Raw genomic sequence first — 72,089 nt, forward strand, 5'->3', positions numbered from 1 at the left:
TCTTGACAAGGTTTTTAATGAGGCAGTCCCCATCACAAAGGATATTGTACTCTTTTTCCTTCACTAAGGTTTTTCCCACAGGGTTTTCCTTTAGTAAGGTTTTAATGAGGCAATAATCCTAAATGGGCATCCAAGGGGGAGTGTTGTGATAAGAATGGGACGTGGATGCCCATTCCCATGCAGTACTCACATTCTCAAAGAAGGAATAATAATTAATGAATGTTGAAATTGATCCCCTTCATACATGTATAAATAGAGGCCTCTGCCTCCAAGAAAAGCAAGCAAGTAATAAATCACAAATCAATTCTCTCTCTTATTTTACTTAGCAATATTTCTCTTTCTCATTTCATATATATATATATATATATATATATATATATATCCCTCTCTTATTTTATATACATTATATCATATAATATTAAGTGAATAGATAAATTTCTTACATTATAGTAAGATACGAGCATATTTATATTTCTATATTTTATATTTATTTCTCTTCTTTATTTATTTATTTTACAACAATTTTATTGTTTTACGAACTTTTACATTAAAAGAGCTTGATTCATGAATTTGGAATACAACATAAATCTTTTGTTCTTTCAAACTCAATTATTAAGTGCTGCGGTTGCATTCTATTTTAGACGATATTTTTTAAATAAATAAAATAAATACTATATTTATATATCAAAATATTTAATAATAAAAAAATTAGCTAAAAATAGTTAAAATTTATTTTATTTAGTATTTATTAATTGTTGTATTTTTTATCTTTCAAACATTATTATCAGAAAATCAGTAATAGATTTTAATCGAAGGAGTAGAGATAAAGATGCTGAAAATATTTTTAGAAAAATTTGTTTCACTAATATTCTCTGTAATGCTATGACGGTGAAGGATGATATTGTTTCTAATGCTATGACGGTGGAGGGTGACAGTCTTCAAGTGGCACCCAAAAGGATATGAAACTGCTCTTGTAAAATTGTTGGAGTTTAAGGAGATCCCTAACAATCCACAATCTTAAAGGAATTTGTAAATCCTACTCCCCCAGCCCAAAGTTAGATTTATCTGTGAAACAAAAATCAATCTCGACAAGTTAAATGAAAACTAACATATTATGGTTTTAAGGAATGGTTTATTGTGGATCCGGATGGCTTATCTAAGGGTTTGGCAATGGCATAGAGAGATGGTTGCATTGTCTAGATTAGATTCTTCATTGCGGCTTCAGTTTTGACAGCCGGTTCTAACGATTCCTATGGTGTACTAGGTGTTTATCTCAGTTCAAATGAATAACATAGAATGACTCAGTTTGTTGAATTAACTTCATCACCCAACAGATCCACGGTAAGGTTGTGTTAATGGGTGATTTCAAATTTTCAATGTCATTTCTAATCAATTGGAGAAAGAAAGTGAGGGTGTAAAATCTTCCACTTCTATTTAGACTTCCAATAGTTTTATTAATGATAATTCTCTGATTGATATTGGTATGACCGGAAGACCATTTACTTGGTCGAATAGACAAAGTGGTGATGAGTTAACACATGAGAGACTAGATCGATTTCTGGTAGGAGTTGATTGGCAACAACTCTATCCCAATGCATCGATTTTTAGACCCTCAGAATCAGGGTTGGATCATTCTCTTCTTCTCTTAGACTTTAACCTGAGAACTGAGAGATCTAAACGACGATTCAAATTCTAAGAAAGATGGTGTTCCAATGATGAAATAAGACAGATTGGTAGAGAGGTTTGGCATGAACAGATTAATAGTTTAGCCATGTATATCCTATCTCAAAAAATAAAACATTATCGGCATAAGATTGTCATATGGCAGCAAGAAAACATATCTAATTCGAAGGTGGAGATTGATTCACTACAATCCGAATTAAAGGAACTCTGTTTAGCAGAAATTCATGGGGTGAAATCATTTCAGAACTAGAAGGCAAAGTTGAAAAAACATTGCAAAATGAGAAATCTTATTGGAAAGAGAAATCTAGAATCAAATGGCTCAAATCTGGTGATCAGAACACGACTTTCTTCCATCAGAAGTATAGAAATTGAATCCGAAGGAACAAAATTTGGCAACTAAATGCTAGTGATGATGACGTGGCTACTTCAAATGCTAGAATTGTTTCTGTAATTGAAGTATATTTCAAAGACATCTTTTTCTCCACTTGTCATGAGAATCCTGAACTTTTGTTTACCGACTTTGAACCTAAAGTTACAACTCACATGAGCCGTAGGCTTCAAAGACTAGTGACTATGGAGGAAGTGAAACATGCGACATTTAGTATTCATCCACAAAGTGCTCCAGGAGACGATGGCTTGATAGCAAAGTTTTTTCAAAGCTTCTAGAACATTTTTAGTGGTGATATGTTTCGAGAAGTTAAGAGCTTCTTTTCAGGGGGCAGAATTTTAAAGCGTTTTAACCACACTCAAATATGTCTTATTCTCAAGATTCCTGATACTAAAGATATGACTTAAGTAAGACCAATAAGCCTATCATCAGTCTTTTACAAGATTATCTCTAAAGTACTTGTGCATAGACTTCACGATATGATAAATAGACTAATTAGCCCTACACAGAGTGTTTTTATTAAAGGCAGATTAATTTTTTATAATATCCTAATTGCTCATGAGTGCATGCATTACTTGAAGAACAAAAAAAGAGGCCTCAAAAGTGAGGTGACGCTAAAATTAGATATGAGTAAGGCATATGATAGGGTGGAATGACACTTTTTTTTTTGTTTATATTAGAGAAGTTTGGTTTTGACTCTGGTGGATTATGTGGATTCGGAAATTAGTGACAACTGTTTCTGATACGTGTTTCAAATATTCGTGATATAAAGAAATCAAATATTATTTAAAAGTTGTTAGTTCATTTTGATGTATTTTGATTTTTTTTATTTAGTTATTAGATTGGGCTTTATGTTTGTGGGTTTTAGGGTTTTCTTTGTTTTAACCTAATAAGAGGTTATAAATACCGTCTTCGCTATTATAGTCGTAATATTCAATGATTAGATATTTGAAAACCCCCTTTTGGTTTTATGATGAAACCACCATGATGTGGACAAGTGAGGTTGAGTGAGTCCCTCTCTTGTTGCATCCGCGAATTGGATAGAAGGTTGAGGAGTCCATTCGATTTAATTTCTAAACTATGGCGTGGACAAGTTAGGTTGAGGACTCCCTTTCTTATTGCGTCAAGAAATTGGATAAAAAGTAGAGTGATTATCTTCCTATTCAATTTCAACCTATCTTTTTCATTTATATTTCAATTACAGTTTATCTTTTCTATTCAATTTCAATTCTTGTCTTATTTATCTTTTTTATTTATCATTTGGTATCAGATCTCAGATATTAGATTAATTTTTATTAATCTATGACTGTTCTTCTTGTATAAAAAAATAAAAAATAAAAGAAGAATTTAGTGTCTTTCACGTCCTTGTTTATGTTCTTGTCTTTCTTGTTTGTATTTTATTATTATCTTGTATACTATTTTTTCCAACTACAAGATTCGAGGACGAATCCTTTTTGAAGAGGAGGAGAATGATACATACTTCAAATGTTCGTGATATGAAAAGATCAAATATTATTTGAAAGTTATTAGTTTTATTTTGATGTATTTTTATTTTTGTTTATTTGGTTATTAAATTGGGGTTTATGTTTGTGGGTTTTAGAGTTTTCTTTATTTTAACATAATAAGAGGTTATAAATACCTCCTTAGTTATTGTAGTCATAATATTCAATGATTAGAGGTTTGAAAACTCCCCTTTTGATTTTGTAATGAAACCATGATGTAGACAAGTGAGGTTGAGTGAGTTCCTGCCTCTCTTGTTGTATCAAGGAATTTGATAGAAGGTTGAGAAATCTCTTCGATTTAATTCCCAAACTATTGAGTGGACAAGTTAGGTTGAGGAGTCTTTTTCTTGTTGCGTCAAAAAATTTGATAGAAAGTAGAGTGATTCTCTTTGTATTTAATTTTAACCTATATTTTTTATTTCTATTTCAATTACAATTTATCTTTTCTATTCAATTTCAATTCTTTCTTGTTTATTCTTCTTTTTTGTTATCAGATTCTTATTTTATCATTGTGGAAGGACAACTCTCTAGTTTCTTCAAGGCAAACAAAGATATCTGATAAAAAATCTCTATTTCACTACCTTTTTCTTTTCTATGCAGAATATCTCTCCTTCTTGCTACACAAAGCAGAATAAAATAGACTAATTCAAAGTATTCATGTACATAGACAATATCCCAAGGTCAACTACCTCCTATTTATTGATGATTCAATCTTTTTCTGTAAGGCTAATAATGAGACATGTTCAAACAATCTGAATTTGTTGAGTTCTTACGAAAGCATCAGTGGTTAGAGGGTGAATCCTAATAAGCCTGTTGTATTTTTTAGCCACAACACTCCCTCTACTACTCGTACACAACTTGCTAACTCTATGAATATTGATCACATTGGGTCCAGGACAGATATTTTGGTTTACCTTCTACAGTTTCTAGATCGAAAAAGGCTTCTTTTAGTTCGAGTAAAGAGAAGGTTCAGAAAAAAATCCAAATATGGAAGCGCGATCTTCTATCTTCGGGTGGTAGACAGGTATTGCTCAAGGCAGTGAAGCTATTCCTATTTATACTTTGTCTTGCTTTAAGTTATCTGATATAGTTTAATTTCGAAAATTCACTCCCTACTTTTTCAATTTTGGTAGAGGCAAAAAGATTCTGAAAGACGGATGACTTGGATCAATTGGGACACTATGACTTGTCCATAAAAAGAAGGAGACCTTAGATTTAAAGACCTTAGAATTTAGAATTTGACACTATTAGACAAACAGTTTTGGTGACTTGTAACACAACCTACTTTTCTATTATCCAAAATCCTAAAAAGTAAGTAATTTAGAAATGGTAATACTATAATTGCATGCAAAAACTGGAATCTTACATTCTTAGGGGCGGAAAAGCATACTGAAGAGCTGAAAAATTGTTAAAAAATGTCTTAACTAGACTCTGAGTACTGAAGAAAATATTCTACCCTTTAAGAATCTTTGGCTGCCTCCTCCATATCTTTTAATGATTTTTAAAATGTTAAATAGGCAAGCTATTTTCAATTTGGTTTCAAAAATTAAAGATTTAATAACTGAAAATAGGAATTGAAATTAGAATCTCATTTAGGAATTATTTCTCCAAGAAGTTGTAAATAGAATTTTGTCAGTTAAAATTCATCGGAGTTGGGATAAATTACAATGAGATTTAAACAACTCCAAATATTATAATACAATTTTAGTCTACAAAAATGGCTATTTATTTCACTATCTACCTCTTGAACTTTATCCTAATCATATGTAGCAGAAAATGCAGTGGATTGAATTATGGAAGTTGAACTTGCCGCACAAAATTAAGCTCTTTATTTGGAAAGCTCTTCGATCATGGTCGCCTTCCGGTGCTTGCTCAGATTTACCGCCACTTTCTATCCACATCGCCAATATGCGCTTACTATCATGAAATAACAGAAACAATCACTTATTGCTTGCTTCACTGCCCTGGAATTAAAGAAGTATGGTCTTAGAATTATCTTCGGGACTGCCTTTCCCTCAAAGTTCTCACAATTTTTTAACATGGTGGACTACAGCAACAGAAATACTTAACCCATTGAAAAATGTTGACCAAAATCTTCAATTGCTTGCTATCATTTGTTAGAACGGATAGAAAGCTCACAACCAATTAGTCTTTAAAAGTGTTAATTCAATATCGTCTGTCATTCTTGCTAGCTCTGTTAAGCTGCTCCATAAAATTCAAAGAACTTCCATTTTAAGTCGCCGTCTCCATGAGGCCAACTCTTAGTTTCATTTAACTCTTGGTTTTCCTTTAGTTTGGACTATTTTAATATAAAAGAATATTTATTTTTTGATTTGTTTAATAATAAATTTAAAAATAAATTTTTATAACAAGATTATGGTTATATAATATATTTAAATAGATTTTTATTTATAATTTTTTTCACTAATTTACCCTCAAAGTTAGCGTGAGATTATCCGACAATAATATTAATATAACTTGTCAAAATCGAAAATTGTATGCGTCGGAAAAATCTGACAATAAAATTTAAAATTTGTGTCAGATCCAAAAGTTCTAACAAAATATTTTTGTCGGAAGTTTTTTATTGATATAATTCGATAATAATTTCAACAATAATTAGAGTTTATCCAGAGCATAGTAAAAATACGAATAAAACACTTATCGAATACGTGAATATGAATTTTTATAATAATTTCTTTAGGGGGAGACTCACATAAAGTTGACAAAAACAACTTTTTTTAAAGTTGCTGACGTGTCACTTTATGATTGGTGTGTTATAAAACCGGTTAATAAAATTTATTTTTAAATCAGATACTTTAAATTCGGTTCGACCTAGCTGGTTTAAATAAACCGGTCCGAATCTTTTTCTTTTTTGCCCTTTTCTTCAGTCCACCAAACTATGTCGTTTCATAATCCCTTCTCCTCCCTCAACGTCACTTTTACAGAAGCCCTCTCATCTCTCATATCTCATTGACCCAATTTTTCTCCTTCTATCAGCATCATCCGACAAGCTCGTCGTCGGTCTCTCCCGGCTCCGATCTCGCGTGCCTTCCTTGCCGTCGTCGTCACTGGCGGCAGTAGCAGCAGCTCCCGGACCTGGACGTCGTCGCCGCTCCGTGTCTTGTCACTGCCTCGTAGTCAATCTCGCGCCGTCATTGCGCCCGTCGACGCCGAGACAGAAGCAGCAAGTCCCCGACTTCCTCCTCGCTTTCAGCAACTCCTCGGCCTCCTTCGCACAACCTGGTCCCAATCTGGTGAGTTTTCAACAAATTTTCCTCTTCGTCTGTTTTGTATTTGGTTGCTGTGTTTGATTTTTTTGTAAAAAATAATCACATTGAGTGAAGATCACCAATATGGGCACATTGGTATTCATAAAAAGATGAACTGTAAGAATGATTGAAGCCAAAATTGAGATTTTTTACTATTTTATTAATAATTGTATAATTGGGATCAAACGGAATTAAATGGGTTATGCAAAAAACTGGTAACTAAAATTGAAATTGATTTTGAAATAAGAAGTAGTGATGAAAGGGAAACAGTAATATAAAAAAATATAATTGCAGAGGTAAAATTGGAACGGAAAAGGAAATGAAGTAAAATTCAATTGAGAAAAGTAATACCAGAAAAACAATGTTACATAGCTAGAGTTCTTGTTCGAATTTAAAGTGCTAGAAAGATGCAACAAAAATTTAGGATTTTATATTTTTATAGACTACCTACTTAACGGGGTGATTTTGGGCAAATAAACAAGGGATGCATAGCATTTTTTCATAGCAGTATATGTGGCATTAGCATTAGTAAATTCAAGTTGATACATTAGCATTTAGCAAAGCAAATATTCTAAAGAAGGAATAGGTAGTCTAATGTTACAATTCCTTCAACTCAACCTACTGCAATTTTACTGGAAACTTACCTTTGCCATTCTTTTCTGTGTCTCTTCCCACACGGATTGAGCAACCACGGTTAGCGACTCCCTGCAAGTTCAATGCTATTAGGACGTTTCCATAGAAGATAAAATTCTTGCTTTATTACTGTCTTAAGCTTTAACAATAAAGTTCCAAGATCGATCCCTATTGCAGGACCCTTTTGTTTTTTTGCCATCCTTCAATTCTCTGTCAAAAGCAGTGTATAAATGAAGTATGAATATGAATAGCTTCTGAGCGTGTACATATGTACAGAGAAAAAGAAAGTTATACTAATAAAAGGGTTTATTTAGGTTCCTTGAAACCAAAAAATAAATTAATAATATCAAGGGTGAAGCTCAATTGCATTGTGTGCTAACAAAAATTATACGTTGATGGAAAAGTTTATTATCATTTAAAGCTTTACAATTACTCTTAAGATTATCCATTAACAATAACAATTAAGCATTGACCTGCGTGTCTGATCAGAAACTGAAAAAATAAGTATAGTGTATAACATTGTTGTGGACACAGTTACACATACCTTAGAACTCAAAAGGGTAGATAGATGAGTCAAGAAAGAAACCAACAAATATAAATAAAAACGAAGAAGATAATAAAAAAAATCTCATTTCCTTTTATATATATATAGCACAAATGATCATTTGTTCGGACGAAATAGATCAAGAATGTAGGAGTTCTGTTGAACTCTAAATTTTAAATTCGAATTTTAAGCAATAGGTAATTTCAAGCAATACCCAAGAGAACGTGTCTATGCTGGCTGTTTCATGCTTTCCTGTCAACCTTCTTTCATTTCCTTCTCCATTTCACATTTCACTTATGTTAAATTCATATTTGCATGTTTGGGTTAAGTGCTTGCCATGTTTGGTTGACCAATTTCATTTTTCTTAATTAAATGAAACTGTAAATGACATTGGACGTGTTAGTGTTTACTTTTGAAGAAATGATATTTCTGCAATTAAATTAGGGCCTAAACTTGACTTTTTTGTTAATTTAGTGTGCAACCATCTAATTTAGTGTTCATTTGTTTGGTTTGAGAAACCTTGGTAACTTGGTAAGGGTGTGCAAAACTTAGACGGAGTTGAAATTTAACCTAAATTTAAAGTATATTTTGTTGATTTAGACTTGTCATTTTTTTCGGTATTTATTTTGTATCTGAATTAGGATTATGCTCTAAATCTAATTATTTGAAATATATTGGATAAAATACTAGAGTTGAATTTGAATCTATTAAATATACTGAGGTCTGCAAAATACAATTCTAAGGTGTCTTGAAGAAGTAGAAAATTATATGTGTATCTCCTACTTCTACCTGTTCTTGTTTAGGGGGTAAAATTTTTACTTTTTTACATATATAGAATTAGAAAGAAAACGAGTCTGGGTGTAATGGATGTTGATTCAGAACCACTCAATTCAGAAGAGAACGTTGAAGATTGCTTGATGACCGGTGTGGAAGAGAATGTAAATTGCACTTGTGATTGCGGTGGCAGCAGTAGCAAGTGTGTTGTTGTGACGGCCGATGATATTATAAACCAGACATTTGAAACATCGGATGCAGCTTATCACTTGTATGTGCGTTATGCAAGGTGTGTCAGGTTCGGAGTTCACAAGGGTGATACAGCGCGTGGAAAAGATGGAACACAACGCAGAAGGTGATTTTTTTGCAACAAGGAAGGAAAGAGAGCCGATAAATACATCTCTAATTTGAACAGGAAGAGGGAGCATAAAGTGCTGACTTGTACGGGTTGTGAAGCCATGCTTGCGATGTACTTTGACACCAAAACTTCAGCTTGGAGAGTTAAAAAATTAGTTGAGAAGCACAACCACGATCTTGTCCCCCAATGCTTGGTACACCTAATTCCAAACCACCATGGGATGAATGAGGCTCAAAAAGCTCAGGCAAACACCATGCACGATAATGGTCTTCCAAGCGCTAAGATAATGGGACTAATGGTAGGCCAAGCCGGGGGTTATGCTAATGTCGGGTTCACAAAGAAGGATCTGGATAACCACATTGAAATAACTCGTCGTGCAAAGCTCATTGGTGGGGATTCTAATGCAACAATTAGCTATCTACTTGGAAAAGCCGATGTTGACCCCATGGCCATGGCAAGGTACAGTGCTACTGATGAAAGTAGGCTGGCGAATCTATTTTAGGCAAATGGCATTTGTAGGGCGGATTATCAGTGCATTGGAGATGTGCTTGCATTTGATACAACCTATCGGAAAAATAAGTACAGAAGACTGTTGGTTATCTTCTCGGGTTGTAACCATCACCGTCAAACATGCATATTTGACTTTGCCTTGATAGACAACGAACAAACGGAAACATATACGTGGTTGTTGCAAAACTTTCTAGATGTCATGCTGAACAAGTCTCCTAGTGTTGTGGTCACAGATGGTGATGAGGCAATGAAGGCAGCAATTCAAGAAATCTTCCCAAATGCAACTCACCGATTATGTGGTTGGCACATTCAGAAAAATGTAACGGCAAACATAAAAATCAAAGGTTTTTCCGACGACTTCAGAAGATGTTTGTATGCTCCATGGCATCCGAATGAATTTGAAGAATATTGGGAGAATATGATAAAAAAAAATATGGGTTGGAGGAAAATGAATGGGTACTAAATGAGTATCAAAAGAGGAAAAGCTGGGCAAGCACCTACTTGCGAGATAAATTCTGTGCTAGATTTAGAACAACATCAAGGTGTGAAGGGATAAACAACTTCATCAAGAGGTTTATTGGCATTTGTCAAAGTCTTTTAGAGCTAGTCCAGAATCTTGAACATGCTCTTAGGGATTATAGACACAACGAATTAGTTTCTCAATTTAAGACGGTGTACGGAGAGCCTGTGTTAACAACTCGCTTAGCTGCATTGGAGCTTTGTGCTGCAAATTTTTACAAACGGGAGATGTTTGGCAAAGTAAAAACAGAGATTGAAGGAGTGGTTGCATTAGATGTTATAAATGAGGAAAATATATCAACTACTGTTGTTTTAAAAGTTAAGGAGTATGACAGAAGGCAACATATATACACCGTACTTTATGAGCGCAACACCGAGAATATGGAGTGTGAATGTAGTAGGTGGAGTAGTGAAGGAATTTCTTGTAGCCACATGTTTTGTGCCATGAAAAGGGTAGGTTTACAGAAGTTGCCAGAAAGTCTTCTTTTGAGAAGATGGTCCAAGGATTCCAAAAAGTATCTGGACGAAAGTTCAGCTGGAAGCACTGTGCAAGATGGAGAAAGAGAATTTTTAATGCGCTATGGCGCATTGTCAGTGGCAGCTACGTGGATGGTATTCTTAGGAGCTTAAGATGGTTCTTCTTTCCATGATACTATGAATGAAGTCTCTCGTTTGACCAAAATACTAGAGCAAAAGTCGTGCTTGAAAAGAGGAAGAAGAGATTCTCCCATGCCAAACTTTGTTGGTGACCCTTCAGTTGTCAAGACAAAAGGTGCACCAAAGGGAAAAAAAGAGAGAGGAAAACGGAGGTGCACTAAATGCAACAATGCTGGTCATGTAAAGAAGAATTGTCCTGTGAAGAATGAGGGTGACAATTTGGGTGATAAGATTGGTGGTGGCACATAGGCTAGCTTTGGTGCAGAAGAGGTTAGTCAAATTCAAAATGGCATTATGCTTTACTTGAATTAAAATAACCTGTTAAATTCTATGTTGTAGTTATACTTGATAGCAAGTTTGAGTTTATGCCTTCTTTTGTCACAGGAGCTTCCCAAAGATCCTATGGTTTCTCAAGGGACGCAAGTTAGCTTCGGTACAGAAGAGGTTAGTAAGATACAATATTACAATAGTGGTTACACGAACTAAAATAAATTGGTAAATTCTATGCTGTAGTTATACTTGATAGAAATTTTGACTGCATGTATCATTTTTTCTTAGGAGCTTCTCAAGGACCCTATGACTTCTCAAGATACATCAGCAGTGCCAAATACAGAAGTAAATACATCTGTGCAGTTAAGGTTTGGGCTAGGTGACTCAGAATTGATTAATAGCCATGGGGCTCCCATCCCACGATATGGAAGTAATCAGTGGCTATTACAGGTATCAATAATAAGAGATGAATTATTGCATTGTTATAACTTAGTGATTAGTAAATTTTAAACTATTTGATATCCATTATGATTCGCTGAATTCCTTTCTTTTTCTCTCAAATTTGTTTGTGCTGTGGAGAACAGGTTGTACAACAAGGACAATATCCGAAGTTCAATGGGATGCAGTAGTGCATTGAGGTTGATATATGATGGAGACTGCTAGACTGTGTATCAAAGAAAAACCAGTAGTAATTTAATGTTTGGTTGTACTCCATGAGAACTTTTTATATCTTGAATCATTGTTTGAGCATTTTAGGCAATTTAATACCTTCTGAAATAGGTGCAGTAACAGATTGTTAAACTGATTTATTTTCTTTTTTACTTTTCAATTGTCATGACAGGTTTATTGTCTTAGTTGGCTATGAATTTTTCAATAACAGATTAAATATGCAAATATTTTCTTGTGTTTTACATCAAGCCTCATTAGTTTTGATAATAGAATTTGAATATCCTCAATCCAAATCCATCTAAAAAAGATTGATTTTTGTTCCTTATATTCTTCCTCCTTGCTATGGAATGAGAAAACTTGGACACTATCACAAGTGTGTTGCCTTGCTCTTTATTTTGATATTCTATTTTATGAAGATTTATGTTCTGTTCTGTGAAAGAAAATGCATAGAAATTTAGTTGTTAACACTTTTGAAAATTGAAGCCTCTTGTGTTCTCTGCTTTTTCTACTTAAGTTTAGTTTTCCAATGCATAGTTTATGGATTAAATTAATGTCAGGAGCCTCAGAGTTTGATGTTGTCAATGTGATTCTTGAGGAGGGACCAATCATCCTACATAGTTTTAGTATATTCTATCACTTAGTTTTGTCATCATTGTTCATCCTTTCTCAATTCAGTCTATGTTTTTGCTTTGAGATAGCTTATCTGAATTTTTACAGGAAAGCTGAAAGAATCAAAAGGTGCAAGGGCAAGGTATTTGCCTTGCAAGATGAACCAGAAGTTCCAAGGATGTGGTTACCTTTTGATGATGCACCTGGATTAGCAATGGCTAGAGCATTTGGCGATTTTTGTTTGAAGGATTACGGTGTCATTCTATACCAGAATTTTCTCATCGAATTTATTAAAATGTTATTAAAGTTTCAGTCTTCGTCCCACCAAATTTCAGTCTCCTGTCCCCACTTTTTGGAGGTACTTTTAAAATTTTGGGAACAGATACTAAAATTTTAGTACTAGTTTCTGAACTAACAAACATGATACTGAGTCTCAGTCTCCCAGTCTTCATCCTAGATATGAAATTTTTGTTTTCTCTTTTTCTTACTTTGGCTATCTTTTATGTCATAAAAAAAATCTTAATTTTCTTTCAATACCATATTAAATTCACATTAATATATAAGTTCAAATTAAAGTTTAAAATCTGCCATCAACATCATCACTTTAACTTATCAAACTGTTAACAAAGTAAGTTCGAGTTGGCTATCGTTCTTCCTTAACTCAGTTATAAATCTATAAACAAATCAAATTCAGGATGCCACTATATTAATACAACAATAGTTTATCATTATTTTATTTTAATACTTGATTAAATTCACATTAATTGCTATTATTTTATTTTAAACTTGATCCTGAATAAATTTATTTTCATTAGCTATTATTACAAAAATAATTCTAATGAATATACTCTAATTAAGTGAATTAAGTTATTAAACATAATTTTTAGATTGAATTTTGAGAATAGAATAATATTTTAAATTTTATTCATGCTTCAAAATCTCGTAATTAATGTAATTTACATAGTTATACCAATATTTTGTTTCCTAATGTATTAAATATTATATTATTTTATTCTTAGTTCTTCATTATTGCATTAATCAATAATTTTTTTTAATCTTAAAAAATTTTATACTTACATTAAAATAAAAATTTTCACTTGTAGTCGGATATTGGTCATTTTTATAAAGAAAAGTTATATATATTTTGCATTTCATATATAGTTAAAATTGATGATATCATTAAAAAAGGAAAGAAAAATTTGACATAAAAACTATGTGATTTCATTCTTAAAGATTGATCATCGTTCAAAGAAAAAAAAAAGTAATTAAGGATCTCAATTAAAATCCATGATTTAAGTAAAACAACACAAAATTGATATATACACTAGCAAAATCATTAGATAAAAAAAAGATTCTTATGTTAAAAATGACTAATTTTTTTGTTTAATGAAAAGGTTTGATTGGCTTAAATTATTAAACTAAAATATTTTTCGTATAAAATGTTAAATTTAAAGATGTTATAACTAGTCCAACTGATCCAATTGAATTTAACAAAGTCACGTGAAATCATCTCCTATGGATTCATAGAATTTAATTTATCTTATGTAATATTAAGTTGCTCTGAATATATACTAATCAATGCTATGTCTATAGCTTTCTTGTCTTTTCCATCAACCTCATGGATCCCATTTTTTGCTCTCCTCACTTGCATCCTCTCTTCAAGTTGCAATTGAATTTTGCTAGTTGTGCTAGGCACATAATTAAATTGAAACATAGTTATACAATATTTTGGACAATATATAATAAATGTATAGATTTAAATTATCTTAGAGGGTCAATAAGAAATATACTAAAGCTGTGTGTGGCCATTTCATTTATCGTGATGAAACGTTATAGTCATGCCATAAAAAATTCGGAGCCACTTAAAGTGGTTTTCATTCTAGCAGGAATAGAAGACAATTGTGATACAGTTGTACCGATATTTTGTTTCCTAATGTGTTAGATATGATATAATTTTATTTTTAATTCTTCATTATTGCATTAATCAATAATTTTTTTTTAATCTTAAAAAACTTTATACTTACATTAAAATAAAAATTTTCCTGTATAGTCGGATATTGGTCATTGTATCAATAAGTTTCCTTTAAAAATAAATGACTACTAGATTTTTGAATTGTTCGAGTGTACATCTAGTTAGGTAACAACAGAAATATTTAAAACTGATGCGATCGCTCTGTAATTTTCAGGTAATTTCCAGTTATTATGAGAACTAGTTGTATTTTAGTCTTGAGTTTTACACTTTTACTTTCGTATAAAATAAAGCAATCTTAGTCTTGAGTTTTACACTTTTACTTTCGTGTAAAATAAAGCGATCTCTAATTTTGTAAGCGCTCCTTTTTTTTCTAAACGCGATTCTTGAGAAAACGTCAATACACCGTACACCTTTTTGTTTAATCACACTTGAAATCTTATAACTGACTGAATTGAATTTCCTTTATATGATTTAACAAATTAAAAGATTCAAAGCTTTATATTAGAGCTTTAGACAAGAGGCTAACAACATTAACCACGAGATGTAACCAAAATAACTATACTCGGATTGAATGGAGGCACTTTCGCCATATTTCGTTAAATCCCCATATTTCGTTAATTGAGGCCAGTAAAATTTTTTATTATAGATAATTTTATACTCCATAAATACAACATATCATCAGCTGCGACCAAATTGTATCTCAGAAAAATGAGAATATACATTTTTGGGAGAAAAAATAGAACAAATTTACAACGATAATTCCTCCATATATGTTATGACAGTCATGTCAGCAGATGTAGACTGTTTTCTTAGATAGAAAAAGAGCGGCAAGGGTAGTTCAAGTTTTTCTAACTATATCATGCTAACATGCATCCACTATTTGCCACTCATGAAATGACATCCTTGTCCAGAGTCACTGTCAAAAGATTGAATTCACGTCCCAGAGATCAAGTTAGATCATTGTGGGCATCAAGACTTAAGTTGTATTCCTTGAACTGGCCGTTGTAAGTTATTACAGACATAATGGCCCTGGAAAATTGGAGATGTCGATAGTTCAACAAGCATATAGGTACCATAAATTAATTCAAACTTGGTAAAGGCAGAAATTGTTAACAATTGGATTCCACATTCAGTTCAATGAACAATTAGTTTGAAGTGACTATACTATATAGCTACTTAAATAGTTCTAAGTCTTGATTTTCATCTAACTGACCATAGTTTGTGTTATTATATATAAGGAATTTGATAAGAACTACCTACAGAACCTCAGACTATTATAGTATTAGTCCTACATGACCAAGAAAAGACTATTAAGTCCTACGAAAAGTTGTACAAAAAAAACTACAACAAACCTTGTGCAACAGAACAGCAGCTTATAGATTTGAGAGGTATATCATGCTAAGAATTATAAGCAATCAGGTTAAAAATTAATAGACATTTGCAGGATCTCTGTTTAAGATGAAGGTCAAAACTCAGTCTTAGAACACATGTCAAAAGCAAACAATAAATACGAGGGGAGACGGGCATCAATGGGATACAAATATAGACTAAAAAAGTGTAAACAATCGCCGTAAAGACTAGAGGAAGCTTAGAAAAAATAAGAAAATGTTTTAACCAATGAATCATATGTATTTAGCTCATGTTTGTAGCAACCAAAGACATGTAACAAATAGCAAATCATCGAAAAAAATGAACAACCATACAAATCTGTCCTGCTCTAAGCATGATATTACACAGTAAATCATCGAAAAAAGGAGAAATATTAATTTCTGGCAGCGATCTCCCTTTAACATTCATTTTCATGTACTAAGTGATTATTTAGCAAGACAACAACAAATTCAAGGTGCAATCACTAATATATTCAACTCACATTTCCAGCAATAAAAACATTTAGCTAAGTAATTATTTGAGCATGACAGCAACAAATTCAAGCTTCATTGATGATAATACAAAATTCATCTTAGTGATGATTTTAAGCAACAAAGAAACTAGCTCAACAAATTATTCAAGGTTCGGTGGTAATAAATACTAACAAATTCACGACAATGATGATTTTCAGCAAAAATAAAAACTAGTTCAGTTATATTTTCAGCAACAAATTCAAATCAAAGTGCAGTGATGAATTAGGGCAACAAAAATGAAAAAAAAAAGGACCAGAGGAATTTAGTGAAAATCACCAAATCGGGGACCAGCTTCTGGTTGGGCGAAGGAATCTGAGGGCGGAGAGGAAGCTGACGGCGAGATTCAAAGTATGAAGACGACAACGACTACCAACCTCGGGACCGGCTACTTTTGCCGCCGGAAACGACAAGCGCGAGAAGGCGCACGACTAAGTGCGAGACGGTGAGGAGCCATGGAGCGACGACGACGACGACCAGTCCGGGTCTGGGTGCTTCTGCCGCCGGCGACAACGAGCTCAGGGAAGGCGTGCGAGTGCGACTGAGTGCAAGATGGTGACGACTGGCGACACGGAGAGCGACGAAAACGTTGAGTGCGAGACCCGAGACGAGAGAGGGAGAAAGCTTGAGATCGCGATAGTGAGCAGAGAGATGAGACGAAGGAGACGAAGGAGATGCTGATTGCTGGGGCTAGGGCTTTTTTGGGGTTAGATTGAGAAATTGGTGAGCCATTGAGATTGGATTTGCCTTGGTTTGGGCTTGGGCTACCAAGAGTTTAGGGTTTTTTTTTAAGGACTTAATTGTATTGCCAAAAAAAAAGGACTTAATTGTAATTTTATATTTTTATAAATTTAAATGTTTGCAAAATAAAAATTAAGGATATATTTATCATTTTAATGAAAGATTTAAATATGATTTAGTTTAGATTATGTAAACCGATCGAATCAAATCGGATATGATAATTATAATAAACTAATTTTATTTTGGTTTATTTAAAATATTTTATTGACCAGTTTAATATTTCGTCCAATAGTAATGTGATACATATAACGTCTTTAAAAAAAGACGTTTTTGATAACTTTATCAGAGTGGCCGCCATTTCTTTAACAAAACATATCATAAACAAAATATCAAATTTTCATCTAACATCAGCCTCAGCCACTAATGGTATGAGGTGTGAACGCAATTGTCGTCGTCTTTTCTCTTGGCCTCACAAGTAGTTGATTCAATAATGCCCCGTAAAACATTCACACATAAATAAATAATTAAACACCAACAGTAGTGTAAAACACAACTGAAACCAGAAATAAAAGAAAGCAACGCGTGATCAGCATGCCACGTAGTAATCATAGGAGACTGGGAGTGGCCATGGATTTCTCGCCGTGCAGCGTCGCGGCGCTCAAATGGGCGGTGGAAAATTTTGCCAGAGAAGGAGACCATATCATCCTCCTCATCATTCGCCCAGACGTTAACTACGAGCATGGCGAGATGCAGCTCTGGGAACTCACCGGAGCTCGTAAGTTATTTATAGTTGACAATTACTTTGCTAAATATCAGAAACTTAGAGAATAAATTATTTTCTACCTTATTTTATTTGCATGATAATGCCCATTCATAAATGAATAAATAATCATTATCATATTAAGTATATGTTAGAATTAATCACCAATATCAGCCATTAATACATGAATATAATGATTAATTTTAATGTACAAATAATATTTTTGAATTTAAAGTATGAAGTATCCTATTTAAATTGCACTTGAAACAATTAATTATATATAGGCCAAAGGATTCATTCTTGAATCTTGATGGTATGCAGCTTACATACCCCTAAACGAGTTCACTGATGCTGAGGTCATGAAGAAATATGGACTGAAGCCCACTCCCGAAGCAATTGAAGTGTCCCAAAAAGCTGCAAAGGATAAAAAAGTATGATTTGAGTTCTTGATAACGAATATGTTAACAGACATTATGATGCATGATAATGTGCATTTTACTATAATAAGTTAATAACTTTGGTCCTTGGCAGGTAGAGGTACTCATGAAAATCTTTTGGGGTGACCCTCGTGAAAAGATTTGCCAAGCAGTCGATTCAATACCTTTAGAGGCTCTTTTCATGGGAAATAGAGGCCTTGGTCCCCTCCAAAGGTTACTAGCAAAGTAGCAAACGTTCTTTTAATAATCATGCTTTCTACTTAAAGCATAGGATTTGAGAAGCATGCATTGCATTTCGGTTATTCATGGTTTATTCGTTATGAAGAGTAGAATGAATCTCATTATGAATTTTCATCTTATGTTGTGTTTTGCAGGGCCTTTATGGGAAGTGTGAGTAATTATGTAGTGAATCATGCCACATGTCCAGTCACTGTGGTGAAGAGTGACAATCAAAATAAAAGTTAATTATTTTCCTAATTTGATATTAATTGTATAGGACAGAGAATAAATTTGTGCTACACAACCAAGTTTTGATGCCTTTGGGCCTTGGTGGATTGCATATGTATAGTTTTGCCTGTTTATGGAATAAAATTTAAATTAGTAAACGTACTTTACGTGCAATATAAGACAGAAATAGGTATATATAATATGTTATCATGTGTCTAAGTTGATACTCCTTAGGGCGTCCCTATTGAAAGTTAGTTGCTCAAAACTCAAAATGTTCTCAAACCGTGATGAGTAATAAAGGAAAAAGTGTCAAGAATGTTATTATTTTTTGAATTCTAATATTTCCTTCATACTTAAGTTTGTCTATATGGCATGTAATAAAAATTTTCTCCTAATTAAAATTTGTCTACAATGTATCAAATTTTGCCTAATTGTTCCTTATTAACTTGTTTTTAGTCATCTATAAGACATTAATTATGATACATAGTGTAAAGAATTTTATGTGCCCAACAATTGATAAGTTGTATCCCCATCATATAAAACGTTAGTCATTTATATATCCATTTAATAATATCATATATTATCATATACTTTTTCTATTTGAAAATATTTAATAATAAAAAATAACTAAAAACAACTAAAATTTACTTTATTTAACATACATTCATTAATTTTCTATTTTTTCTTGTGTTTCTCTAATATTATCATTTTCTACAACTCGTTAAGATAACATAATAGAAATTCTAAGCGATCAACGAATTTTCTTTAATTTTCTCTTACATTTGAATCAACATTAATTAACTTTTTATTTTTTACACTAAGAGTGTTAATTCTTAATATTACCGTAAAATAATATACAAATCAAGTAAATAAAAAATATATTCACAATAACAAAAATTTATAAGAGTTGATGAAATTATCTCTATTAATAATAGATACGATACTACCTAGTATTTTATTCAAACATAAAGTTCTTTGTATGAAATTGCTCATTCGTTTGAATTGGCTATTAAGAAAAAACAAAGGTTAAACAAAAAAAAAGGAAAAGAAAATACAATACAATACATATATTTCAATCAACTAAAGTAAAATTTTGTTTTGATACAAGAATCTACATGTCAAATGTTAATGCTTCCTGTACTAAAGAGAAATTTACTCTAGTTAATTAATATGCACATAAAAATGAAAAATATAAATAAAGCATAATAAATTAATAATATATACAGAAATGAAAGCTACTGATGGGGAACCATATGAGCAATGGCAAGACAATTGCTTGCCATAATTCCAACCGACCCGGAAACGAAGGTAGAGGACTCGAGATCCTGAAACCCGCTCTCACATGTTGCCACGTCAGCCATAACAGAACTAAGCATGATGGTAACCGTTCCAAGATCACGCCCCGCAGCAGCATCACTCGCTTTTTGGAGGTTCTCAAGCGCGTTGGTATACTGCACCCTACAGTCCACGTACATGACTGCACCTAAGTTCTCCGGCGACGAAGTGCTCGAGTGCCTCTTCGCCTTCTCTATGGTCAGCTTCAACTCGATCGAGCAGGCCGTTATGGAAGCTTGGAGGACGTGGGTGAGGTCGAAGTGCTCGCCGTGGAGATGCGGTGCGATGGTGGAGAAGCACACGTCAGGGTAATCGGTGTGGCCGCATATTTGTCTGAGTTCGTTGTGGTGTTTGGTTGACAAGTGTGTGATATCGTCGGGCATTGTTAACGTGTGGCCGCGTAAGGTTCCTTTAAGGAGATCCGAGAAAGAAGAGTAGAATGATGATGAGTCAAGGCCACCGCCGCCATGGCTCGACGGCGATTGTGCCGGAGCATCAACACCCTGGTAGTGGTGGGTTGCTTCAGCTCCAGGGGTGTCATCATGGAAAATGTGAGCGCCAAATGGGTGGTGTGGTTGCTGACTTGTCTCGGGCGCGTGAGCCTGGTGATGATAATAGCGAGGGAAGGTGGCGTTAGATTGACTTAATAGCGAAAAACATATGAGGATTATTAATGTGGAGAAATAGTGTTTCATTTTGATTACTTGAAAGGTTTTGCAACGAAGGAAAATAATCAGGGGAAATGCAATTGTTGGGGGGCACGGGAGAAGGGATTTATAACACAATATAATGGAATTTGGGTTTGGTGAATTAACCACGAATTTAGGATGTCATTCATGATTAGTGTTGTCTCACGGGGTTAAAGGAAAGTCAATAATTTACTAGAGGTTGAAACTAGCATCTATTTTTTGATCCCTCAAAATACTACTGTATTAGTAATGTCTATCTTCTCAAATGCCATCCATTGATAAATAGAATTAAATAATATATCCCTGAACACAAACCCAATGCCTTTGAACTTAAATCCTTAACGTACAAGGTTTGTTATGCATAATGTGTGAATGGCCTAATAATAGAGAAGGGAACTCTCGAATAGGGCTGCAATGACTAGGGTAGGGTAGGGTTTGGACTCTACCCTAATCCTACTCGCGGGTTGAAAATTTTATTAAAACTTTACTCTACTTTATCCGCGGGTTGAGAATCTCTCAACCCTAACCCTACCCGCATCCTAAAGTTCTAAACCCTACCCTACCTGTTCATACCCTGGCCCAACGATTAAGGCCCAGGATCCAAGTAAAAAGGCCCAACCCAAAGGGTTGACCTCACCTTTCACCAGATCAGCCACTACGAAGTCGGTACTCGTCACGACTTGCTCTAAAGAAGCCGGGAACGAGGGTCAGTTGGCAGATAATCACTCATTTGAATGAGTAACTGCCCCTAGAATCTCTCTAACCACTTCCACGAGCCATATCTTAACTTCCCTAAGATAAAGGGACGGTTAACACCCTAGAAAAGTGGCACTACTCCAACGGTGGTTATTGGTTCACCACTATAAAATACACTGACACCCCTCAGGTATCTCTAAGTCCCAATACTCTCTAGACCTGCTAACACTCTTGCTGACTTAGGCATTGGAGTGTCCTTGCAGGTACCACCCCCCATTCATTCATACTCACAAGTCGGACGGAGGCCCCCAAGGCGCAGACCCTCACAAAAGGCTTCCTCCCTCAGACGATTGGGCCAACCAACGCCATCCAGCCCATTAATCTCCGGTTACCTACCGTAACATTGGCGCCGTTGCTGGGGACCCGAGAGATCAACCAGTGATGGCGGACAGATCCCCTGAGGAGGGTCATGTGGAAACAGATTCTGAACAAGAAAATCTGGATACCGAAAATAATGACGCGGACCTAACCCTCCATCAGGAAACCAACGATCAACACAAAGAAGGAACCTCCGGAGTCAAAACCCCGAAGGTGAATTCCTCAGAAGGCCGTGAGTCAGAAAAGGACGGACAGTCCCACGCAACTGAGCTTATGGGATTAGTCCATGTCCACCAAAGTCGTTTGGAACAACTAGAACAGGAACGGGAGCGACAAAGGGAGATAGAAAAGCACCTAAGAGAGGAGATGGATCGACGAAAAGAATTAGAGGAAAAACTCTTAAAGTTAGAATCCTCCCTCAAAGGTCGGAACTTCCGTGACAGTAGAGAAGAGTCGCCCCTAGGGGGGAAGATCCTTTTAGCGAGGACATAATGAGGGCAAAAGTTTCAAGAAACTTTAGAAGCCCCGATATGGACCTCTACGACGGAACCACTGATCCAAAGCATCATTTGAGCAATTTTAAAAGTCGGATGTATCTGGTTGACGTTTCTGATGCTACGCGATGCAAAGCTTTTCCGACAACCATGTCGAAAGCGGCGATGAAGTGGTTCGACAGCCTCCCCCCGAGGTCGGTTACCAGTTTTGAAGACCTCTCAAGGAAGTTCTTGATGAGGTTCTCTATCCAGAAAGATAAAGTAAAACATGCACCAAGCCTCCTGGGAATAAAACAGGAGGTCGGAGAATCCTTACGAGCCTATATGGAAAGGTTCAACAAAGCATGTTTAGAGATTCAAGACCTGCCCACCGAGGCAGTCATAATGGGGTTAGTCAATGGGCTCAGAGAAAAAAGGGGGGAGCCGCAGCGACTACTGTGAGTACCATAAAATATATGGTCACTCCACAAATGACTGTTACGACCTCAAAAATGTGATAGAAAAGCTGGCTAGAGAAGGTCGGCTTGACAGATATCTCATAGAAAGGTCGGACAGCCATGGGAAGAGAAAGCGAGATGATGTGGATAGAAGAGACCCACCACCACAGACCCCGGAGAGACATATCCATATGATCTCAGGAGGGTTCGCAGGAGGGGGACTCACCAAATCCTCTCGCAAAAGGCATCTCAAGAGAGTCTACCAGGTCGGCGGAGAGTCATCCGACCTCCCCACCATTTCATTCACAAAAGAAGATGGGCAAGGAATAATCCCTGGACACGATGATCCAGTGGTAATAACTATGATCCTAGCAAATGCTCATCTCCACAGAACCCTAGTAGACCAAGGAAGCTCAGCGGACATTCTTTTCATGCCCTCTTTCGACAAACTAGGGTTGGATGAAAAAGAGTTAAGAGCTTACCCCGACACCTTGTACGGATTAGGTGACACGCCCATAAAGTCACTGGGATTTTTGCCCCTCCACACCACTTTTGGAAAAGGGGAAAAATAAAAAACTCTAAGTATAGACTTCATAGTCATCGATGTAGGGTCAGCAAATAATGCTTTAATCGGCAGAGCTACCCTTAATCGACTCGGAGCGGTGGTATCCACTCCTCACCTTTGTATGAAATTCCCGACCTCAGCGGGAATAGCAACGGTAAGGGGAGATCAAAAATTGGCAAGGAAATGCTACAATGAAAGCCTAAACCTGAGAGGAAAAGGCAGAGAAGTTCACACAGTAGAGCTCGGAGGCGCAAGGGCTAAAGAGGAGCTGCGTCCACAACCGGGAGGAAAAACAGAGGAGATACAGGTCGGCGAAGAGGAGGGAAAAAATACTCACATAGGGGCCAACCTAGGGGAAACCCTAAAACAAGGGTTGACTAAGCTCCTAAGAGATAACTCCGATCTCTTCGCCTGGAAGGCCTCCGACATGCCTGGGATAGACCCCGAGCTCATGTCTCATAAGCTCTCGGTTTACCCGAGGTCCCGACCTGTACAACAAAGAAGACGCAAGCTCGGCCCAGAACGAGCCCTAATAGTAGAAGAGCAAGTACAAGCGCTCCTAGAAGCCGGCTTCATCAGAGAAGTCAAGTACCCAACATGGCTAGCCAATGTAGTGCTAGTCAAAAAACAAAATGGTAAATGGAGAATGTGTGTCGACTATACCGACTTAAATAAGGCCTGTCCCAAGGACCCTTATCCACTGCCAAGTATTGACACCCTGGTAGACTCCAGCTCGGGGTATCAATACTTGTCATTCATGGACGCCTACTCGGGGTATAACCAAATCCCGATGTATGAGCCAGATCAGGAGAAAACATCATTCATCACGCCCAGAGCTAATTTTTGCTACGTGGTCATGCCGTTTGGATTGAAGAATGCAGGGGCCATATACCAGAGGTTGATGAATAAGGTGTTTGCCTCTCACCTTGGGAGCTTGATTGAAGTATACGTCGACGACATGCTGGTAAAGACCAAGAAAGAAGTCAACCTCTTAGCAGACCTCTCACAAGTCTTCGACACCATAAGGTTACACGGGATGAGACTAAATCCCTCAAAGTGTGCCTTCGCGGTAGAGGCAGGAAAATTCCTAGAGTTTATGCTAACACAAAGAGGGATTGAAGCTAATCCCGACAAGTGTAGAGCTATCCTGGAGATGAAAAGCCCGACTTGTTTAAGAGAGGTCCAGCAGCTGAATGGCCGACTTGCAGCCCTCTCCAGATTCTTGGCAGAATCAGCACTAAAATCCCTTCCACTGTTCTCCTTATTGAGAAAGGGATGCCAATTCGAATGGACTCCGGAATGCGAGGAGGCGTTCCAGGAGTTCAAAAGATTCTTGAGCCAACCTCCTATTCTGACCCGACCTACAGCTGGGGAAGACCTTGTCCTATACTTATCTGTAGCAGACAAGGCCGTCTCGTCGGCCCTGATAAGAGAAGACGAGGTCGGACAGCACCCAGTATATTTCATCAGTAAAGTTCTACAAGGCCCTGAGCTAAGATACCACAAACTAGAGAAGTTTGCCTACTCCTTAGTGGTAGCCTCACGAAGGCTACGACCTTACTTTCAAGCTCACACAATAAGAGTCCGCACGAACTAACCCATGAAGCAAATCCTCCAAAAGACGGACGTCGCAGGGAGAATGGTTCAATGGGCAATAGAGCTCTCCGAGTTCGACTTGAAGTATAAAACTCGGACGGCGATTAAAGCCCAGTGCCTCACCGACTTCATCGCAGAATACGCAGGAGACCAAGAGGAAAAACCAACTGCATGGGAACTCTATGTAGATGGATCCTTAAACAAAACAGGAAGCGGTGCAGGCATAATATTGGTGGATGAAAGAGGAACCCAGATAGAAGTTTCCCTCAAATTTGAATTTTCAGCTTCAAATAATCAGGCAGAGTATGAAGCCTTGATTGCAGGATTGAAGCTGGCGGAAGAAGTCGGTGCTACAAAAGTGATGATATACAGCGACTCGCAAGTGGTGACCTCCCAGATAAGTGGAGAGTATCAGGCAAAGGACCCAAATATGAAAAGGTACTTGGAAAAAACTCTGGAACATCTTGGGCGCTTTACAGAAACCGAGGTCAAACACATAACTCGGGATCTAAATAGCAGAGCAGACGCCCTATCCAAGTTGGCAAGTACCAAGCCAGGAGGGAATAACAGAAGCCTGATCCAGGAAACTCTCCAGAAACCCTCCGTAGTAAAAGAAAAAGACAAACAAGAGGTCCTTGAGGTAGTCGGATTAAACCTCGGATGGATGAACCCCTTGGTCAAATACATGAAATTCGACATCCTCCCCAAGGAAGAGAAAGAGGCTAAGAAGATCCGAAGGGAAGCACAACACTACACCTTGGTGAGAAATATCCTCTACAGAAGGGGGATATCAACACCATTATTAAAGTGTGTACCGACCTCAAGAACGACCGAAGTGTTAGAAGAAGTCCACCGTGGGATCTGCGGAAATCATCTCGGAGCAAGGTCACTAGCCAGGAAAGTGATCCGAGCTGGATTCTACTGGACGAACTTGCAGAAAGATGCCACGGAATTTGTGAAAAAGTGCCAACCATGCCAGATGCATGCAAATTTCCATGTGGCTCCCCCGGAAGAGCTCATCAGTATCACTTCTCCATGGCCTTTCGCAAAGTGGAGAATGGATTTATTAGGTCCTTTCTCCCAGGCGCCTGGACAAGTCAGGTACCTGATCGTGGGAATAGATTATTTCACAAAATGGATAGAAGCAGAACCATTGGCCACCATCACTGCACAAAGGAGTCGGAGGTTCCTCTACAAAAATATCATCACAAGGTATGGGATACCCCATTCCATTACTACAGATAATGGAACCTAATTCACCGACTCTACCTTTAGAAGCCTAGTAGCCAGTATGAAAATCAAACACCAGTTCACCTCGGTGGAACACCCGCAAGCCAATGGGCAAGCCGAGGTAGCCAACAAAGTCATACTGGCAGGGCTGAAGAAAAGATTACAAGATGCAAAAGGAGCCTGGGCCGAAGAGCTCCCACAAGTGCTATGGGCTTACAGGACAACCCCCCAATCCGCCACTGGAGAAACACCCTTCCGACTAGTTTATGGCGTAGAAGCCATGATCCCAATAGAAGTCAATGAGCAAAGCCCAAGAGTGATTCTCCATGACGAAATCGGAAATATACAGGGACACAAAGAGGAGCTCGACTTGCTCCCCAAAGTCCGAGAATAAGCCCAGATAAGAGAAGCAGCGTTGAAACAAAGGATGGCTACAAGATACAACAAAAAAGTCATTCGAAGAGCATTCGCCCCGAACGACTTGGTCTTGATCAGAAACGACATTGGAGTCAACAAATCAGGGGAAGGAAAACTCGCTACAAATTGGAAGGGACCATACAAGGTCAATGAAGTCTTAGGAAAAGGTTATTATAAAGTAACCGACCTGAACGGAACCGAGTTACCGAGGTCGTGGCATGCTTGTAATATGAAAAGGTACTACAGTTAAAAGCGAACTCTACTCGTACTCTTTTCCCAACTTCATGATTTTTTCCCCCAAAATCAAAGGGTTTTTTCTGGAGAAGGGTTTTTAACGAGGCATCATAGTAGGGGCTAAGGGAAATAGATTGTCAAAAACCCTTAGTAGCAACGAAGTACCTCCCCAATTAATAAAGATCTTTTCATCTTACAAATATCTCTTATAAATTCCTTTTTTGTTGTTTTCTATTCCTTTCGACGAAACGCGCCGACTTAAGCTCGATAAAACGTGAAAATCCCATGAACCGACCTAGATGGTCGTCAGGATAAAACGACGAGGTACAAGTCGGTGTAAAGAGGTTATAGAAGTTGATCATAATAAACTCGGAAATATCCCAACTCATAAGCCGGAACGGGAAACTGAGTAACACAAAAATGAATCACGAAAGTAGCCTAAGTCAGAAAAGCTTAATGAAACGAAATTGAGTACTAGGAATAACAAAAGAGAGATAGGAAAAAACCCAAGAAAAGACTAAAAGGCTGTCCTAAAGAGCCTTAAAACAAAAAGGTTCAGAAAGGCAGACAAGCCGAAGAAAAGGTTTTTTCAGAAAAGATCAAGGGGAATTCGAAAAAATCGCAAATCAGAAAAGCATGCACGCATAAGGTAACTTAAACCCTTATCCAAAAAAGGGGTACTTATTTTTTAACTTAAACCCCTATTAAAAAGGGTATTATAAAGTGTTTTGTTTACGGCCTTAAAAGGCCAAAAAATTGTTCAAACACTACCAAAAATAAATAAAGAGTTTAAAAAAGAGGGGACCCACAGGCCGGGCCCCAAATAGCCAACAAATTACTTTTTTGCAAGAGGAGTAGACAGATCACCACCACCAGAGGCAGAAGGAGCGCCACCAGGACCGGGAAGAGAGGCATCCATAGGAGACGAAGAGGAAGTCGGAGGAACTGCAGAAGAACTCGGAGCGTCCTTAGGGCGAGGAGGGGACTCTATAATTCTCTGCCCCCGAGTCTTCAATTCTGACTCAGAAATAATCTCGGGGACAGGGGGATCCACAATGGCACCATCAATGACAACTTTATCAGGATCTAAAGGGGAAAGGTCCAGGCCAGGAGCAATGACTCCGACCTGCTCCCTAAAGATCCTCCAAGCCTCTTCAGCCCCATCAGCAATAGAGTCCTCCAACTCGGTATAGGCCCTCTGAGAATTCAACAGCTCATTTTTCACAGACACAAGATCGTTAAATAAACTTTGGTAGCTGTCCTGTGCTGTCTTCCTCAAGCCCACCTCCATGTTGCATTGGGCTTGCAATTTCCTCTCCTTCTCCCGGAGGCTATCCTTCTCCTCCTTCAACTTGGCGACTTCCTCCTTCAACTCCCTCTCCTGCTCTTGATATAAAAGAAGCCTTCCTTCCAGCTCCTCGACCCTCGAGGTCATCCCTAAAGAGCTGAGAGGAGCCTTCTCAAAAATATCTAAGAGTTTGCCACAAACCTCCGCCGCCTTGAGGCTCTCCCCAACCAGAGTGGTAAGATGGCGCCGAACAGAAACATCATCCATGCTTATACGAGCATGGGGATAGATGTTCTTTCGGACGAATGCAAGAGCATCCGCCTTAACCTCACCAGAAGAGCCAGACTCTAAAGCCTTGCGCTTCTTCTTCTCTGGCTCAGGAGAAGATCGGGCGGAGGGGGCGGCTGAGAGAAAGCTGAAGAAGAAATCACAATGGGCTGAGAGGGAGTCCCAACGTTCCGAGGAGGAGGAGGAGGAGGAGGGATAACTGCCCTAGCGCCACCAGTTCTGGCGCGAGACCTCACTTTAGCCTCCTGAACTCTCTGGTAAGACTCCTGAGCGTTTGTCTTCGCCATCTCTGAAAAGACAATAACTAATAGATTAGACAAGTCGGAAAGGTTAGTCAGACAAGTCGGAAATCTAACAAACAAATAAAAGCTACCTAGTTGTGCCTGAAAAAAGGTCAGAGACCCCTGGAGAAATTTTTTTGTGTCCAAGTATGGGGCCCTCCCCCACACTTCTCGGAGGAACCCCACAATGGCTGCTTCTACCTCATCCAGGTCGTCCAGACCATATTTCTCGCAGGGGGAGGCCTCCAGCCAGTATAAAGGAAATCGGGGAGAAGAATTATCATCCAGAAAAAAGGGGTGGTGACCCTCTACAGCTTGAACTTTGAAAAAATAATTTTTAAAGTCATGGAAGGATTCGTCAAAAAGGGTAAAAACTCTCCGACCCTGTATGGCTCGGAAAGACACCCACTGTTGCTTATTGTTTAGCCCACTGAAGGGTTTGGTCATATGGAAGAGATAGAAAAAAATCTTCAAAGAAGTCGGGAACTCCAAAGCCTGGCTAATAAATTGATAAATTTTCAAAAAACCCCAAGAGTTGGGGTGAAGTTGGGTAGGGGCAACTCGACAGTGATGCAAAACAGACATCTCAAAGTTTGAAAAAGGAAGAAAAACACCCAAACGGGTGATCATACATTCATACATAAAGAAAAAATGAGGGGCCGCCTCATTGGCCCTCCCAAAGCAAACCCGGTCTTCAGGACCCGGGACTACCAACTCATACTTCGGCTCGTCCTCCTCGGAAGTACAAATTCTGTAGTGAGTACGAAGGTGGGTGATAAAATCAGTATCGACCGAGGGTTCCTCCCCTAGGACCGTGACATCAACCCACTAAGAAAGGACATCTACGGAAGCCATCTCTTTTTTCTTAAAAAGGTAACAAAAACCTACAAAGGAAAAAAAGAAAAGGAAAATCAAAAACACGGTCTCTAAAGGGAGGAAATACGGAACTAAAGTCTACAAACCAACCTATCTACAAAATAAAGACATGCAAATAGAAAGGCATGTTACAGAAAGAACTAACCTTTATCTGAAAATGAGGGTTGGAGGAAGCAAAAGCCTTCGAAAACACGAGGGTGCAGCACGAACAAATGAGGAAGAAGTTTAAAAATCGCAGAAACGAAACAACGAAAGAGAGGGAAAGCATTTATAAACATGCTAGGGGAACTATGGTAAAAACGGGGCAGTCATTAATGAAAATGCACCGTTACCAAGACCATCAATCCCTACGCACATCCCTAACGGACACGACGCTTGATTAGACGTAACTGCCAGAACCAAAAGGTCACGAAAAGTCACGTCGGTTTCAGAGCATCACGTCGGTCCTCCAACAAGTCGGTTACAACCCCGAGTAGTATACTCGAACCCAAATCTTAAAGAGAAATTGGGCTCGAGTAGGGGCACTGTTCATACCCTGGCCCAACGATTAAGGCCCAGGATCCAAGTAAAAAGGCCCAACCCAAAGGGTTGACCTCACCTTTCACCAGATCAGCCACTACGAAGTCGGTACTCGTCACGACTTGCTCTAAAGAAGCCGGGAACGAGGGTTAGTTGGCAGATAATCACTCATTTGAATGAGTAACTGCCCCTAGAATCTCTCTAACTACTTCCACGAGCCATATCTTAACTTCCCTAAGATAAAGGGACGGTTAACACCCTGGAAAAGTGGCACTACTCCAACGGTGGTTATTGGTTCACCACTATAAAATACACTGACACCCCTCAGGTATCTCTAAGTCCCAATACTCTCTAGACCTGCTAACACTCTTGCTGACTTAGGCATTGGAGTGTCCTTGCAGGTACCACCCCCCATTCATTCATACTCACAAGTCAGACGGAGGCCCCCAAGGCGCAGACCCTCACAAAGGCTTCCTCCCTCAGACGATTGGGCCAACCAACGCCATCCAGCCCATTAATCTCCAGTTACCTACCGTAACACTACCCTACCCTACCCGCAGAAATATCAAATTTTTTCAAAGTAAATATAAAATTCAATCATTTTAAATTTTATACATATTAATAACATAAAAAATAAAAAACTAATATTCTAAATTACTAAATTAACTAACTAGATTAGTGGTTGTTCACTTATTGTAAGTCATTATATAAGGGAAGTTGTGGGTTTAACCCTCACTTTCTTCATTATATACTTATTTTTTAATAAAATATGTGTTGTATATAAGGTGCGGATAGGGTAGGGTAGAGTACACCCTAAACCTGTACCCTACCCTACCCGCAGACATACCCGAACCGTACCATACCTTACCCGCAGCGGATTGGGTAACCTACCCTATCCGAACGGGTTGGACCGAATTAGGTACCCGCGGGTAAGGTATGAATTACCAACCCTACTCTCGAAGTTATGCTTTTGGAATGTTTTCCTCACCATTTAATTTTCTAAACCTTGGTCACGCTTAATAAATTTAGATAAAGAATTGGGATAGGATTATATATACGTACTAATGTGTAGAATTTATATGATGTATTTGTAATTGATCTTATTCATTCTCTTCATATATATATTGATGTCTAGTAACTTAACATTCTACATTAGGCTATCATTCATTTATTGGATGGTCAAGATAAAGGAAGTAGTATTATCAATTTTTTCATCGGAGCAAATTTATAAGAATTCCACTTATTTGAATTGTTTATCTTTTTCTTCACACAACATTATCATGTAAAAAGGGCATGAAAAGATCATAATCCTTCACTGCTTCACAGCACGAGGCTAATGCCTAAAGATTATAATCTCTAAAGCCAGTGTGAGCAATAACGTATCTAAGACCCATCCATGAAAACTGGTCCATGATCGGAAGATTTAACGAACTTCTTCAGCAAAAGGGCCACAATTGCAATGGCAAGTCCAATGGCTATCAATGTGAAAATATGATCATCAAGCTTTTGCTGTATCCTAGTCTCCGGCTTCAGATTTTGAACCCTTAAACCAGAATTATGGGGCGACTGGTTCCTTGAAACACTGGATTGGATCTCCGTTGAAGGTTCAACTCCTTGAGGATTATCATCAACAACTACCTCCTCTTCAACAATTCTATCTCCTGCTTGATCTGGAATCCCCTCTTCAGCAGGTAAAGCCTCAGGATTATGGGAATTTGCCTGGGACTCAGCCTCCTCGTCTCTGGAATGCTCTTCTTCAAGTAGTTGTATGGAGCTATGTTGAGGAACAGGGGGTGCCTTGCTTAGCATATACTCGTGTATCTGTGATAATAGAGTAGAATCAGCGCAAATGCACAATATGTTGGTAGTTGCAGAAAACATGTTTTCAGGTGAAACATATGCAATATCTTACCTCATCAATCAGTTTTTGACGTTCAGGAGTCCCAAATTTCGGAGGCGCTTCACGAGATTTGATGGCCAAGGTACGCCTTTCTTCCTTCTTGTAGTCCAACGAGCCCAAAGCACCATTAGGGTTGGTAGGCATGAATGCAATCAGAGCAACTAAAGCGGTCCTTACTGACAAATGAAATTTACACCAACTAAATCAGAACCTTTGCTGTAAGTAATGTATTAAATTAGAGCAATGAAATATACCAAAGGAAATTCACATTCTATTCCAATTCCTCTTGTATGCATATATGATATCAAAGTGCACAAAGCATAACATGCATAACATGCATATCGAGCAACTCGATCTATAGACCACAGATAACTTGCAAATTAGCTACTCAAATGCAGTGACTCAGGTACAAAAGAAAAGTTAGTTTACCACTCCATGATGGTTGCCAATGCTCAGGGTGATGATTTGATATGCTCAAGCAAATCTTTGTTTGGGTCTCGAAACGACCATTAGGCTGATAGCATAACAGTAAAACTTATAAGCATGTAATAATAGAGGTTGCGTTTCGTTGTTCCAAACTTCCAACACAAAAGACTGAATGCAAAAGACAAGATTAACATAATAGTATTATCCTCAATCAGCATCTTACCGTCAATAACATAAATGAAGGTGGTTTGAATGGATACTCTGAAGGCAATTGGATCCGTCCATGATAGACAGCACCCTCAAATTCAGTATCACGAGGCCCTCTAATTGCAAATTGCCATTCAAATATATTTTCCTGAAAACAAGGGTGATACTGAAGTTGCTCAGCCAAGTTTTATGAGTTATGAGCCATGATGTCACAGCAAACACGAAATATACTCAATAATTAAAAGACTATTTTCCAATGGGTAACAAGTTATAGATCATGCAGATAAAGCTCCCTGGAAGTAAAGTTTTTCTCTTTTTTTTTTAGTTTTATTTTTATTTTTTATAAACGGAAGTCATTTGAGTAACACAGAAGTCACAGAAACTTATGAAGTTGGAAGTTGGGTATACTCCTAAGCGGAAATAAATAGTGATGAAGTAAGATGTCCTGTACAAGCAGCACCTTGTAAAGTGTAAACATATCTTTTCCCTAAGATCTTGTTTCCTACATAAGTAGGTAGAAATAGAATAACGTAAAGGCCCAAAGGGCGTGCCAAATTCTTCTGTATCAAATTTCTGAACTTCCCATTTCAATGTAAGGTTAAACACAATGGTAAAAGGGAGATTTTTGTTTAAAAAAAAATTGAAGTTTCCAAAGTGTTTATTATTCATACATATGCAAATGGTTCTATTTTGAGTCTTTGACTAAGCAAGTGTTTGGAGGAACTACGAAAAGGAAAGATATCTGATAGATAAGAGAGAAGTCAGATACGAGAGAAGTGCTTAACATTATCCAGTTACTCTTGCATAAATCTTAGATATTTTTTTTTAACAAAAAAGAAGTAATGATCAGAGCTTATAATGTATTTTGCTAATTTTACCTTTCATATTAAAATAACTAAACACATTTAATACGTTTTAAAATCTTATAGGAGGGGGCAGATTGGTAAATTATTAATCTTTTATTTCTCACTAATATATAATAAACTAGGATTTAGCTAAATATACTCTAAGACACATTAAACTAAACTCTAAAAACAATTCTCATTACCCTTCCCAGACTCAAACTAATTTAATACGAAGAAATGGCCACCGTGAATCTATGAACTCTCTCTCTCTCTCTCTCTCTCTCTCTCTCTCTCTCTCTCTCTCTCTCTCTCAAGTTTCATTAATAGGAGTGATAACTATCAAAATCACAATACAACCAATCCCTAAAAACCAGTGCAGAAATTTGAATACGTAGTAAACACCTCTTTTTTCTCTCTCAGTCCCACTTAATTTCAGAAGCAAATTTAATTGTGCCACTTCCAATTTCACGAAACAGCAGAGTTCACACAAGCTCAATCAAACAATTCCCTTAACAGGAGTTTCTGAAATCAGCCACTAGCGCCATGAATCCAACATACCAAGCTTTATTGAATTCGCCACAAGTTCACAAAATAGTATAAGTATGCCATAACATAAACAATCACCTGAATCCAACACAATTGCTCCACAACCACCACAAAAAAGAGATCAAGCTTCAATAAACCCTAATTAAGAAAAAAAAAAAAAAACAGAATTAAAGGAATAAAGTACAGAACCTCGAGAGGGAGACTCGTGAAATCATCGGAAGGATTGGACTGCATCTCCTTGACCTCTTGGAGAATGCGCTTGACGGCGGGGTTCTTCATGTTGTACTTCTCCGCCATCTCAAGGGTATATGGGGAATTTCTCAGAGTGAAAGGAGTTTGAGGTTTGTGAAATTGTGATCGTTAGAGTAGGAGGAGAATGGAAAATTGGAAAGGAGACAAGAGTATGAGTCAGAGTGCAATACAACAACGACGTTCCATCTCCATAATCATCAACACGTGTCATTAACATAAGGGTCTATCACTCTTTCTACTTCAGTTGACGTTGACCACGCATCAGATTTAATCTTCCCTCAAGTGAGTACTGTCATCAATGCCCTAAATTATACTTCTTGAATTATTTAGTAAAGTAGATTCAGTAAATTTGATTAGATATTTAACCTTTTTCATTTTTGGCAAGTATACACGAGTTTTAACTTTTAACAAAAAATAATTATTTCTTGTAAATTTTGTTATATATACTACTGCAGAGATTTTACATTCCTTCGCTGCTATGTGCTTTCGTTTTAGGATATAACATGAACAATTATCACGAGTATAATTAATTAATTATTGTTTAAAAATAAACTATTAAAATAGTATTCGAAAGTATTTATCTACGATAATAATTTTGAAAAACATAAAATAAATAAATTTTTTATTGTTTGATTAAAGACAGAAATTAAAGAGAAAAAAAATAAAAAAAATTAATAGGATCCACTAATTTTTTTTCTTTTTAACATTGAAAAGAAAATAAAAAAAAATTAATTTTTTTTTCTACTTCTAATACTATTCTCTACTTTTTTTAATATATTTTATAATATAAAGATAAAATTCTTTTTTTATAACATCTATTTCTTTCTTATTTTCTTTTTATCCAAACACATCTAAAGAAAACAAAAATCTATTCAATTTTTTTTCTTTTTATTTCGTTCCTCTCTATTTCTTTCCTTTCAACCAAACATAAACTAAGTGATCACAAAAACCCATTTTGATAGACGGACACTTATTCTTGTTAAATTTAATTATATATCTTTATAGCGTTTATTTGTAGTTTGTATTTTTTGAATTATTTCTCTCAGCGACAAAATCTTTTTGAGTACAGTTTATTCATAGTTAACCAAAGAAAAATAATTCGTGGTAAAAGTAGAATATAATTGGACCAGGAAAAACCTCGCTCGAAGTAGAAATATAATTCACAAGGTTAGGCTCATAAGGACTCCTAATCTGAATTCTAGTTTCACACTACCAAGATCATGCTGTTGAGATTATAACTACCATTATCTGATGGCTGAATAATGGTGAGTGTAAAATCTCAATTTGCAGCAAAGAGTATTTGTTTTCTAGAACCAGAATCATTGATCAGAGCATACAAATCAAATTTTTCTCATAGGAACTTCCACACGGAAATAGAGTTCAATGGTGTTCCCTTCCACCCCAAAAGAAGGGAATTCCCATCCCAATCAAATGTACAACTGCTTCCACAAGGGAACCTTTTAGCAACAAGCTCAGCTTGGAACAAAGATAACATGCTAATCTCTGCTTCCACCAGTCCAAACCGGGAGAAAAATGCCCTCCATACATCAATCCTCACATTCCTAGCATTCCTCTCTGCTCCCTCGGCAGCCAATATGTTCTTGATTCCATAATCAAGGTACTGCGACTCGAAAACCAGCCTGTTCGGCTCGTCATGCTTCATACAATTCTCTAAACAATCAAACAATGCACTGAAGTAGAAAAGCGCCTCAATGAACCGGTTTACAAATGAAGTCGAATTGTGGCTCGCCTCAATTTCAGTTATGGCAAGTACAGTAGGCCTTATTGTTTTGACAACTCTCATGATAGTTTCGAGCTGGTCCGGCTGCTGAATCTTGCTGCCAAGTGCATACTGAGAGTAAACCACAATTGTTTCCTCAGGATCTATCTTAAATAGATCCTCTCTGAGTTGCAGCATGTCAGGTACAATAACATAATCATAGCAAAGGTTTATCTTCAAGCTTATTGCAAAATCCTTCAACCTCTTTCCAGTGTCCTCTATGATAAGCTTCGAATTGCTTCCACTTCCAACAGCTGTTATCTTAAGCAGCTCTAAAGGACATCGATTTCTTGACACAAGGGATTGCATCAGGGTTGTCCATTGCACACCCTTTCTGATTTCAAAATCAATGACGTGAATCTTCTTTGCCTCAGTAACATTTTCAATTATAGATTGGACTAGTGTGAACATTGTGATCTGACAGAAAGGAGCTGCTTCATAAAATGCCAAAACAGAGGGGGTGAGATTCTTGGTTATCTCTCGAGGATCCATTGGTTGCATCTTTTTCAAGTCCTTGGATGAAATTCTTCCCGTCTCAAGATCAATCCTGAGGCGAAGAGCCTCCGCGAAGTAATGAACAACTCGCTTAACTGGTGAACCGGTCTTGGAAGACGATGACTCGCATTGAGATAGCAACTTGCCGGCTCGCCCGAACTGCTTAAACCCCACTTTCTCAGCACAAGCCAAGAGTGATTCAGCAAGTTGAACCTCCTCTTTCTCCTCATCAGAGAGTCCTGAGAAAAATTGACCAAAAGGGTGGCTAAAAATTGACTTCAAAGCTGATGATCCTAAAGATTTTGGTGATGATGGTGATGATTGAATGAACCTTGTTCCTGCTATCCTCATCACATCGTCAGTTGAAAGCTTTCTTCCAAGAACTTCATTACCTGCAGCAGAGTGATCAATTGGTTGCATGATTTTCTCTTCATCACATAACTTCTTAAATCCTTTGTTGCTGCCATAGCTCTTCAATAACTCAAGTGATGCTAAAGGAGTTGATGAGTTTTGCTGTTTGTCGTTTGCAATAGTTTCTTCACTTAGTGGAACCATTCTTGTTGGATTTTCATCAAACATGTGGAGGTCATCAAAGTATGTATGGGTTTGTGGTGGTGGAGAAACTGCAACAAATTGTAGACTCTCCAATGTTCCATACTCAAGATATGATAATTGTTGTTGCTGCTGCTGCTGTGAAGGAAAGAATTCAAAACTAGACCCAAAAGGGTCAATTCCCATTGACTCACCCCACTCTTCAGCACCAGAAAATTGAACCTTGTTCACTTCATTCATTCCCTCTATAGCCCAAGAAGTATAATTTGATGAACTATGTTTATCCTCAATTGCACTAAAACCGAACTCATTGAAAGGACTCAAATTTTCCATCACACTAAGTTCTTTTTGTAACTAACAATATATAACAGAGAACTGAGGGATTATTAACAAATTGATGCGAAATTATATTTGTTAGTTCAAAGTTCTAACACTTAGATCCTTGTAGTATAGTTAAAATTGATTTTGTCACGGGTGAGGTGACTGAGGTCTGTGTCGATATGACCAAGATGGCCTCATTGGCCTGCATATATATATAAATAGAAGCCAGTTGTTTATAATGACAAAGCTATAATTGATTAAAGTTTCAATGAGTTGCATGATTTATTTTGGTTCTCCACATAAATTACTCAGAAGTTCAACCAAGAAGCTAGTATCCAACAAAGTCCAAACAAAGATGGATAATGATTAGCGGAGAAAATATTAGAAAATTGTAGGACTGTCGGGAGATTTTTTATTTATATCGACAATTCTTATGAATTTAGTTTTGGTGTCGTGTTTAAAAAAGAAATTTACAGCATCTAATTACATACTAAGTTTACTAACATTTATCATTGCGTGAATAATTATTTATAAAAATAGATCATGGCAAAAGTTTAATAATATCAGCGTATTAAAATAAAATTATATATTATTCTTTATTATTTTGAGAATTTAAATTCAAAACTGCTAAATAAAAAATAAAAAAAATTATTTTGATTAATCTAACATTCAGCAGTAACCAAGACATTTAGACAAGGAATTTATATATAATAAAAAAAGGAAAGCAGAGTAGAATATGATTTAGGACAAGGTATCCAGCTATGCAGTAGCCAGCATAACTTCATAAATTGTAATGAGTACCAATTGTTTTTAATTGATTTTATTATATTCAACTATCGCAACAAAGTATAAAAAATAATGATTGAAAATAGTCTATTAATATTTATTATTCTAAAACTAAGTTTGTATGTAACATGTTTGAGATAGACTATTTCAAGCATATTACATACAAACTTAGTTTTTACTTTTTACTGATACATTAGTTATTAGATTTATTTTTCGAAATCAAATAATTTAATTTTAATCACAAATTTTGGAATAGCTTAACTGAAATAACTACATAATTCAAAATCATTCAATAAGTAAAATATTTTGGCCAAATCGAATCAACTAAGTGGCTGTAGTTTAGTGGTAAGAATTCCACGTTGTGGCCGTGGAGACCTGGGCTCGAATCCCAGCAGCCACAAATTTTTTCCCTGTTCCTTGTTTTATAAAGGAACAAAATGATTATGTATATAATATTTAAATTTGCAATAGGTAATTATTTAATTTTGTGTCATTCATTTTAATTTATATGTTAAAAATTGTGTGTATATTGATTACGTTGAATTTGTGTTTTATTATATTTTAATTTGATACAAATAACTGAATTACATTGAATTTTATTATGATTGTGTTAATTTTTTTTAAAAAAAATTAAAGCTAAATATCTATGGATATCCATAGCTAAACTTTACATCCATCTTCCTTGTTTTATAAAGGAACAAAATGATTATGTATATAATATTTAAATTTGCAATAGGTAATTATTTAATTTTGTGTCATTCATTTTAATTTATATGTTAAAAATTGTGTGTATATTGATTACGTTGAATTTGTGTTTTATTATATTTTAATTTGATACAAATAACTGAATTACATTGAATTTTATTATGATTGTGTTAATTTTTTTTAAAAAAAATTAAAGCTAAATATCTATGGATATCCATAGATATCTATCTCTACGGCGGGGAGAAATAAATAGAAACCTGTGATAGAGATGGAGCGGGAACGAGATGCATTTTACTAATCGGGGATGGGGAGTGGACGAGGGGTCTCTTCCTCCATAGAGTTTCGGTCCATTGCCATCTCTAGATACATCCATCTTTATCATAATATATAGAGTAAATAGTTATTTTTGACCATGAAAGAACTAAATGAACTTTATATCTGTTAGAAACAAGAGAGCAGTCTAAAAAAAGTGTTTGTGTGTATTATTCAATATGAGGAAAAGTACAATGTACAAGGGGTATATATAGCTGCTAGAAGAATCAAAGTAATAAAAGCATAAAATCCTACAACTAATATACAGATACGCTATATAAATACAAATGATACTAATTGATCTAATTTGATTCTAATTATTCTCTTAACATCCCCCCTCAAACTCAAGTGGGAGCTAAGGATACTATCTTGAGTATGAATAACAGAGTCCGGAAACGAGTCGGATGATGAGCCTTCGTGAAGATATCAGCAGTCTAATCTAGTGTTCCAACAGCGATGAGATGAACAACATCAATAAGGATACGTTGCCGAACAAAGTGACAATCAATCTCAATGTATTTGGTGCGTTCATGAAACACATCATTATGAGCAATTTGACTAGCACTGCGGTTGTCACAAAAAAATCAGTTGGGGATGACTGAGGAGCACCCAAGTGTTCGAGAAGCCAACGAGTCGAGATAACTTCAGCAGTAGTCTCAGCGAGAGCACGGTATTCAGTGCCATCCATAGGAGTAAATTGAACATTAGGCTCGAGATGAGTAGACTCAGGGTGACTATCTGTAATTTCGGCTCGAATAAGAAGATCTGAAGCATATTTAGCTTGAGAGAGATAGATTCCATCATCAATGGATATGACTTCTAGACCAAGAAAATAGCTAAGAGAATAAAGATCTTTCATCTCAAAAGTATGTTGAAGGGACGCCTTGAGATCAGAGATACCATCAATATCATCTCTAGTAATGATCATGTCATCAACATACAGAAGTAGAAGAACAACTCCACATTCACTTTTACGAATGAAGAGAGCATTCTCATGAGGGCTGCAAGTGAAACCAAGATTGCATATGGTAGTGCTGAACTTGTCAAACCATTTACGAGGAGCTTGCTTAAGTTCATAAAGTGCCTTGCGAAGGAGACAAACTTTGCTAGAAGGACAAAGATAACCCGGAGGGGGTTTCATATAGACTTTCTTTTTCAAATCTCCATTAAGAAATACATTCTTCACATCCATCTAATTGAGAGACCATTTTTTAACCGCGGCAATGGCAAGAAGAGCTCGAACATATGTGAGACGAGCAACAGGAGCAAAAGTCTCTTCATAGTCAATACCCCGCCAGTTTCGGCATGTTGGGCGATATCATTATTGCCGAACCCGATGCTTACATTGCATTTGCGGGTAAAAGAGTAATTGAACAAACGTTGAATACGACAATACCCGAAGGTTCACAAGTAGCTGAATATTTATTCCAAAAGGGCTTGTTGCTTTGTCTGGTTTAATAATACCGCTTATCCGAGTGAATTTTACGGGCCCACTGGTCCAGAAGCTTCTCAAGCTCAAGCATTTACTTTTCTAGTTAGAGACCAACGTCTTGGGGCTAATGTAGGATCCGCTCAGGGACCTAATACTCTTGCATACAACCCTGAGCAACCAATTGTGCCTTATAACGGTCAATAGAACCATCAGAGCGAGTCTTGATCTTGTATGCCCATCTGCTTTCCACAACTTTCTGATTAGAAGGAGGATCAACCAAATTCCAAGTGTGTACTTTTTCAAGTGCCTGTATTTCTTCTTGCATTGTTTGTTGCCAATTTGGATTTGTGGAGGCTTCTCTGAATGACTTAGGTTCATGTTGATGAAGAATAGTAAAAAAACAATGATAATCAAGAAGGTGAGGAGGTGGATTTCTTACCCTAGAAGAACGAGTGGAAGGAGGAGGCATGACGATAGGAGAAGGATCGTCGTCCGGTCTGGAGTCATTAGGAGATGGAGAAGGCGGAAGAATAGGAGGTTGTAGAGGGTGACTCGAGATAAAACCTGTAGAATCATCACTAGAAAAAAGATCAACATTGGGGTTAGTGAAAAAAGGTGACTGAGTAGGAGGAATGAACTCAAAGGAGGAGAACCGAGAAAATATGTGATGCTCCCAGAAGATAACATGACGAGATATACGAATACGTTTAGAGAGAGGATCCCAAAAACAATAACCCTTATGTTCAGTGCCATAACCAAGGAAACAACACATACGAGCCCGAGGTTCAAGTTTACTATGTTCATGAGGCTGAAGAAGAACAAAATAGACACAACCAAAAACTCGAAGAGAACTATAATCTGGGGAGGTATGATAAAGACGCTCAAAGGGAGTAACGTTACCAAGAACAGAAGAAGGGAGTCTATTGATAACATGAACAACAGTAAGAACAGCTTCACCCCAAGTACGCTCAGGACACGAAGCAGAAAGAAGCATTGCACGAACATAGTCAAGAATGTGACGGTATTTGCGTTCAGCTCGGCCATTTTGTTGAGATGTACCAGGACAAAAAAACTCAGACAAAGTACCCTGTTTTGCAAGAAAGGTTAAAATTTTGGAATCACGATATTCAATAGCATTATCGCGTCGAAAAACCATAATGACCTTGAAAAATTGAGTTTTAATCATAGTGACAAAGTTAATATAAATCTGAGATAACTCATGGCGATTAGTCATCAAATAAACCCAAGTAAAACGTGAATAATCATCAATAAAAACGACAAAGTATCGAGCTCTGCCTATAGAAGTAGTGGGAGCGGAGCCCCAAACATCAGAGTGAATGAGATCAAAAGGAGAGCAAGCAAGAGAGGAATTATTGTAAAAAGATAAAGCAGGTTGTTTGACAGTTTGACAAGAAATGCAATCAAAAGATTCATTAGGAACCTGACCCAAAACACCCTGAGACACAAGAGGACGCAATTTTTCTAAGGAGCTGTGAGTAAGACGTTGATGCCATAAGTGAAGGATAGATGGAGAAGAAGTAGCACAGAGATTTGGTACAGGAGGAATATGGAGATTCTCGAGTACAAACAACCTTCCAACCTTACATCCAGTCCCGATGATTTGTCCTGTCCGATGATCTTGTACACGACAACCAGAAATGAAAAAAGTAACATCAAAACCCTAATCAACAAGTTGACCAATAGAAATAAGATTAAAGTTTAATTTGGGAATATAGTAAATATCAGGAAGATTAAGAGTCGACTGGGAGATAGAACCCTTGTGTGTTGCATGCAAGAGGGAACCATTAGTAGTATTGACAGAAGGTGCATTTGTAGTGGTAGGCAGAGACGAGAAAAGATTACGCAATGGAGACATGTGATTAAAGCAACCCGAGTCAAAATACCATTTAGAATTACTTGGAGGAGTCGAACAAGCAGCAAGGGTATTACCAGAAAAGGAGAGAAGATGCTGAAGGAGAGACGCAATATCAGATAGAGAGACAGGAGACGGGTTGAGAGGAGCAGAGGTAGTAGATTCAGTAGTAGCAGCAATAGTAGAAGCAGGCACAATCTTGGAGAAGGTGGGACGAGAATGATACTTGAGTTGATCAGGACATGGTGGGCGAGTAGGATAGGTAGTAATTAAATGTCCCGAGAGCTTGCAATAATGGCAGAACAGTTGTGAACAATGGTAGCTAATATGACCTTTCTGGTGGCATGTACAACATTCAACAGAGGGACAGTCGGAGAAGAGGTGCCCGGAACAGTTACAGTTTCGACAGAAGTTACCCTTTCTGTCTATGGCAGCAAAAATATCTGACTTTTCCATAATAGTAGTCACAGAGATCAAAGAGAGTAGAGAAAATTGCAATTTTGGAGTAGAAAATGAAAAATTTGGCGGCAAAATCGGAAAGAGATCACCAAAAAAGCTTAGGGAGGGTCCCATTGTCTGCCACATCGGATGACATGTCAGCTGCCACATCGGATGACATGTCAGCTGCCACATCAGTAGGGAAGGACACGTGGCGCTGCGTGATTGGAGGAGGAGAACACGTCAGCAGCTGACGAGGCATGGAGATGGCAGCGGGTCGCGAAGTGGATTGGGTCAGGCACGGGTCCGTTGAGCAAACTGCCTGACACGTGGCATGACGGAAGCCATTGATCTGGGGCACTGATCCAATGGTGTTGGAGGCGTCTGGAAGGAGAAGAGCTTCAATCGGACAGGGAACTTCAAGCGGCGTGTGGCGGCGCGTCCGGCATTGTATGGCGGTGATTTTGGAGGCGTTGGAAACCTTGCGACGAGGAGAAGGTGATGGTGGCGGCGGTGACGAGTCAAGGAGTCGGGAATGAGTCAAAAAATGAGGACAAAGTACTGCCAGAGGAGACAAAATAAAAGAGCTAGAAACCAATTGTTACTGGAAAAAAATAACCTAAGCTCTTGATACCAAGTTAGAAATAAGAGAGCGGTCTAAAGAAAGTGTTTGTGTGTATTATTCAGTCTGAGGAAAAGTACAATATACAAGGGGTATATATAGCTGCTAGAAGAATCAAAATAATAAAAGTATAGAATCCTACAATTAATATATAGATACGCTATATAAATACAAATGATACTAATTGATATAATTTGATTCTAATTATTCTCTTAACAATATCCATGAAAAATGAATTATGTTCGACAAAGATATTCAATCCTTAAATTTTTGTTAGACTCCGTTTAAAAAACATGTTAAATTCCAAGATTAACCCTACCACCAATCATCATTAACCTTCAACCCCCTTTGATCTTCTTCTACCACTATTTTTTTATGAAATTGTTCATCAAATACGAACTTCGAGTTTAAAAGAGGTGTTAAGACTACGGGTGAAAGTAAGTCAGGCGGCCTACCAGGGTCCACAACCTAGCCTGCATTCGGCCTGACCTGTTATAAAATAGTTCTAAACCCATGCTAATTTAAAAGCCTAATTTTGTTAATAGGTCAAACCCAAACTCACAAAATAGCTTAATAGGTCTATCAAGTCTCCTACCTGAATTTATTAAAATACTTTTTAAAAATTTTAAATTTGTTATGTTTTATTATAAATATTTTTTCATATTTTAAATACATTAAGTTTAGATATTATTATAAGGATTGAATTTAATATATTTCATATAAATATTTTTTTGAAAGAAAATTATTTTTTAAAATAATTTTTATTTTTTATTTTAATAAAAAATTATATATATTAAGCTTTTATCAAATTTCAGGTCTGGTCAGATTCAATAATAGATCAAACTTAATACTTAAAATAAAGTCTATAATAAATTATATGTCAAATTTAAACCAATTAAATATTTTACAGACTTAACTTGTTAAGAGTGAAGCTGACCTAATTTATTTTCACTCTAAATGAAAGCTAATGATAAAAAACAAGAACAGTTAAAGTTTAACATAGTGTGGCTTAACTATTAGGTTGTTGTACATTTTGTTTATAAGTTAGTTAGAAAGTCTTTAGCTTTGTATCTTAGCAATCTCCCTCCACATAAGTCTAATACTCATTGTAATCACTGATAAATTCATTATCAAATTAGTTAATTCAATATACAGTTTTCATCTACTCTAAATTTTAATTTTACTCGGCATTACTTGCTTAGAAAGCTTTCTTCCCAGAAATTCTATAATTCTCATCCCCTGAACCTTAATTATCTACCATTTGAATTCACATCTCAAACACTATTAATTAATAAAGAACAATGTTTAATCAGTAACCATGTGAAATAGGAAGTGGTGAAATGATTGAAGACTAACATACACAGCAATACAGCATTATATTATAAATTTTTCTACTTTGATGAAATGATTGAAGAATAAATACTATAATTAATTTCCTTTGTTTGGGGTAGTACAGTATTCTTAGCAGTAACTGCGGTTTTTCTAGGAAAATTATGTCTCTGAATATACTTAACATTTCCATAATTGGTGCTTTATCTTTACTTATTGTCTAATAAATAATAATAGCACTATCAATTAATACATATCTAACGGATCCATCATCAAGTTCATATCAAACGTAGTTATCAACAACCAATGACTTAACAATTATATATCTATTATATACAATATACAAAAACACAGTCCCCAGCCACTACTTTGCCTTTAACCCTTTTCCTGTTTCCATAACCATAATTAAGCTTAATTAATTAGAAGACAAACTTATCCATTCGGCTATTTTATAGCTAAAGGCACTTTATTAGTTATCAGATTCCCTCTAATTTTGTTTATATATTCTGAACGGTATGTCCTAAACTTTTCCACAGTTTTTGGTGATGATAAGTACCGAAAACATTCTATCACATAAAATTGTTTTTTTCAGGTAGAAAAGCATATAAAGTTATTTAAGTGGTTAGATTCTTAAGCTATTTTTTACTTTTTTTTTTTTTTTTTCCTTTATCTTTTTACCTACAAGTCTACAACTAGTGCTACAGTGATTTCCGTTTTTTATTTCTTTTAATTAAATTTTCTGAGTGCGTACTAGATTCGTACTTATACATATCGAACAAGTTTCACACTAAAATAGCTTAATTATCTTTTTCAGGTCGTGAATATTTAAAAGGCTAAAGAATAAATTGAAAGCTATAGTACTTGAGCGAATAAAACTACAAGGGACGCGTGGGTTAGGTTAACTACACAATCTTACACGAAATGAAAAGAGCACACCGAGATTCTTGACTTGGAAAAAATAATGCAAACGAATCAATAATGTTTATTTGCATATTAAAAAAATTAGTATTCATCCTAACATTTTAATTTTAATGCATTGTTAGCAACAGTATAACATATATTTAATTATATAATAGTATATCTATAAAAGTAATAACTATTTTTTACACTAACGGTATAATTAATCATTTAAAAAAATAAACATAATTACCATAATTCTAAAAATTAGATTTGATCGACCGAATCAGCCGGTTCGATCGAATTAACCGTGAATTGATTTTTTAACTGGTCCAGTTGAGGTCAGAAATCGCCTGACAAAAAATCAGTATACGAATCGATTGAATTGGCGGTTAACGATAAACTGTCAGAATTGAGCCGATTTTTTGAAGAATTTTTTATTCGGACTAGACGCATTAGAATGACGTCGTTTTTTAATTTTTTATTTTAAAAAGAAGTAAATATTAAATCAGTACCAAAAAAATTCTATAACAAAATGGTACCTAACCTTTGTTATTGACAAAATAACCCTCGAAAGAATATAAAATTTGACAAAAACATCCAAATGTGAAAGCATAACGTTACATTCACTACAACAAACAAGGCTTTTCGCAACGGTCAAAAACCGTTGCCGTAGATTGAAAAACCGTTCCCAAAACTTTAGGCAACGCTTTGGCAACGGTTTTTGACCTGTGGTATATGCGGCCGTTACCAATGCTCAAAGGCAACGGTTTTTTACCTAAGGCAACGGTAACAGAAAAACCGTTGCCATAGTTAGTGGCATAGACAACGGTTTTGACGAAAAATTTTAGACAACGGTTTTGATCCGTTACTCAACAAGCAACGGTTTCTAACCGTTCCTATTAACATGACAACGGTTTAAAATCGTAACTGGATAGGCAACGGTTTTAAACTGTTGTGGTTTTATTATTCACATAGCCAACGGTTTTAAACCGTTACCGTTGGCTCCAGGTTTCGGCAACGGTTTTAAAACCGTTGCCAGTTTATAGCCATCTAGGACAACGGTTTTAAAGCGTTACTGTTGATGTCGTTTTCGGCAACGGTTTTAATACCATTGCCATTTTATAGTCATCTAAAATAACGGTTTTAACACCATTGTCTTTTATAACTATTGACAACGATTTTTTTGTGATATATAATTTTTTATTTACAATAGTTTTCTCGTGAATGAACTTAATTTCAGTTTTTTTTTAAATTATTTAATGTCAATAAATAATCTAAACTATTTGAATGAAGTCACTAAAGAAAAAAAATTGAACATTTCCCATCAAATTTAACTTATAAGAATTGTTGTAAGATCCACAATATCATCTAAGTTTGCAAAAAATATAATAACAAAAGAGAGTTGAAATATATAAGTAGTAAATAGTCATCATGTTGGTAAGAATAAAATACATGTGTACATTTCCAGATACTTTCTAAAAGAAACAAGACTAAAGTTCTCACTTGAATATATTCCCAAATGGCTTCTTTATCTTTAATCCCCTTCCAATTTGTGTAAATTAATGGACAAAAATCTGAATTCCTTGTCACTGTGCCCAAAAATTTGCTCAAGTTGTTTCTAGCTTCATCAGTAGGACCAATTGCCTCTCCTTCACTATCTAGAGTAATTTCTTCTCTATCTTCCAAATGTCTTGCATGAATCTTCAAGCATTGTGTAGGTCCTCGTGTTTTCTTCACTGTTTTCTCTATACAAAGATACTAATTATATATGACATTTTTAGAAATTACCAAATTCGATTCACAGATTGGAATTCAATTAACACAAATTTTTAGATATTTCGGCAGCATTCTGGCATTAAATATGACATTTCTGAATTTAACAAATTAACCCATATGAACTCACTAAAACTAAATCAGCACTAATCAGCAAAATCAACACTAAACAGCAAAATCAGCAAAAAAACCAAATCAGCACAAACAGCAAAATCAACCCATATGAACTCACTAAAACCACATCAGCACTAATCAGCACTAAAATCAAACGGCAGCAAGCGAAAATGGCAATCAGCAGCAATATAACTAATTAAACTAAGAAAATGTTACCAGGGAAAAAATTGAGAACCTACAGAAGAAGCAGAAACAGAAAATGGCAAGCAGAATCAGCCATATGAACAAACAGCAAATCAACCCATATGAACTCACTAAAATCAAATCAGCACTAATAAAACAGCTCAGAATAAGGCCATCAGCATCATTGCTCAATCAAAACAAGGCATGGAATCAGCCATTAACAAGGATAAAGCAGCATTAAACAGCAAAATCAACCCATATGAACTCACTAAAATCAAATCAGCACTAATAAAATAGCTCAGAATAAGGCCATCATCATCATTGCTCAATCAAAACAAGGCATGAAATCAGCCACTAACAAGGATAAAGCAGCACTAAACAGCAACATCAACCCATATGAACTCACTAAAATCAAATCAGCACTAATAAAACAGCTCAGAATAAGGCGATCAGCATCATTGCTCAATCAAAACAAGGCATGAAATCAGCCATTAACAAGGATAAAGCAGCACTAAACAGCAAAATCAACCCATATGAACTCACTAAAACCAAATCAGCACTAATAAAACAGCTCTAAATAAGGCCATCATCATCATTGCTCAATCAAAACAAGGCATGAAATCAGCCATTAACAAGGATAAAGCAGCACTAAACAGCAAAATCAACCCATATGAACTCACTAAAACCAAATCAGCACTAATAAAATAGCTCAGAATAAGGCCATCATCATCATTGCTCAATCAAAACAAGGCATGAAATCAGCCATTAACAAGGATAAAGCAGCACTAAACAGCAAAATCAACCCATATGAACTCTCTAAAATCAAATCAGCACTAATAAAATAGCTCAGAATAAGGCCATCATCATCATTGCTCAATCAAAACAAGGCATGAAATCAGCCATTAACAAGGATAAAGCAGCACTAAACAGCAAAATCAACCCATATGAACTCACTAAAATCAAATCAGCACTAATAAAACAGCTCAGAATAAGGCCATCATCATCGTTGCTCAAATAAAACAAGGCATGAAATCAGCTACTAACAAGGATAAAGCAGCACTAAACAGCAAAATCAACCCACATGAACTCACTAAAATCAAATCAGCACTAATAAAACAGCTCAGAATAAGGCCATCATCATCATTGCTCAATCAAAACAAGGCATGAAATCAGCCATTAACAAGGATAAAGCAGCACTAAACAGCAAAATCAACCTATATGAACTCTCTAAAATCAAATCAGCACTAATAAAACAGCTCAGAATAAGGCCATCAGCATCATTGCTCAATCAAAACAAGGCATGAAATCAACCATTAACAAGGATAAAGCAGCACTAAACAGCAAATCAAACCATATGAACTCACTAAAATCAAATCACCACTAATAAAATAGCTCAGAATAAGGCCATCATTTGACAACATCAAAGTAAATAGTAGAAATTAAGAATAATATCAGGAGTCTTTAACTCAACTGTAAACATAAAAGTAACAACAATTGATGGACAAATTGCCAAGAGACAGGAAATCTATAACCTATTTTAACTCAACCCCAAAGCTAGCTCATAGGCAAAGAATGTCTCACATTTATAAACCACCTAGAAACCTCATCTTTGAATGATGTTGGATTTGTAATGCTGGCAATGTTCATTACCTCACAAAAGTCACCAGAAATCTGCTTAGATTTTGCTTGTAAAGTCGTATGGTACTCACGCAACAAGCACTGATCAAGAGTTTAAAATCTACCCTCTCGTATCTGCATCAGTTAGACAGTTTACATTATAGTAAGCAGCTTTTCGTATGGAAGGAAGAAAGCATAGTAATCAAGAACTCAAATGAGTTTTGACAAGAAAATGTTAGACGGTTTACATTATAGTAAGTAGCTTCTCGTATGGAAGGAAGAAAGCATAGTAATCAAGAACTCAAATGAGTTTTGACAAGAAAAAGAAACTCACTGATCTCAGGGAAACCTTCAAGCTCAATGGCGAAGCTTCTTTAAGTATATTTAGGGTAGAAATGCACCATGCATCATTTGTTTCACTTGCCACTCTTTCCTAATGGAAATTTAAGTAATTAGATGGAAAAAGAAACCGTGAACTGTTACCAGAAAGTTAAGCCACTCACAATAGATAGATGTTAATCAAGACTAGCTGGTACAAATAGAGTTAACAAGATAAGAGACTACAACTAAAAGCAACACTAAAGACATTTTAGCAGCAGAATAAATGAAATTCTAAGATAAAGTTGTGCTAGAGGTACTTAAATTTAATGAAAGATGTAAAGCTCACCAAAGAATCAACAATCTGTTCTATTATGTCATGGCAAAAGCATTTATCTACAATTTCAATCCTGAAGAAAATGAAAAGTAGAAAAAAGGGCTATCTTAAACTGTGAATCAGAATATAAGAAACAAAGTTAGTAAAGAGAGCATCTAAACAGCTATAGGAATTTTTCATTTTCAGAGAACCAGTTTCCAAATCAAAATCAGAACAACATTAGACATGTATCTTCTCAACACACTCTTGCAGACTACAGCATACACATATCAACATGTTCTACCTTACTATCGTAAAATCAACAAGAGGCACAACCAGTCACACATTTAATCTACAACCAAAATCCACTACATATGAAGCATTCAACTATTAGTAATAATCCAGTAAACTTTTCAGGCATTCAAAGTTTAAAATATTTAATTTAATAAAATATTCCCTACCTCGATGTCACAACTCGCGAAAATCACTAAACACAGCAGCTCCATCAGTGGTTCCAATACCAGCTCCCATGGCAGCAGCAGTAGTGATTCTGGGCAGCTCCAGTGCTGGTTCCCGGCGGCTGAGGACTCCGGCAACTTGCAGAACCTAGAGGCGAGGCAGAACAGAGCCGTTTTCCTCAAATCCCAGGTAGCAGCTTCCCTGTTTCCTTTTCCATTCACATTCCTCTCCATGGCCATGATGAAACAACGAATTGAACGGCGGCGTAGCCAGGATGCAACGGCGGTGGCTCCCTTTCCCTGGCCCCTGGCTCATGCGTAGTTCTTTCTCTCCGCAACATGAAAGTGACGGAAATGGAAGCTTCTGTGACAGAAACGAACGCGACGGCGACGGCAGCGGCTCAGCGACCCCTCGACGGCTCCTACTCCTTTCTCGCACGATGATGGCGACCGCTCAACGGAGGCGTTGCGGGGTTAGCGCGGCTTCTCTTCTCCGTCCCTCACTCTCCCTTTGCGGACTCTCTTTCTCCTTCGGGTTTGGCAACGACGGCGACGGCGGCACCTAACCCGCCGGCGCCGTCCTCTTCTCCTTCCTCCTCTCTTGTCCGTGTGTGTATGTGTTACGCTTATGAGTGGGGTTGTGTGCTCAGTGTTGGGGGGGGTGTTTAGGGTTTTAGAATTTGGAAATTAGAGTTTTTTATTTAATTTGGGAATTTAGTTAGGAATGAGAGATTTTATAAAAGAATATAGATAAAATAGATATATTGATAAAAATGGGTGGATAGAATAATAATTTTAAAATTTAATATACTATAGTCACCAAAAAAATCTAATATACTATATTAAAATTATTTAAAAATATTATTTATTAATCTATTGTTGAATTCAAATAATTATTTCTAACAAAAAATATATATTTGTTATAACAAAATAATTATTTATAATAAAAATATATAATATCTATTATAAATTTATTTTAATTTTATTTTTTTAAAAAAAAATATTTGTTATATAATAATCAATAATAGATATATAATATTTATTTTAAAATTATTTTAATTTTATTTCTTTATATTAATATTTATTATATATTTATAATAAAAATATATAATATTTATTATAAATTTATTTTAGCCTTATGTGTTTAAAATATAATATTTTTTATATATTTATAATAATATATAATATTTATAATAAATTTATTTTAATTTTATTTTTTTAAAATAATATTTATTATTTATTTATAACAATAATTTTTGAGTATTTATAGAAAACATAGTTTCAATTTATATAATTATCTGAAATTATTTTTATTAGTATTGTTTAATTTGTACAATTATTTAAATAATATTAGAAAATAGTTGTTTCATAAATAATTGTTATAATGGTTGTAAAACCGTTCTTTAAAATAGTCAAAGAGAACGGTTTTATTTTGTTACTATAGCATAATGAAAAAATGAACTTCAATAACAACACTGTAAAAACCGTTGTCTAAGACCATCTAATAGAACGGTTTTAAAGTGTAGTATTTTGGCAACGGTTTTAATGCGTTTCTTTTGTACAATTCTTTAAACAACAATAAAAAACCGTTGTTTAAAGCCAAATCATGGTAACGGTTATAAAACCGTTCTTTAAAATAGTCAAAGAGAACGGTTTTATTTTGTTGCTAGAAATTGATGAAAAACTGAATTCAACAGTAACACTTTAAAAAACCGTTGTCTAAACCTATCTAAGAGAACGGTTTTAAGGCGTTGCGAAATTTGGCGTTGCTAAAGGCCATATTTGTTGTAGTGATTGAAAGGAAAACACTGATCTAGCAATCGGAAGAGCTTTAGTGATGATGACAGAAAGCTCCGATGGCATTTCCAGCAAGGAGGGGTGCTTGCAGCTGCGATCATGGCATTTTTGCATCTCGTTCTCTCTCAGATTCCCATCCCACCTCTTGTTTGCCTTTCTCTCTTCCTCTCTAGCTTGAAGAAGAGGTGAAGATTGAGAGAGAAACAGAAGAGAGGGAAGAAGAAGAATCAAGCTCACTTTCTTGTGTCGAAGGCAACAACTCCAACTGGTTCCAGGGACGGTGACAATGCACGACAACAATGCAACGACGGGACATCTCCCTCTTTCCTCTTCTCCGTCATACCCATGTCCTCTCAGCATCTCTCTCTCTCTCTCTCTCTCTCAAGTTGCATTTCTCTGTACTTTTCGGACTTTCTCCCCCTGCAACGACCACGACAACAACGGTGACAGCGAGCAGCAATCCTCCTTCCACCGGCGCCTCTTCTTTCGCTTCTCTGCTTTTTTCTTCTTCTCTCCTCTGTTTCTCTCTCAATCTTCTCTTTTTCTTCAAACTAAAGAGGAAGAGAGAAATATGAACGAGAGGTGGGATGCGAGACTAAGAGAGAATGAGATGCGAAAATACCATTATCACAGCTGCAAGCTCCCCTCCTTTCCAGAAACACCATCGAAGCTCTCTGCTGCCATCATTGAAGCTCTTATGATTGCCAGATCAGCATTTTCCGTTCAATGTGACGTCATGCTTTTACATTTTGGTGTTTTTATCAAATTTTAAATCTTTCTAGATTTATTTTGTCAATAACAAAAGTTAGGTACCATTTTGTCAACACCAGAATCTTTCGAGTACTAATTTGGTATTTACCTCTAAAAAAAAGATTCAAAGATCGAAATCCCCTCTCCCACCCCTTTCTCTCTCTGAAAACTCCAAAAACCCCAACCCGAGGTCTAAACCCTCTTCGATACTTGCTCACTTACCCAGCCACCATCCCACTGACTCCAGAGCTCAAACTCATCGACAAGAACCCTTCTCCTCGGGTGGAGTGTGCTGTCGCTTACGGGCATCGTTCCTCTCTCTCCAAAAACCCCAACCCGAGGTCTAAACCCTCTTCGATACTTGCTCACTTACCCAGCCACCATCCCACTGACTCCAGAGCTCAAACTCATCGACAAGAACCCTTCTCCTCGGGTGGAGTGTGCTGTCGCTTACGGGCATCGTTCCTCTCTCTCTCTCTCTCTCTCTCTCTCTCTCTCTCTCTCTCTCTCTCTCTCTCTCTCTCTCTCTCTCTCTCTCTCTCAAGCACTGTAGCTTGAATTTATTTTTGTTTGTTTTTATACTTTCGTTAATAATACTGATTCTAAGTTGCTAAGTTAATACTTAATAGTATTAAACTACTAATTTTGTTAATTTTTGATTATCTTGAGTTGTTGATTTTCTAAAATAATGTTGTTGCTGATTTTTTGAAATAATATTGTTGTTGGCTTCCTAGTTTTCTAATTTTATGAGTTAATTTTATTGATGGTTAATGTTGTTACTGATTTTCTGTTGATTCTTTGCCTTTGTTTAGTTGAAAACTTGTTTTGCTGCTTTTTTTGGTGGTAAAATATTATGTGTTTGTCATTTACGTATGTTTCGATCTACTTTAGTTATAAATTTTGATGTTTGAAGTTGTTTATAAACTTTTATTGATAAATTATAGATAATTTATTATGTGAAAATTGTAAAATTTTAAATTTTATTAGTTTAAAAATTATTAAATTTACATATTTAAAATTATATATAAAATTTTTAATAATTTTATGTAATATTTAATTAAATTAGTTCAACCCTAATCGGACTATTGAATCAATAAACCAATCGCCTTACTAATTTATTGATCAATCTGATTCTCGTAACCTTAATAATTACACAACTATATAAAATATTTTATATTACTAATATATCATTCTAACATTAATTTTATTATCATTATACTCAATTGTGCAATCTTTTCTTATTAACCTTCAATGAATTCCATTTAGTTTTTATTATTTGCTGATCTTTTCCTTCCCTGAAATTTAAGATATATCTAAGTGAATACCAAATTTCGGTACTTTTGTTACATGAGAATATATCATTTCTCAAAAGGAAAAGTTATCATACAAATAAAAATTAAGCCCAAAAATTAATGTCAAAGAAAGTCTATGTATAGATTTGTACAACGCACATTTTCACGACTAATTAAAATATAAAGTAAGTTGCTTATGTAAAAACTTTATTCGTATATATATATATATACACGGTGAATTCTATCCGATCCCTTCTAAAATAACATGTAAGTTACTCTTTATAATGTGTCATATTTTAATTGGTCAATCTTAATTATAGTTGGATTATTTTGTAATTTATTATTTGAGATTGATAATGGTATAATTTCTTAAAATATCAAAACTCTACTCTCGTTAATTAAAACATATTTTCACTCCTCCATTCTTTCTTCGCCACGTAGTTTCTATCCTTTCAATCATCGCAGTCGCCGTTCGTGACAAGAAGCGCCGACATGGTCGCCATTTATTGCCCTCTCTCTCATGCAATCTCTCTTTCTTCAGTACATCATCTTTTAACGACTTAGTTGAATTTCCGTCGTCCGTAACTTTGCCGTCCTTCTCAGTATGCGCCTCTTTCTGCCGTAAATCACTCTTTACTCACATAATTAATGGTTAATTTAGTTATTAAATTTTTTCATATCTTTATTTAATTATATGATGGAACATATATTCATATGTAAAATATAATATAATAAAATAAATATATCCAGAATACTTAAAAGTATAATTAAAAGCAGAAACATATAGATATAATAGTAAAATTTGTACTCTAAACAAGTAAACATATTTTTTTATCATACATAAATTATTTAAAAAAATAAATAAGTTATTAAAATTAATAACACAAGTTTAAAATGATAAAATTCAACTTTCTTACAGTATTTTTTATAGTATTTTTATTCTTTTAATTTTTAATTTATTAGTATTTTATTATTTAATTAATAATTAAATAAATTATTTTTATGAGAAATTATTTTTTGTATTATCTTAAAGAAGAGACTAATATAATAGTTTAATAAATAACATAAAAATAATATTTTAAATAAAAAATATTAAATATTAAAATTTTTAAATACAAAAATAAATTGTATAGATATTTAAGAGATAAATATGAAATATACACCTAAAATAAATAAAATAAACAAAATAGGAATACTCTTCAGAAATAGAGAATTATTTTTATCTGTCTTATTTATTTTGGCATGTATTTCATATTTCATATTTCATAATATACAATTATTTCCTTCTCACCTTCTATTGCTTCTTCTCCATGGAGAAAAGGAGGAAAGACAAAAAAATAAAGAACAAAAGAATGACGATAAGGAGAAAACAGTGAAGAAGAAGGAACGCGAAAAAGAAGGAGAAAAATGTGGAAGAGGAGGAACGTGAAGAAGAAAACAAAGAAAAAGAAGGCGCTCCATACGTAAACGAGCGTGAAAAGAAGTGCGGAAGAAGAAGAAGTCCGGAGGAGAAGAGAAGAAGAAGAAGAGAAGAAACTTGAAGAAAGAAAATAGAAAAAACGCGTGACTTAAAATTGTTTAAATAACCTTGAATGTCAAAATTATTTGGATGTGGAGAATATTTTTTATAAGATAATGATAGAATCTAATAATAATGAAAATCCCAGAATATCAAACTAAATCAGCAATATAAAATTAATACAAGATATATATTAAATTATAATATCCTAAATAGTAAATATATTCTAATACTTCCTTAAACTCAAGCGGCACAACTTATTAAAATCAATGGAATAAGAAACCAATGAAAAAACTACTTGTTTAAAAAATTCATAGATTTGAAACTCTTGAAAAAACTAAAAGGAACTGTAAAACACTAAGGCCAAAAATAAATCGTCGAAACTTAAAATGTAAATAAACTTGCCGAAACTCAGGGCACATATGGAATTTTCAAAACTCAGAGTGCAGGCAAAATTGTAGAAATTTTAGGTAATGTTGAACATACAACGGAGTAGAGGAAGATTACCAAATTGAAGTTGTTAAACCGAGTAGAAAGATTATTCAAATTTGGAACATTGAAGTAAAAGTCGACACAAAAACAAACAAGAGTGACTTCTGATAGAACTCCAAAAAACGAAAGAAGAAAGTTTTTAAGGTGGATACCATGATTTTAATATCATCTTATAATTTATAATGAACTGAAAAATAAATTCAGCATTCGAATACTGTGATCAGTGTGATGTACAATCATAACACCATTCGATATATATTTAAATTTTAATATATTAAACTATAATATTTTAAATGTATTCTAACAAATAGAATTTAAAATTTTAAGTATTTTTATAAAATATTTTTTGAATCATAATATACAAATCCCACCTTCTATTAAAATCTCGGTAATTCACATAAACAAAACAAATGCAATCTAATATTACATTAATATTCTAAATAAAATTAGATTACGTTGGTGTCCTGTTTATATTTAGGGTAAAATGTCATATTAAGTTAAATAGAAGAAGAAATTAAGTAATTCTACCAAAGCAAAAAAATATAACATGCATTAACCAAAAGTATATTTTAATATAATTCGAATGAGGTTAGTTCGAATTATACATGAGTGAATCCAAGGAGTAATTCGAATCATATTGATTCGAACTATATGCAAACATGATCTACACTGCTGATTCGAACTAGCCCACTATTTTAACACCCATAATAATTTGAAACAGGTTGATTCGAATTGCATACATAATAATCCATACAATTATTTCGATATGCCAACAATTATATCTATATGGAACCAATGCTAAATCAATTAGTTCGATAATACGAATCTATAAAAAAAATTTCATTTTAATATGGCATTTTGTCCTTATATTTATACATAAATCGAATCAATTAGATTCGAATTAGTGTTACATTAATAAATCAAAGTTACTAGGTTTGATTTAGTATGAATACGGCATTGAAATATGTTAACCCATAATAAATCGAATTAAAAAGATTCGATCTAAGACACATAGTAAATCGAAACAAGTGATTTCGATTTATAACTCATAGTAAATCGAATTCATTAGATGATTTATAGATAACATATCACTTAGTAAATCGAATGTACTAACTTCGATTTACTATTAATTTTCTTATATATACAATTTGAAATTAATTGTTTCGAATTATAATTCACATTTTCCTCCACCATTCAATCCCACCCAAGAGAAAAAAGTGAGACCACAACGCGATAAGATTTAAAACTGCGAAAATGAAAGACGATCCAGATCATATCTATCAGTTGGACGGAGTTGTCCATACTGCTGGTAGATCATCAATAAAGAGGTTAGTGAAAAAATTTCTTTTCTTCAAGGTAGATAAGAAATATTAGTAATATTAAGTCAATTAGAATTTTTTATTATAAGCGTGCCTTAGTATTTTTAAACTGCAATTGTTAGTTACAGTAGTATTTATTAGTTTGTTAGAATTTTAAAACTACAAATGTTATTTATAGTAGTGATTATGAATAACTGTTAGTTAGAGTAATGAGTAGACACGCTATTACAATTTGTAAGTTATAAATATTAGATTATTAAGTAGTGAAAATTAGTTTAGTTAAAACTTAATTTAATTCAAAAGTGTCTGTGATAATAGTGATTCAGAATTGTAATATGTTTTACATTAAAGTTATTTTTATTAGAATTTTTCGTGTCAGGTGATTTTAGATTTAGCTCAGATTTTTTTTGAACTTGTAAGATTATTTATTTTGGTTTTGGACATTTTTTCGAAAAGGACATGCATTATTTAATATTACTTTAGTGAATTGTTTTGTTATAGCTTTTAGAAATAATTTTTTATCGTTGTCAAAATTCTTACACTTCTCATGGTACTTGCAATGATCAGATTCCAGCAGCTCTGTATGCAATTCCATGACGGATGTTATAAGTCTCCATGCTTAAGACGACTTCTTCTTTATCCTAAAACTGCTGACCAACTTGAAACATAGCTAGACCTCCTACATCCTATGTATCTCATGGCCTCCAAGTCTAAAGTCGAAAAGTGCGAAAATATTGTTGAGTTCTCGAACTAGATGCTCCACCATCCCAACTGAAGTATTCCTCCCGAGATCATCATTGCTATCCTCATCAATCGTGGTGGACTCCACATCATCATCATGCAGTACATCTTGGACACCGTCTAGTTCTCCATCCACCCCGAAAATCAGAATTATAACAGGAGTACCGGCCAGCACAATAGCAAGTTGACCGAAAGTAGTGACGGACCCAGAAATTTTAGAAGTGGGAACAAAAATATATATATACTATAATAAATTTTGTTAAACATTATTAATTATATGAAGATATAAAAATTAAAAAGAATTAATGAACACTTTTATTCTTAAAATACTATTCATTATATATAATTTATAAAAAATAACTTTTTATTTCTAAAACTTGAACTTAAAAAATATTTTAATTAAATTATAGATAATTTGTTATCCTAACTAATTTTTTTATAGATATTTAATAATAAAAGACTGAATCAATTGGCACATTAACGCTTAACGATACACTAGTATTTATAATTTGAAATTAGAATTATATATAAATATTAAAAAAATTTAAACTGTATATAAAAAGTATGTTTATATAAAATAATAGAAATTTAATTTATAATTTTTTTATTTATTTTTAAAATAATTAAATTTATTATATATTTTTAAATTTAATTTTGATATAATGTTAGATGAAAAAATTTATGTATCTATTTAATTATGTATTGTAATTAAAATATTTTTCTATTATTATTTCTAAAAATAAAAAATTTATTTTAAATTATTAAATTAATCAATTCATTTTAAAATTTTATATGTAACATAGGTACATATAATAGAGCAAAAGTAAAAAAAAAAAAAAAAACAAGAAATAAGGATGAATAAATTGAGAATAAAATAAAATATATAAAATCATGAAGAGAATAAAACATTATATTAATACCTAAACTATAATTGTTTGAATTAAAATTTTCAATAGAAAATATAAAAAAGAGAAACAATGAAATTGAAAAATATATACATAGACTCATGGATGATGATTTTTAGTGGCTAAGAGAAGGGGGTTGAATCTTAGCCTCCTTTTTTCGCTTCTTAAAACTTGCTGGTCTTTGAAACAACTTCTGGAGACTTTTTGATTTTTGTCTCGTACCCATCCACAAGATTTTTTATTTTTATCTCGTAACCCGGCACGAGATATTTTTCAGTTTTATCTCCTATGCAGCAGAAACAGAAATGGAGTAGAAGAAAGAGAGAGAATCACACCACGAAATATCCTGGTTCAGCTGCCAGGTGCAATGCAGCCTACATCCAGTCTCCATCACAATAATAATGGAATTTCACTGTAATCTTCATGATTACATACACCAGTTCTCCCTAGGAACTACCCTTCCTATCCGGGACAAGTCCAGAATCTAAACCCCAATCCTGAACTTGACTTGATCACACCCAAGTTTTCAACTGCTAAAGTGCTAATCCAACTTGCAAGGAGATTCCCACAGAATCATGAAACACAACACAGATATACAAAGGACCTCTAAGGACATCTATGGCTTTTTCTTTTAATTTTGCACTCTCTGTCTTTTTCCGCTCTATGGCTTTTTTCTTACAAACCTCACTGTTTGCCTTTTTCCATGAGACTCAAGACAGAAAAAATTAAACAGAAAATTACAAAATAGAAAATATTGAAGGAGAAGAACTTATGTTAGCTTGGGTAGCTATGAGAACTCTGTGCTTACTCTCCTTGCTTCAAGCCCTGACTGTTCACCCTTATTTATAGAAGGGGAAGCCTCCAAGGTTGAACTCTTGAACTGAGCCAACTTCTTCTTCTTCATGCAAAACCGGTTCGGCCAGAGAGAGAGAGGAGAGAAAACCGAATGCTATATCCAACATGCAATTATCTCTGTGTCTTTCCTTTGTACCAAGCTTCATCAATCCGGGCCTTCCATCTTGACTTGCACTCCAAGAAGGATTCCTGGCCCTTGATGAGTTCTTGATGATGACAGCTTCATCTGCTCCAACTTCTGCCTCATCCACCACGTAGCTACAGTGGCTACCCCCTGTGGTGGTTGATCAAAAGCTGAGACAAGCCATCTCTCTAAAGATCTTCTTCCTTTGACCGAATTGATCTTCTTCTATTTTAGGGTATGCAGAGCTTGAGATCTCTTCACCAAATCTTACCATTTGTGGTGAAAATCTCAGCCACAACATACTTCATATTTTTTTTTCTTGATGCCATCATCACTATGGCCTTGATCCTATCTTCTCTTTTCTGATAGCTTGCATTAGCTTCCATGCTTTCCCTGTGAAGTGACCGAATGCAAGAAGAGAGATGAGAGAGAAGAGAGAGAAATTTGAACAATAATCAAAGGAATTGATAAAATGAATTATGTTTCCCACTTTCCTTTGCTGAGTAGTGTGTAACACTAATGATAGCAATCAAATCAATTGCTATTTTCTTTCTCATGGTTCCAATGCAATTAAAGCAAATTTAATAACTTTGAAATCCACCAAAAGAAGAGAATGGGATCCGTGGAAGCATGCATGGTTTCTTCTTTCTCATTTTTCCAATTTGAACCAAGCTTAGTGGATCTCTTTTTCAAAATAGATTTGGGCTAATAATAATTGAATTTGGCCCAACTCTTACACCAACAATTCAGCCATATAACTTAAATATTTTCATGAACAAGGCTGATTGTATTGGACTTGTTTGTCAAGATTCTGCCCAATTAACAAAACATTATTTCAGCCATCACAAAATAATTTTGCATCAATGCTGAAAATTATATTCCATTGGGCTTGCTATATTTTTCTTTTCTTTTCGGCCCAAGACACAATCTACAGGTAATCAAAATTATTAATTAGCAAATTGAAATTAAAGCTCAAATTAATAATTTTACAATTAATTCTATTAATAATGTTTGATCATCACTAATTTTAATTTGGAGTTTTCCAAACTTGTCAATCTCCCCCTTGATGACAAACATTATTAAAAATTGAAATGGAAAGAAATCACAGATTAGAGTACTCCCTTTGAGGATTAGGATTCCTACCCTTTTCCAATTGTTACATGGCTCCCCCTTAACATGTGCCATTTTACCAAGGAAAGCTTTACCTGTAACAATTTTATCAAGTCTAAGGCAACTATGTTATTCAACATATGGAATTTAAGATGTTGAATGGCTTGATTTATGAGCAGAATTAACATGATAAACACAACTTGACTTGTTATCATATAAATGATTTTTTGCTCAATAACAATAAAAAATACTTTGAGTACAGAGTACATAAAAAATAGTTGATAATACCCAAATAATTTGATTAAATGAACAACATTTTTCAGTCATCATATCAAAGCAAAAATTATCAATTTATAGTAAGGAAAATATTTTCAACTTAAACAGAATCATATTAGAGCACAAGAAATATATCAATGTATCAAAGCTTTTAAGAGATTATCAACTAAATCCCAAATTCAACAAATATTTCAACAAGACAGAGCATGAGGCATTTCAACAATTCAGAACATAAGTTATCAACATCAAAAAGCATCAAAAAGCATCAACAAACCATAAGGCATATGTACAGGAGTGATCATGAATCAAAATGATTTCAGCCCCTATTTCTTTCAACTTTTCAATTTTTCAGCTTTCCTCCCCCTTTTGTCATCAAAAGGGAACCTGCAAAAAATGACAATGCAAAACACACAGACATAACCAAATCCAAAATATCAAGTGTTAACAAAATATCAGAGATCTAGAGTATCCAAACAGCCTATAGAGTACCAAAACAAACCAAACAGAACCAGAATTCAACAAGAGACAATTAATTCAATCATCAGAGAGGTTGTACTCAGATCCAGATTCATCATTCTTATCGGCAGCTCCCATCTCCTCTTCGAAATTCTGAAGCATCAGACCGACTCTTTCTTGGCACTTTGTCCAAGTTTTTTCATTTTCGTATGCTTGCTTACGAGTGGCCTTGTAGGATTCCACCATCAGTTTGGACATGTTAGAAAACTTAGTGAGGACTTCCTTAATCGATTCTGTCACCTTGGATGGTTCAGCTGGGCGGCTCTTAAGATCACTGTCAGAGGGCATTGACCGTTTGCCTTTGGTGCCTTTCATAGTACCTGAAACTCCTCCTCCCTTAATTGATGAAACTTTATTCTCTACATTTTCATTAGTTAGATAAACATTGAAGTATTCAAAGATGTAGGTAAGAAATATGCCATAGGAAAGGTTAGCCTTTTTGGTACTCCCAACACATTCCCACATGTGCCTTATCATAAGATATGCAAAGGAAATAGGAGATGAAGTAATAATGGCAAAAAGTACAAAGGAATCGAAAATGGTTACTCTATTGTGTGAGCCATTCTGTGGAGTCAGAATGTGAATAATGATCCTGTGTAGCAATGCTCTTTCTAGACCAAGGGCCTTATGAGTTGGAACCGAGCCATCCAGCCCTGACAGATTTTGACAGATTTGTTGCAGAGCAATCTGATATGTGACTCCAACATGAGAATTCCATTTTTCTGACATATAAGCTGCTGGACCTTCATCAACATAATCCATGGCAGCGCTTATTGTTTCTCTGCTCAGAGTCATGTAAACCCGCTTCACATAGGAATGAATTGCACCATTGATCGGCCTCATGTTTGCATAAAATTTTCGAACCAAAGCAGGGTATACTGGTTTCTGAATTTTGAACAGGGGAATCCACTTCATATTTTCAAAAAGAGTGATGAAGTTGATTCCTTTAGCAGCAAGAGAGTCCAGGTTCACTATGTGTGAAGCACACAAGTGATGTTTCTTCAACACCTCTTTGTGAAACTCATAAGATGCACAAGAATTAAACCTTCTTGGATCAAAATATGAATGATTTTTGTTGTATTTGTTCTTGAAGTCCAGGAATTCTAGATTTGGTGGTTCTTTTGTGTTACGTAGCACGTAACCTTTGGTCTTCTAGGAGCTTCGGGCAGCAGTGTGTGGGGTTGCTTTCTCTAGAGATGAATGAGGTATGAATGTGTGAGACTCCTCTTCTTCTTTGATTGGATCTTTCTCTTTACCCAGTTTTCTTTTGGATGAAGTTTTCTTTGCTATCACCTTTCTTCTCATAGTGTCTGTTTGTTTAGAGGAGGATGAGGGGTGAAGAAGAGGTAGAATGAATATAAATGTGTGTATGGGTTTGAGGAGTTGAAGATGGAGGATGTGTTGGTAGAGGAGTTCGGCTACTCTTCCTTGGAGCAACTTTCTTTTTCATGTTATGAAAATGGAGACGGAAGAGGGAAGATGAAGAGAGGGGCCGAAATGAGTGGAGAGAGGTGGAAGATTAAGGAAGGTAGTTATTACCCATTAAGGGCTGCGGTTATTAACCAAGGAAAGATTTTAAAATTAAAACTTGAAGGGTTAGCTCCTAGAATCAAGGGATGAAGGAAGGATAAAGATTTGATTTGACAATAACCCCTTCCTACAAGATTTGATATGACAACTTCCAAAAGTATGATTAACACAATGAGAAATTCAAAACGGGTCAGAGTAAGGTCAAATAAATTTGGTGGGGGTCCAAGATAATTAATATCAGTTCAGTCTCCCCCTAAATCATGGCCCGTTCCTCACGTCCTAAAAAATGTCTCTTGTCTTCTTATGAGACAAAACCAAATAGTGTCAAAAAATTTCACGAATTATCAACAGAACTTAATTCTATCATTCCCAAACTATTTCTCAAGGAACAGAATCTGTCTTCACACAAGGGCTTAGTAAAAATGTCCGCAACTTGTTCTTCGAATTTTACAAATTAAATATCAATAGTACCCTTTTGCACATGTTCTCTAATAAAATGATATTTGATCTCAATGTGCTTGATTCTTGAGTGCAAAACAGGATTTTTTGAAATGTTTATAGCACTCATGTTGTCACAAAACAAGGGTATACTATTGATTTTTAATTTGTAATCCTCCAATTGAGTTTTCAACCAAATTAATTGTGAACAACATACAGATGCAGAAATGTATTCAGCTTCGGCTATGGATAGAGCTACTGTTGCTTGTTTCTTGCTTGACTACATGTTGAGTGAGCTTCCAAGGAAGCAACACATGCCGGATGTGCTCCTTCTATCCACCCGATCACCCGCATAATCTGCATCACAAAACCCTACTTTACAAAAATCATCAGATTTTGGATACCATAAGCCATAATCACTAGTTCCCTTAATGTATCTAATGATGTGTTTAATGGCCGAAAGATGGGATTCTTTTGGGTGAGATTGAAATCTTGAACATACACCCACACTTTGAACAATGTCCGGTTTAGAGGAAGTAAGATACATGAGTGAACCTATTATTCCTCTATACCTTGTTTCATCTACATCTTTGCCATCATCATCCTTTTCAAGTTTAGTGTTTGGATGCATTGGTGTTCCCATTGGTTTGGAATTTTCTAGGCCAAATTTATTGATTAATTCTTTAGCATACTTTCCTTGGTGAATAAAGGTATCACTAGGAGTTTGTTTAATTTTGAGGCCAAGAAAGAATGTTAGCTCTCCCATTAAACTCATTTCAAACTCACTAGTCATGAGTTTTCCAAACTCTTCACACAAAGATTCATTGGCCGATCCAAACACTATATCATCCACATAAACTTGAACTAGGAGAATATCATCATTAGATACTTTAATAAATAAAGTAGTATCGGTGGCACCCATTTGAAATTGATTTTCCAACAAGAAGGCACTAAGCCTTTCATACCAAGCTCTTAGAGCTTGCCTAAGGCCATAAAGAGCCTTTGAGAGTTTGAAAACATGGTTTGGAAATTATTTATCTTCAAAATCGGGGGGTTGTGCCACAAACACTTCTCTATCTATAAAGCCATTAAGGAAAGCACATTTGGCATCTATTTGGAACATTTTAAAACCATTATGGGCAGCATAGGCAAGAAGCAATCTAATTGCTTCCATTCTTGCTACCGGAGCAAAAAACTCATCAAAATCTATACCCTCTTCTTGATCGTAACCTTGGGCCACTAATCTAGCCTTGTTACGAACAACCTTTCCATCCTCACCTAAATTATTTTTGAAAACCCACTTAGTACCCGTTACCTTCTTACCATCCAGATGAGGTACTAGTGTCCAAATCTCATTCTTGTCAAATTGAGCGAGCTCTTCTTGCATGGCTTTAACCTAAGAGAGATCTTCAAGATCTTGCTTCACATTATTAGGCTCTATTTGTGACAAGAAAGCAAGATTGCTTGGTTCGATTTGCCTTTTGGTTGAGGATCTTGTTGTTACACCTTGAGAGGGATCACCAATGATAAAGTCATGAGGATAACCCCTCATAGACATCCATTCTCTTGGTTTCCGGAGTAAGGTTGAGCTTTGATGAGCTTCAGCAAGCGGTTCTGTTCTAGATTCTCTTACTGGCTCAGGAGAGAAAATAGAAATGTCTCCTCCATCCTGATGAGACAAAACTGGACGAACATATTCTTCACTTGGGACAGCATTGGGACTTTCTTTGCTTGGTTGATGGCTTGTTTCTGCTTCACTACCTATTTCATCATCTAAAGGAGCACTGGAAATTGAATTAGTATCACAAAAAGAAACGTGTATGGATTCTTCTATGGTCCTATGATCTTTGAGATAAATTCTATATGCTTTGCTAGTGGTAGAGTATCCAACAAACATTCCTTCATAGGATTCTGGATCAAATTTACCAAGATTCTCTTTATTGTTAAGTACAAAGCATTTGCATCCAAAAATGTGGAAATACTTAAGATTAGAAGGGGTTCCTTTCCATAGCTCATAAGGAGTTTTCTTTAACCCTTTTCTAATAATGGTCCTATTCAAAATGTAACAAGCTGTATTTACCGCTTCAGCCCATAGAAATTTTGGAATCTCATTTTTGCATAGCATAGCCCTAGTCATCTCTTGAAGGCTTCTATTCCTTCTTTCAACCACCCCATTTTGTTGAGGGGTTCTAGGACATGAAAAGTTATGAGCAATTCCAAAATCATCACAGAATTTTTCAAAGTCTTGGTTTTCAAATTCTTTTCCGTGATCACTTCTCAAATGGGCAATTTTTAAATCTTTTTCATTTTGAATTCTTTTGCAAAGAGTTGAGAAAGCATGAAAAGCATCATTTTTATGAGCAAGAAAAAGTACCCAACCGAATCTAGAGTAATCATCCACCACTACCAAACCATAATGTTTACCTCCTAAGCTTTGAGTTCTTGTGGGACCGAAAAGATCAATGTGCAACATTTCTAATGGCCTCTTGGTAGAAATTTCATCTTTTGGTTTAAAAGAGGTTTTTACTTGTTTGCCTAATTGACAAGCATCACAAGTAATATCCTTATCAAATTTAATGTTTGGAATTCCTCTTACCAAGTTTTTCTTAACAAGTTTGGAAATTTGGTACATGCTTGCATGACCCAATTTCTTATGCCAGAGCCATTTTTCAAATTCAAGAGAGGTAAAGCATGTTACATTTTGATCTTTTAAATCTTCAAGAGTCAATCCATACACATTGTTACATCTCTTAGCTTCAAACAAAATATCCCCAGATTTTTCACAAATAACTAAGCATACCAATTTTCTAAAAACAACTTCATATCCAAGATCACATAATTGGCTTACACTTAGTAAATTGTGTTTCAAACCATCAACAAGAAGAACATCATTTATAAAGGAAGAAAAACTTTTACCAACTTTTCCAACGGCCACTATTTTTTCTTTACCATCATCACCAAAAGTGACAAACCCTCCATCATACTCATCAAGCATAATGAAGAAGGTTGCCTTTCCGGTCATATGCCTAGAGCATCAACTATCCATGTACCACATATTGTCCTTCCACTTGGATGCTAGGCACACCTGTTCAACGTGATCTGCCATGAGACATAGTTGGGACTTGGTTTCTGATTCTTCATCATCTTCTGAGTCGTTTTCCAAGTCCTCCCAAGAAGCCATCAGTCCTTTCTTCTTTCCCTTATTCGGCTTCTCTTCCTTTTTCAACTTAGGACAATCAGTTTTGAAATGGCCAGTCTCTTTACAGTTGTAACAAGTCACCTTGCTGAAATCTTTCTTTTGTTTCCTAGAACTACTTCCTTTGCTTTTCTCCTTGAGTTTCATCATTTTCCTGAATTTTTTGGCAAACAAAACAAATTCATTTTCAGAAGAATAATCACTGGATTTATCATCCAGGGGGTTAGTAATAGATGTGAAAGCTATTCCTTTCTTTTTTGTATCTTTTTTCAAATATGTATTTTCAAATGCAAGTAAGTTTCCTCTTAAATCATCATATGTCATGGAATCAAGACCACTACTCTCAGATATTATCAATGCTTTCGTTTCCCACTCTTTTGTGAGACATCTCAAGACTCTTCTCACAAGCACAGATTCAGGATACTTAATCCCCATAGCATCCAAGCCAACAATGATGATGTTGAACCTTTCAAATATTTCATCTATGGATTCTCCTTCCTTCATTGAGAACATTTCATATTCTCTGTTCAGCATGTCTATCCTGGTCTTCTTTACTATAGTGGTTCCTTCATGAGTGACTTGAAGTTTGTCCTAGATTTCCTTTGCCGTTGTGCATCGTGATACCTGTCGATACTCCTCGAAGCTGATTGCACAGTTGAGCAAGTTGATAGCCTTGGCATTGAGCTCCACCTTCTTTCTATCTTCTTCGGTCCAACTGGCTTCTGGTTTAAGGGAGACTACTCCTTCACCACTTGTGGTGGTTGGATATTGAGGACCCTCTAGGATAATCTTCCATAGTCTATAATCTACAGCTTACACAAAAATCTTCATTCTCTCCTTCCAATAGGTATAGTTCTTTCTATTGAAGAGAGGAGGTCTGTTGCTTGACTGTCCTTCTGTCAGATTGTAGGACACTAAGTTTGAGCCACTGTTATCTGCCATCTGGATCTTTTCTCCAAGCTGCAAAGCTTGATCTCTTTGAGATCAAGGTCTAATACCAATTGATAGTTTTCAGTGGCTAAGAGAAGGGGGGTTGAATCTTAGCCTCCTTTTTTTGCTTCTTAAAACTTGCTGGTCTTTGAAACAACTTCTAGAGACTTTTTTATTTTTGTCTTGTACCCATCCACGAGATTTTTTCTTTTTATCTCGTAACCCGGCACGAGATATTTTTCACTTTTATTTCTGATGCAGCAGAAACAGAAATGGAGTAGAAGAAAGAGAGAGAATCACACCACGAAATATCCTGGTTCAGCTGCCAGGTGCAATGCAGCCTACATCCAGTCTCTATCACAATAATGATGGAATTTCACTATAATCTTCATGATTACATACACCAATTCTCCCTAGGAACTACCCTTCCTATCCGGGACAAGTCCAGAATCTAAACCCCAATCCTGAACTTGACTTGGTCACACCCAAGCTTTCAACTGCTAAGTGCTAACCCAACTTGCAAGGGGATTCCCACAGAATCATGAAACACAACACAGATGTACAAAGGACCTCTAAGGACATCTATGACTTTTTCTTTTAATTTTGCACTCTCTGCCTTTTTCCGCTCTGGCTTTTTTCTTACAAACCTCATTGTTTGCCTTTTTCCATGAGACTCAAGACAGACAAAATTAAACAGAAAATTACAAAATAGAAAACATTGAAGGAGAAGAACTTCTGTTAGCTTAGGTAGCTATGAGAACTCTGTGCTTACTCTCCTTGCTTCAAGCCCTGGATGTTCACCCTTATTTATAGAAGGGAAAGCCTCCAAGGTTAAAGCTCTTGAACCAAGTCAACTTCTTCTTCTTCATGCAAAACTGGTTCGGCCAGAGAGAAAGGAGAGGAAACCGAATGCTATATCCAACATGCAATTACCTCTGTATCTTTCCTTTGCACCAAGCTTCATCAATCCGGGCCTTTCATCTTGACTTGCACTCCAAGAAGGATTCCTGGCCCTTGATGAGTTCTTGATGATGACAGCTTCATCTGCTCCAACTTCTGCCTCATCCACCACGTAGCTACAGTGGCTACCCCCTGTGGTGGTTGATCAAAAGCTGAGACAAGTCATCTCTCCAAGGATCTGCTTCCTTTAACCGAATGGATCTTCTTCCATTTTAGGGTATGGAGAGCTTGAGATCTCTTCACCAAATCTTACCATTTGTGGTGAAAATCTCAGCCACAACATACTTCATATTTTCTTTTTCTTGATGCCATCATCACTATGGCCTTGATCCTATCTTCTTCTCTTTTCTGATAGCTTGCATTAGCTTCCATGCTTTTCCTGTAAAGTGACCGAATGCAAGAAGAGAGATGAGAGAGAAGAGAGAGAAATTTGAACAATAATCAAAGGAATTGATAAAATGAATTGTGTTTTCCACTTTCCTTTGCTGAGTAGCGTGTAGCACTAATGATAGCAATCAAATCAATTGCTATTTTCTCTCTCATGGTTTCAATGCAATTAAAGCAAGTTTAATAACTTTGAAATCCACCAAAAGAAGAGAATGGGATCTGTGGAAGCATGCATGGTTCCTTCTTTTAATTCTCATTTTTCCAATTTGAACCAAGTTTAGTGGATCTCTTCTTCAAAATAGATTTGGGCTAATAATAATTGAATTTGGCCCAAATCTTACACCAATAATTTAGCCATATAACTTAAATATTTTCATGAACAAGGCTGATTGTATTGGGCTTGTTTGTCAAGATTCTGGCCCAATTAACAACATTATTTCAGCCATCACAAAATAATTTTGCATCAATGCTGAAAATTATATTCCATTGAGCTTGCTATATTTTTCTTTTCTTTTCGACCCAAGACACAATCTGCAAGTAATCAAAATTATTAATTAGCAAATTGGAATGAAAGCTCAAATTAATAATTTTATAATTAATTCTATTAATAATGTTTGATCATCACTAATTTTAATTTGGAATTTTTCAAACTCATCAGAGAGCTATATAAAAAACATGGAGAATTTGAAATTTACCTTTTGATGAAGAGAGGATGACCACTAGATAAGAAATAGAAAGTTTAATGGAATAAAAAAGTGACAACACAAGAACTAAATTTAATTAGGTTAAATAATAGTCAAAATGATAGAAAAATAAAAAAATAAATTTAAAACTTTGGCCAATTGAATTTAATTTATTTGTAGTGAAGCCATTTAAAATTTTAAGTGGGGTCACATTATGTATAACTATTTTTTTAAAAAAAAAAATTGAAAACACAGTGGGGGCAAGTGCCCTCACTGTTGTGCCTAGGTCCGTGCCTGACCGAAAGCTAAGGTCGATTATCACCTATTTGTCCATCACAATCGCAGTTTAGATCACCCGCGAACGACGGAGATGCAACCAAAACTATGCCTCAAGTGCAATAACAGGCACAGATGATGATGCACCAACAGGCGTTGAACTAGAGGCTCCTAGCATTGCTAAAGATTGAGGATTCCAGTTCGATCCACCTGAATTACATACCACATCTCTAAGCTTGGCCAATAGTTCATGGTCCCCACCTCGAAAAAATGACGACGACAGTGGAACAAAACATACAAAACTTTGTCACTGTCTATCACGAAGGAATCATACTTCACATCATTTCGTACAAAAAAAATCGAAATTTTATAGAATTAACTTATACACCCATTTCATGCCATGCAGTCATAGTTTTTGGAATTTAGTATCTGAAACTCAACGAAGCTCGTAAAAGGTTTGATAAAAATACTTAACGGATTCTTATCAGTAAATTTTATTTCCTCTCGCGCTTTTTTCTTAATCGACTCTCTATAGTGCACAAGAACTAAAAAACTATCATCATCACTAACCATTGTTATTTCCACTATAATAAGGATTTAACGTTATGCTCCTATTTATATACGTAAGTATCATAGTAAATCGAATTAATATAACTCAATTTATAACATTAGCCTCTATATATATATATATATATATATATATATATATATATATATATATATATATATATATATATATATATATATATATATATATATCAAATCAATAAGCTTCGATTTAGTTATCACATGCAGTAAATTGAATTTATTTATTTCGATTTACATTATGTAACATTCTACATTAGTAAATCGAATCTCTTAAGTTCGATATATATAGAGAAAGACTAAATTAAATTAATTTACTTTGATTTATATAATTTTATTATCAAATTTAGACATGCATGTAACATTATTACTTTTAGTACGATCATATAATATTAAATACTATTTATTTTTTTTATAAACTACCCTAAAATCTTTATATTGTCTTATGACGACCTCCTCCATCAAACAATATCATCTGAATAGCAGCATTATATTATTTTGATTCAAAGAATAAACTAAACAGAATAAAAAAAAATTAAATTGACGTTTTCAATTATATTTTTAAAATTTTCTTAAATTTTAAAATTCTCTAACCAAACTCATTCTGAAAAATAAACAAAGAAAGAAAGTACGTTAAATTACTTTTTGTCTCAAATTTTCTTTTATTCGAAATCCGTTTCTTTGTATTCGTGATTTTATTTTCATATAATAATATCTATTCAACAGATTTGTCAAAAGATTTTTAATAATAGAATATTTTGATTCGAGTTCTCTTGTCCATAGTGAATTATTCGGCGTGTTCAATTGTCCAAGTATTTATTCTTACGGTTGCACGCATGTTATCAATAACCGCCATGTACACGAGTTGGCACAATAATAACGATCATTGAGAACTTTTATCTTTTTTCATTTTCAATTTGATCTAATCTAATCTAATCTAAGCTC

The 72,089-nt window shown here is 35.4% G+C and overlaps 4 protein-coding genes and 1 non-coding gene across 8 annotated transcripts; 3 read left to right on the top strand and 2 right to left on the bottom strand.

The window, feature by feature from the left end:
* Positions 1 to 8,882: 8,882 nt before the first annotated feature.
* LOC112742291 (protein FAR1-RELATED SEQUENCE 5-like) lies at positions 8,883 to 10,810 on the top strand. The gene is made up of 4 exons (XM_025791529.1): positions 8,883 to 9,148; positions 9,209 to 9,610; positions 9,671 to 10,117; positions 10,186 to 10,810. Exons 1-4 carry the CDS (start codon positions 8,883 to 8,885, stop codon positions 10,808 to 10,810), a joined length of 1,740 nt encoding a protein of 579 aa, XP_025647314.1.
* Positions 10,811 to 17,395: 6,585 nt separating this feature from the next.
* On the top strand, positions 17,396 to 18,798 carry LOC112740285 (universal stress protein PHOS34). Its single transcript, XM_025789051.3, has 4 exons — positions 17,396 to 17,771; positions 18,078 to 18,187; positions 18,288 to 18,406; positions 18,568 to 18,798. The coding sequence occupies exons 1-4, from the start codon at positions 17,588 to 17,590 to the stop codon at positions 18,656 to 18,658; spliced, it is 504 nt and encodes a 167-aa protein (XP_025644836.1). The 5' UTR covers positions 17,396 to 17,587; the 3' UTR covers positions 18,659 to 18,798.
* Positions 18,799 to 31,148: 12,350 nt separating this feature from the next.
* On the bottom strand, positions 31,149 to 34,530 carry LOC112741655 (ubiquitin-conjugating enzyme E2 32). Its single transcript, XM_025790708.3, has 5 exons — positions 34,077 to 34,530; positions 32,513 to 32,644; positions 32,293 to 32,377; positions 31,876 to 32,039; positions 31,149 to 31,784 (listed from the first exon to the last, which is right to left on the bottom strand). Exons 1-5 carry the CDS (start codon positions 34,182 to 34,184, stop codon positions 31,347 to 31,349), a joined length of 927 nt encoding a protein of 308 aa, XP_025646493.1. The 5' UTR covers positions 34,185 to 34,530; the 3' UTR covers positions 31,149 to 31,346.
* Positions 34,531 to 38,401: 3,871 nt separating this feature from the next.
* TRNAH-GUG (transfer RNA histidin (anticodon GUG)) lies at positions 38,402 to 38,473 on the top strand. The gene has a single exon. It is a non-coding gene; the product is annotated as a tRNA-His (tRNA).
* Positions 38,474 to 46,987: 8,514 nt separating this feature from the next.
* Positions 46,988 to 51,194, bottom strand: LOC112741657 (uncharacterized). Of its 4 annotated transcripts, XR_011870739.1 has the most exons (5): positions 50,467 to 51,171; positions 50,039 to 50,099; positions 49,706 to 49,804; positions 49,405 to 49,506; positions 46,988 to 47,429 (listed from the first exon to the last, which is right to left on the bottom strand). XR_011870739.1 is itself a non-coding variant. In XM_025790712.3 (4 exons), the coding sequence occupies exons 1-3, from the start codon at positions 50,701 to 50,703 to the stop codon at positions 49,486 to 49,488; spliced, it is 357 nt and encodes a 118-aa protein (XP_025646497.1). In that variant the 5' UTR covers positions 50,704 to 51,194; the 3' UTR covers positions 46,988 to 47,429; positions 49,336 to 49,485. The 4 variants fall into 4 exon arrangements, 3 of the variants coding, with proteins under 3 accessions (XP_025646497.1, XP_025646495.1, XP_025646498.1); XM_025790712.3 differs by lacking the exon at positions 50,039 to 50,099 and having other exon boundaries at positions 49,336 to 49,506; positions 50,467 to 51,194; XM_025790710.2 differs by lacking the exon at positions 50,039 to 50,099 and having other exon boundaries at positions 50,467 to 51,185.
* Between the last annotated feature and the right edge of the window lie 20,895 nt (positions 51,195 to 72,089).

The sequence above is a fragment of the Arachis hypogaea genome, chromosome 14 (assembly GCF_003086295.3).
Source record: "Arachis hypogaea cultivar Tifrunner chromosome 14, arahy.Tifrunner.gnm2.J5K5, whole genome shotgun sequence".
NCBI lineage: Eukaryota > Viridiplantae > Streptophyta > Magnoliopsida > Fabales > Fabaceae > Arachis > Arachis hypogaea.

Coding starts and splice junctions, on each gene's coding strand:
- LOC112742291 (XM_025791529.1), top strand. CDS start 8,883: ATGGATGTTGATTCAGAACCACTCAATTCAGAAGAGAACGTTGAAGAT. Junction 9,149..9,208: donor GATGGAACACAACGCAGAAG/GTGATTTTTTTG, acceptor TAATTTGAACAG/GAAGAGGGAGCATAAAGTGC. Junction 10,118..10,185: donor GGTTGGAGGAAAATGAATGG/GTACTAAATGAG, acceptor ATTCTGTGCTAG/ATTTAGAACAACATCAAGGT.
- LOC112740285 (XM_025789051.3), top strand. CDS start 17,588: ATGCCACGTAGTAATCATAGGAGACTGGGAGTGGCCATGGATTTCTCG. Junction 18,188..18,287: donor AAGCTGCAAAGGATAAAAAA/GTATGATTTGAG, acceptor GGTCCTTGGCAG/GTAGAGGTACTCATGAAAAT. Junction 18,407..18,567: donor GGCCTTGGTCCCCTCCAAAG/GTTACTAGCAAA, acceptor TGTGTTTTGCAG/GGCCTTTATGGGAAGTGTGA.
- LOC112741655 (XM_025790708.3), bottom strand. CDS start 34,184: ATGGCGGAGAAGTACAACATGAAGAACCCCGCCGTCAAGCGCATTCTC. Junction 32,645..34,076: donor TCACGAGTCTCCCTCTCGAG/GTTCTGTACTTT, acceptor CCTTGTTTTCAG/GAAAATATATTTGAATGGCA. Junction 32,378..32,512: donor CTTCATTTATGTTATTGACG/GTAAGATGCTGA, acceptor TTATGCTATCAG/CCTAATGGTCGTTTCGAGAC.
- LOC112741657 (XM_025790712.3), bottom strand. CDS start 50,703: ATGGCCATGGAGAGGAATGTGAATGGAAAAGGAAACAGGGAAGCTGCT. Junction 49,805..50,466: donor TCGCGAGTTGTGACATCGAG/GTAGGGAATATT, acceptor AATTTCCATTAG/GAAAGAGTGGCAAGTGAAAC. Junction 49,507..49,705: donor TGAAGGTTTCCCTGAGATCA/GTGAGTTTCTTT, acceptor TAACTGATGCAG/ATACGAGAGGGTAGATTTTA.